The sequence below is a fragment of the Cibotium barometz genome, chromosome 54 (genome assembly GCF_041138505.1).
Source record: "Cibotium barometz isolate CiBa-2024 chromosome 54, ASM4113850v1, whole genome shotgun sequence".
NCBI lineage: Eukaryota > Viridiplantae > Streptophyta > Polypodiopsida > Cyatheales > Cibotiaceae > Cibotium > Cibotium barometz.
In genome coordinates this window covers 16,748,280-16,820,368 of record NC_141099.1, presented here as the reverse complement: position 1 = coordinate 16,820,368, position 72,089 = coordinate 16,748,280, and the positions used below count along the sequence as shown (strand labels likewise).

Sequence of the window (72,089 nt, the reverse complement as noted above, 5' to 3'; positions counted from 1 at the left end):
AGGCTTCTGTTTAACGAAACTTTTGAGTTTACTTTTTGGTGGGATGGCCATAACTTGAGCATATGACTTGAGCATATGAAGTCCAAATTTGAGCAAGTTATGGGATGGCCATAACTTGAGCATATGAAGTCCAAATTTGTCGAAGGTCAGTGCGTTAGAATCCTCTCATTGAGATCTTTCCAATGATAGGTTACATGATATAGTTTTGAGGTATGAAGAGTAGAGTTATCCATAAGCTCCTTTTTTTCAATAGAATGATGACTTGGAACTTCTTAGAGGGCCCAAAAATGAGTCCAAATTTCTCCTAATGTCCTCATCGAGTTGGGGGCTATCATTCCTACCAAGACAACCTCAATCCATGATCCTATCAATACAAAAATTCTTGTTAAGTCCTTTTATTTACAATTCAAATCCTATCAATACAAAAATTCTTGTTAAGTCCTTTTATTTACAATTCAAATCTGACTTTAGATCTAACTGATTCTGGGGTTCTTTAGATTGGTCAGCTCTCCACAGAATCATGGGATAAAGATCCCTTATATAGAACTCATTATCAGATATAACAATTCATGCAGAATATATAATTCATATTCTTAACACAATAATGGTCCATCAGACCAAAAATTACATCTGAACATTCCTTCATGGAAGTTTCAGTTATGCAGGTTTTTAATTTGTCATCCCTTAACTGGATCCACTAGGTCAAGTATTAACAGTAGCAATCTGTCACCACAATCCACTAATCTCGTAGTGATTTGCTGAAGTCATTATCATCATTCCGGTTACGAACATCATCACAGGGACTCATCCCATTCATCCTCATTGTGGCTTTGTTCAACTGATCGCTTTTCAACCAAAATTCAAGAATCATCTTTCTCAATCACAATCCAAATCAACTCATCAATTCTCAACCAGAATTTTAAAATCATATCAACCACATTCGAATTCATAATCTGGATAGCATTTTTACTTATAATTTCAAGGTCTTAGATTTACTCATATATACTGCCAGTAAAGAGCTGTAGTTATACCCTCGGTATATATAGGTAGTCACGGTCCTTAGAATTATAAGGTAAATACCATCATGACTAGGCCTAAAGCAAGTCAGGGATTTTCACTTTAGTCAATTCGCTCTAATACCAATAGAAAGATCCCTGCCTCCTCCGTCGCCGCCGGATTCGGGGGTGCTAGCAGAGTGGAAGTAGCACTTCTTGCATGGGGGCAGGGCCGCTCACTCGAGGCCTCGTCCACGAATATCCGGACAAGAGACTAATCCCTCGGTTCTTCCAAAACTGAACACGGAAAAACTTCCCTCGCTAAGAAAGCACGAGATATTTGTACTCTAACGTAGTCAGGGTCATTTACTCACCAAACTGATCCGACCGAACCTGTGAGTCACTTGGTCAGATCAAGGAAGAAACTTGCACTTGGATCATAGAAACCAACAACTTTTTTCCCATCAAGAGGCATAGCCGTTGATTCTTTTTCCATATATCAATTACTATCCGGGATTTACTTCATCTATCGTACTATAAAAGAATTGAGTCTCATTTTACGGATCCATCAGTCCAGCAGCCTAACCCCATCCATTCCCATGGGTTAGCCAACCGCCTTGTAAGATTCCTCCCCCAGCCTCTCAAGATGTCTAGCATCTTCAAATCCCTCTTCAGAAATATAAAAGATCTTGTTTCTAACTGTTTTGGCCTAGAGAGAGAAAATGTTCTAGAGAGAGATTATTTAGATTTTGAATATTTTTAGACAAAAAAATATCTCTTCTTATTAAAATAAGTTCCCCCAAAACAGAAGTTCAAAAAGATTTTCAGAAGGTGCATTAGAAATCAAGTATAATCTGTTCAAAAGGCCTTACCCTAGAGGTCCAGATTTTTGAAAAATTTTAAATTAAGGTTTTGAGGGGTCAATCAGATTCATCCAAATGTATGGAGAAGATAAATAGAAGAAATAAAGAAAATCCCCCCAAAAATGAGTATATACTCACATAAGATGAAGAGTGGACTAAGGACCAGAGGAATTCTAAAAAAATGAATTTTTGACACCTCACAATAGGGATTCCCCCCCTCATCAATGAGGCGCCTACTTCACACATGTGGCGGAGTTTTAAATCATCAAAAATTAAGATATTTCATCTCTCCTCTCTCCTAATTCAATTCTAGTTCCAAAAAGTAAGCTAAACTGACCTAAAAATGGTCAAAAATTGACCAAACTGTACTGGAAAATTCTAGAATCAGTTTGCTTGGTTAGGAGCTCACTTTTTCCTACAAATAGAAGCCTCCTCCTTTGTTGAAGCTTAATAGTGTTTTATGCACTGTTACTCTACTCCTCCCAAGAGCCAAGAACTGTGAATATCTTAATAATTCACTAGTTTTTGACCATTCCCTCTTCTAAAGAATTGGTGGCCACTCTTGTTGCAAACAAGAGTAGAACCCTCAAACCATCAAGCCAAAGGAACGCTCCCAGAATTCATGTAAGTTAGAAATCTTATATCTTTCTTTATTCTTTTAATAGTTTTCTAAATTGTTTGTTATCTTAAAATGATAAACAGATGCTATGCCTTCTTGGAAAGGCTTTCCCCCTCTCTCATTCTTAAAATCAGCCCTTCTTTATCCTAGTTAAGTGATCTACTTGTTGAAATTTATCTTTTCATATTGTTTCTCTCTTAAAAATAAAAATTGATTAATTTAGAATGATTTAAACCAATTGGGGATAATTCCTAAGTAGATTAAGGTTAGAAAAATCGAAAAATAGTCAGCCATACAAAGGAGGTTATGAAAAAAATTTCTAAAAAATTTGTGAAATAAAATTCATCTTTTTATTAATCAAAAAGAGTAATCCCCATCGTTATTGTATTTTAAAAGTGTCATTTTCATTTATGCATAGAAAGATGCATATTGATTATTATTTTTTTATATAAAAGAGTGATTTTTAATAGAATTGAACCTATGTATAGAAAGATGCATATTGATTATTTATTTATTATAAAAGAGTGATTTTTAATAGAATTGAATTCTATGCATGGAAAGATGCATATTGATTATTTTCTTTATTATAAAAGAATAATTTTTTTTATTATAAAAGTGTTACTTTCATCATTATTGATTTTTATGCATAAAAGAAAATTTTTAATTATAAAAGTGTTACTTTCATCAAAATGGATTTTTATGCATAAATAGATGCATAAAAGAATAATGTTTTTATTATAAAAGTGTTACTTTCATCATTATTGATTTTTATGCATAAAAGGATGTATAAAAGAATTTTTTAAATTATAAAAGTGTTACTTTCATCAAAATAGATTTTTATGCATAAATAGATCCATAAAAGAATAGATTTTTTATTATAAAAGTGTTACTTTCATCATTATTGATTTTTATGCATAAAAGGATGCATAAAAGAAATTCTTTATTTATAAAAGTGTTACTTTCATCAAAATGGATTTTTATGCATAAATAGATGCATAAAAGAATAATTTTTTTATTATAAAAGTGTTACTTTCATCATTATTGATTTTTATGCATAAAAGGATGCATAAAAGTTTTTTTTTATTATAAAAGTGTTACTTTCATCAAAATGGATTTTTATACATAAAAGGGTGCATAAAAGAATTTTTTTTATTATAAAAGTGTTACTTTCATCATTATTGATTTTTATGTATAAAAGGATGCATAAAAGAATTTTTTTTAATTATAAAAGTGTTACTTTCATCATTATGGATTTTTATGCATAAATAGTTGCATAAAAGAATATTTTTTTATTATAAAAGTGTTACTTTCATCATCATGAATTTTTATGCATAAATAGTTGCATAAAAGAATATTTTTTTAATTACAAAAGTGTTGCTTTCACCAATATTGATTTTTATGCATTAAAGGATGCATAAAAGAAAATTTTTATCAAAATAAGAGTTCACTTTAATCCTATGTTTAAATCCCATGAATATTGGAAAAATGAATAAGTAAATACTCAGTGACGAAAAATTATACCGTTTTATATTCTCTAGGATGGTAATGAGAAAATTCAGAAAAAACTATCGAAGTCGGAATTTAGATAAATGACTAATTTATTCCTCATAGGAATTCGTGTTTAGTTTTGAATTCAGTAAAGTAGTAATTGAAATATTACCTTCGAGAAAGATAGTTCAGGGAGAATCTTTCCTGACTCAAACCCCTGAATCAGATTATGACCAAGATGTAACTCCGTCAGTTTCAAGAAATGACGATGTGACGAGTTCAATAATCTACACTCAAATCACCCACCGAATCTAAAACTAAGTTGAGACCTTTGATTTTGATCTAAGGATCAAGAATTCAGAATTCGAGGAATTTTGCTTTGAAATCCAGACCTGTAATCTAGAAGTCTTGGGATACGGAATTAAGATATACTCATTATATTCAAAAGAAAATCAAAACTGAAAACTTGCATAAAAACCCTGTTTTCTTAAAGGACTGTCTTACGCCGCCAGAATGCTGGAGGGAGCATTTGGTATATGTGTGTTCTAAGGGAAGTTCGGTTGCAACAGTTGGCGGGGAGTGTTCAAAGGATGGCTCACGCAGCAAAGCCTACCCAAGTCTTGACCAGCCTCGGTATGGTTTAAATGGTGCGCTTCCGGTACGATGGACGAGGGCCGACGAAGCGGTCCCTGAGTGAAGTGTCAGGACACCTAAGGAGGATCCTGGAGGGTTCTAACCAGGCGATGCATAGGCTCGCGGTGCTGAGGGAGGACACCCATGCGTATGTCGTGGAAGATATATATGTATGATGACGAGAAACTTATTGTAATCTGTTACTGGATCTCGTTGTTGACTTGCTGGTCTCAATGGAGAGTATAGAGTGATACTGTTTTGTGAGAAACAAGGATTGAATGGAAATTTTGAGTTGTGACATCCGTACCCAGTAATTGTTTGTCAATGGATTGTTTTATAAATTAAAGTTTAAAGAGGAGTGTGTGAGTATCTATTTTCTAAAGCATAAGTTAAGAAAGGCTTTCAATTATGGGTGGGTGAGTACTTGTCTGGTTCTACTATTCCAATGGTTTTGGGTGGTGGCTAACCCATGGGCCGGATGGGGTTAGGCTGGAATCAGTAGAGTTTCAATAATAAAATTGATTAATAGGATTATGCTTAGAACTCGAGTAGTTAATTAAAAGCCTGAAGACTTCTCAAATGAATAGATCAACGGTTGTGCCTAATTCAATTAGGAAAAAAGCATTGATTCCTTCAAGTTAAGTCTGTTATAGTTTCCCTTCTATTATCTGGTTTATTCAAATGAAGGTTAGATCAATCTTGACTTCGTTACTAAAAAAAATTCGTTAAGAAATTCAAAATGGTGGAATCGTCTCCGCTTTTCGGGCATGGGAAATTTTTCGGGTTCGGTTTTCGGAATGACCACTAGCTTAGTCTCCAACCCGGACATTCAAGGGCGAGGCCCCGAGTGGGAAACCCTGCCCCGCGCGCAGAGGGAGCTAGCTGCTGCTGCCAGCAATTCGGGAATCCGATGTGCAGAGGGGGCAGAGGGATCCCACAGTTGGTATCAGAGCGCTGTTGTAAGTTTACGTAATAGCAGCAAAAATTGCTTAAAAATTTTAAAGTAAATCTGGGAAATAATGTTTTCACTTGTTAATATTATGTTGAAGGAACTTCAAAAATTGAAAACTCATAAATTAATTTGGAAATTTATAGATGGATACCCCGAATCTATCTGGCATTCCTGAACTCTCCCAGAGTCAGGATATGATAGCCTTTGCATTCCACCACCTCATCAAGTTTGCGACCCGAGTAAGCAGAGTGAGACTCGCACGTCATTTTTAGAGTATTTACTTTCTTGATCCTCTTGAGCGACGTCGGTATATGTGGTTCTGTGGGATGATGATGTATTAATGTCAGTAAAACAGTCAGCGTCAGAGGCTCAGGTAAAATATTTCCTTGGCCATGATTCTGAAAAGGCTAGGGCTTAAGGCTAGGGCTTATTGTTCAGCATGTTCAACTCTTTGATCATTCACCCAGGAACTTCAGAACTTCATGCCAATTTTGTAGGCTTCTTAGCCGCTTTATCCCTAGAGATAGAATTACAGCACCTCTTTGTGTAATGAATCGTGTGTACCATGGCATGTCTCCTTCGTAGTTTTGCTTCTTTATGCGAATACGATTAAGGCCGTGATTTTTGGGAGCCTTGATGCTCTATGTATATATCGAAAACTTTTGATAATAAATGATGTTTTGCAAAAAACTTCCAAATTGTTTTCATGATTGTGAATATGGTTAATCTTGTTTCATGAAGTATGATGAAATAATTATCTGTTTAAAGAATAAATCATAAAAATTAAATAATCATAAATCTGTTGTCAAAGTTAAGTTGACGAAAATCTCGTTTTGTCAGAATCATGAGGCGCACGGCCCGTTGTTGCAAGGCAACCGAATCCTCTAACTGATGACGAAGAGTTAGATCCGGATGTTCGAAAAGCCTTGTACACATCCCAACCTGGTCCCTTCAAGGGTGAAGGGGAACAGTTGAGTGAAGTAGTGGAACAGTTGAGTGAAGTAGTGGAAAAGTGGATTGAAGCAATGGAGAAATACTTTGATGTAACTGGCTACAATGAGAGAAGCAAGATGGCTCTCGCCAGGTTAAAGATTGTGGAAATGGACAGGGTCACTTGGAGGAATCACTACGAGACTAACTGTCTCGACCGTAATACCCAGACCTGGACCGATCTTAAAGCTTACCTCAGAAAGAGGTTTTGTCCTTCAGCTTCCTTGAAACTAAGATGAATGAGTTTTTGGAACTAAAGTAGGATAGCCGGACAATTGAAGAGTACCATCAAGCTTTTGCCCTTCTCCTCAAATATTCCCCTCAGTTGGATGAAGAGCAGTTGATGGCCAGGTTCATTCGAGGAATGAACGAGCCATTGGACACCTTAGTGAAGAATGCCAAACCTGTCTCAATGGCCGAAGCAGTAAGAATGGCAAAGGACTTTGCTAAAGCCTTTGTTGTTAAGGTCCCGCGCCAAAGCCTTCACCCTCAAATTTTAAAAGATTCCAAACCCCGGGAAGTACTTCAAACTTTCCTCCCCTAAAGAGGCAACAAGCAATTCAGAATCAGGATGCGGGAAGATTCAAAAGTGAAGGAAGACCCTTTTCCCAGAACACTTTCTCAAGAGCCCCACCTATTTCAAGGATTCAGAGGGATGAGCTCAGAAGTGAGAATCGGTGTTTTGGATGCCAGGGTTTTGGTCACCAGCTAAAAGACTGCCCGACTCCTACCATGTCAAGGGGACAGGGAAGCCAAGGACCGAGAGTGCAAAGACCAACCCCTTCCTATCAGCAGTCATCTCGCCCAAATCAGGAAAATCCTAGAAGAACTCCGGCTCAGCTGTCTGCCTCTATCCAGAGTAGCCTCAGAACTCCTTCCCAGAAATTGGGCAACCAAAGAGAAAGAGTTCAGCCTCAGACTGCAGTAGCCAGAGCAGTCACAATTGCAGAAGTAGTGGAAGAGGAAAGAGGACAGATTTTTGCTGCAATTGAAAACCAAGGGCCAAACCGTCAATTCTGTCATTCATACTCTAGCTGAGTATCAGGGTAAGCCTTTTAAGCTTTTGATTGATTCAGGCAGTACTCATTCTTTAATTTCCCCTGGATGCTTGCGTAAGCTAGTCTTAGATCAAAAATTAGGGAAGCCTATGCAAGTTGAATTGGCAACTGGGAAGATTCTTTTCACTCACCTTGAGACAAATCGTATTCAGTTCAATCTAGATGGTCAGTTTAATCTAGATGGGAATTTAACTGACTATCAGTTTAGAGTTATACCTTTGGGAATTTTTGACGGGATCCTTGGAATGGATTGGCTCCACAAAAATCAAGCAGACATTCACTGTCACAATGGAACCATTTCCTTCCGTGACCTTCAAGGAAACAAAGTTCAAGGAACCGAAACTTCAGGATCCCCAAGTTTTCAGTTAGTAAAGGCTTCTAAGTTACTAAAAGGACTTAGAAAGAAGCAGCGCATTTATCTTGTCAAAATGAATCCGGTAGACTCAAAGTTAAAAGCTAAAGAACCTGAATGGTTAAGTGAATATGATGATTTATTCCCAGAGAATTAACAGAGATGCCCCCAATTCGAGAAGTAGATCATGTCATAGAATTGACCCCCGAAGCTCAGCCAGTAGCCTTGCGCATGTACAAAGGGGTGACCCACATTTCTATAGTGTCTAAAGCAGTTTTGTTGTAGCTATTGAGCCACTTGGGCATATCCTCCATCATCTATGTGCAAGAGACTTCATCTATTCTACAACAATCACCCATTTCCATGCATCTCAGCAGCTTCCCTACCCCTCTCATTTTCACTTTGCCTACCCCTTTCCCTTCCACTTTTCCTATGCCATGTGCTATGGCTTCTACAACAGCATGGCCTAGTTCTATCCCCTCCACACAATAGACCCCACTCACAATTGACCTCGCTCACATTCATGGTGCCATCTCCCTAGCCTCATACACTATAACAAAAAGAGGGGGTAGCAGCATTTATAGCGTGGCTTTTATAAAGGGATCTGGAACCGTGTTGGGATATAAGTGTCATTGTAAGTACCACTATAAGCGATGTTATTTTTTTAATGCTATAAGTATCGGTATAATTGATGCCATAAGCACTTGTATAAATGATGCTATATTAATTGCCGCTCTCAGTGGCACTAAGAACAATTTTTTTAAAGAAATATTAGGGTATTATCCCCAATATGCCCCATTTTAATTCAATATGGTGAACAAATGACAGATCCAATTTTTATACACAAACATATGAAAATGCATATAAAAAATAGCTCAAACACATAAGTAATTAAAACAAGTGAAACATACATTTGAAATATATTCATACCAAAAAATTTGTTTGTATTAAATTCAAAATATCATGGAAGGCAAGTTACATCAAGTATGAAATGCAAAATGCCATAGAAGGCAAGTTACATCTTGTATTAAAGCCAAAATTCCATGATAGGTAAGCTACACATGCCGAAGCCCAAGAAATCACCCCGATCCTAGAAGCCTCAAGCCTACCACTCCCATCTTTTTCAGTTCCCCAAGAGCCCACCATCCTCAAAATGCATGAGTTTGTAGGGCCAAGCATGCTTCCCCAAGAGCCCACCATCACAAATGAAGCCCAAAGCTAGCCACCAATCCTCTCTCTACCTCACCACCAGATACCCTTTGTGCCACCCAAGGGAGTCAGCCTGTTTGAGCTAGAAGAGTTCATTACCTACCCATGCCTCCATCGAGCCATCCTCCTCTAAAAATCGTTCTAGTGAACCCGTCCTAGTAAGCTCAAAGGAAGCCATTGACACTGTAGCAAAAATACAAAAGATTGACGCATCTTAAAGCAGTGTGACAAGGATCAATACAAGCCTCTCCTGCATGCAATTGTAGGAGATGGATGCCGTGGCCGAGTGGGTGGTCATGCATGAACTTGGAAAAGGGAATATTGCACTGCCTGAAGCCCAAGTACACCAGCATCAAAGAGTGCCTATAAAGCAAGGGGAATGTGAGGACTACGAAATGAAGTCTTACGTTTCAAACCTCAATATCCTATTCACCCAAATGATGGAGTGCAATTTCCACATGTAGGTCTCGGCAAAATAGACTATTGAAGAAGCATGCTAGCATCACAAAACAAAGTTAAATGTGTGCCTGATGGAGGAGATGGACCAACTGACCAAAGCTACAGAAGAGAAGTAAAGAGGAATCCTTAAGGCTACTTCCACATTGATGCCAACAAGTCCAAGATTTGCTACATCAGTTGGAAATCCAAAGACAGGAGACCAAAGAAGCTGAGGCTTGCACAACGCAACTAGAAATCCAAGTGGAAGCCATGGAGGAGAATTACAGAGATGAAGGCTCTCAAATACAAGCCAATGCACACAATCAAGTGATGGATCTTCAAGCCCAAATTTGTAATTCCCTTCATGATTGCAAGCCTTGGAGCATTGGCTAGAAGAGAAAGAAATGGAATTGCAGGCCACGGAAGCAGGGTTAAAGGCCGACTTAGACATGGTAAAGGGCAGCTAGAGCAAAGCAAGGACATATTTGAGATAAGCTTCAGGAACTATAATAGCCAAGTCAAAGACCTCAAGGCCACGGTGTAGGAGCTAGGATCTATCACCCCATTCTGCAAGCAGCTGCCAACGGTCTCTGTGTGTGTGTGTGTGTTTGTTGCTTGTCTCCCTCGTGTGTCTCTGTACACATATAATCAATCTCTGTCTCTCTCTCTCTGTCCACATATATGCCCTCGTGTTGCATTCTACCGACGTTAATACCCCCCTCTCTCTCTCTTCACATATATGCCCTCGTGTTGCATTCTACCGACGTTAATACCCCCCCTCTCTCTCTCTCCACATATAATCAATAGTTCCTGTCGATCACTCAATGGGCTGCAGCAACGAGCTTGCATTGAATTAATAATCAATTTTAATGCACTCTGCTGTATTAAGGCTATTGGCCTTTGTCTCATTTTGGTCAGCTATTTACGCAGCAAGCTCTGTTAACCCCAGTACCAGCTCAATCTATCACGAGAGGAATCTGAACCTACTGTCGAAGACGTTCCCATTGAGGTAACCTCTCAAAAATTATAGCATATAACGTTAAGGTATTGAAAATATGCTAATTATGCAACGAGAGTCTTGGCATCTTGTTCATCTAGCTTAGCTAGAGGCTCTGTAAAGAAGTGAGACAACTAAATACGTAATAGACACAAATAATTACCATAACATCTTGTAAAGCCATTCCATGTTACAAATCCAAGGTGGTGCTCACTTAACTAGAGCCTTGTTAGTAACAGGAGCACCTAGATACAAATCCAAGGTGGTGCTCACTTAACTAGAGCCTTGTTTAGTAACCACTACTCCTACAGGAGCACCTAGGTGCCTTAAAATCTCCCCTTTATTAATGATTTGACATCCCCATCTAGAGATGGCAAATGAATCCTCTTCAGCCAAACTGATCATTCTTGACTTAAATATATTACATTTTGAGAAACAGGCATCTGCAAAGAGTTGCACACCAAGGAAAGAGCTTTCCTAATGTTATCATTATATTAACATGCAAAAAAAGTAAGGAGTATGACCACTTGTTTTGCATTCAACAAGTTGAATGTAAAGAGTTGCACCAAGGAAAGATCTTTCCTACTGTTATCATTGTCGGCATGTAAAAAAAGTAAGGAGTCATCACCATTTGTTCTGAATTCAACAGGTTGATCCCTTTTATCATACCCTCCCTAGCAGCATCTTCTAGGGCTATATTGATGAGAGGATGAATGGCAGTGGCAAATAGAAGGGGGTGAGATGACCAAAGCTAGTTCTTATGTCATGAATGTAGGTAAGATGACCAAAGAGATCAAAGCAAATTATATGATGAATCAATGTTTTTTGATAGTTTTCAAAACCACATGACCCAGAGAGAGAGAGAGAGAGAGAGAGAGAGAGAGAGAGAGAGAGAGAGAGAGAGCAAATTATAGGACATATCAATGTTTTTTGGCATAAGATAATTGATATATGCAATTTAAACACACTAAGACATCATATTTTGTCATATTTTGAAATAGTATCCTAGCTAGTAAATTCATATATTTTACATTAGATAAGCTGTTTGGGTACTTTGTAGAGAAATAGGACATTTTTAAATTTAAAACAATCTCATATATTTGACATATTGAAAATATATTGATATTTAAATAACAAAGGCTTTTTAATAAGCCTTGTATTTGACATATTGAAAATCTATTGAGATTTAAATAACAATTGAAGCACTTGTATGGTTTACCGTCTCATGAGTAGGAGTTTTAGTATCTAATAATGTATGATTTGTAACTCATATTAGAACCTTTACCCTAGGTTATAACTAGATTAAAAGTAAAGCATTTCATTAAGGATTAGAATATCCACTTCCATAATGACCATAAAAAAGAATAGAGATCAGAATGTCCACCTATAGAAATCAGACCTGGACAAGATTGAAATACTTATGGAGATTAGCATGATTGTTGATGTATTTTTGACAAAATAGATTGATTAGATTTATGACATGGTTTAATATTATTTATCTAGTTAGGATATTCTAACATTATGGTTAATAAACATTTGTGGTATTTGAAATACCTTAATATAGAATGTTAGGCAAACAACATAGAATACATACACTTACAAATCGTAATATCATAACGACGACATGTTACATTCAAATAATATGACCCAATGTCAAAGTATACACTCAAATACAATTAAAACGAGAATATGTGCCAAGCAATAAGACCTAGTGTCAAAGTTAACATGCACATAAAATATGAACAAGAATAACATGTGATAGTCGAGTAACATGACCCAATGTTGAACCCTAACACAATATATATAAACCATGGAGATGACCGAAACAATCAAGCAATATAACTTAGAGTCAAATCCTATATATCACATCCTATGGTGGCTGAAAGACGACACGCTACATCCAAGAAGTAAGATCCAGTGTTAATCTTACTTTGTAAACAGGGAAAAGTGTCTCGTCCTCCATGACAACAATGATAGCCGAGTCATATGACCAATTGTCAAAATGGTGGACATACTTATCTAACAACATATACAACCAATCATTATAAAATAATTCAGAGAGATAAGCACCACACCATGCACAGGGTGGCCCAAACATGACTGTGAATCCTAGCCAATCCTTGACATTACATGCTGAAAATATGACACACCGTCGATTTTTGACTAGGTTTCTAAAAAAACATAAAATGATAAAAAAATTACGTGTAATCTATGATGCAGCACTACACTCTCTCTCTTTGTGTACTCTGTCTCTAGTGCTCTCTCTCTCTCTCTCTCTCTCTCTCTCTCTCTCTCTCTCTCTCTCTCTCTCTCTCTCTCTCTCTCTCTCTCTCTCTCTCTCTCTCTCTCTCTCTCTCTCTCTCTCTCTCTATATATATATATATATATATATATATATATATATATATATATATATATCACAAGGTGAATATGAGCCCGCTGAACCCAAGGGGGGATTTATTTATAGCCCTTTTTGGCCTGTCATTTTTTTGCTATTTCTCGGTGGGCCTGGCGAGAAATAGAAAAAGCTCGATAGGCCTGATGGAAAATATCATCCATGATTGGGCAAGGAACCATGTCTACTTGTAGTTTGATGATTCAATACCTAGAGTGACTAGTCATGTACACCTATGGGTAGTGGTGGACTTTTCATCGACAACAATCAATCGGATAACACCATAAATTCTATTTCATTACAATATTACTTCACATGCAAGAAGGGCGCTGATGCAAACAAAGGACCATCACCATCATCGAAGGTCATAAATGAAGGTGATGACTTAAATTGGATTCAAATGATGGCCACCATTGACACTTACGCAAGGTGAGGATCAACATGGGTAACACTGAATGGCAAGGAAATAGATGTTCACTTCAAGGGAAAGAAGCCAAGTGGGTGCTCACTTCCAGGGAGATGGTGCTTAGATCTAGGAAAGCTTAGGAAAAACTTAATCAAGCTTATGGACCATGATTAATGGCTAATGGAGATGTACTACTCAGGTCTATGAAAGGCACTCTATCTAATGGATTATCACATGAGCTTTTTTGCTAAACCTCTTGCTTGGTCATTATGCTTCATTTTTATCATTTGCATTACCATAAATGTTAATCTCTTTCTTACATCTCTAGCATGTCAAGATGTTGATCCTAATTCATTTCTAAACACCCTAATTCTTTCTAGACATAAATCTCAAGTTGATATATCAGAGCCGCCCATCATCATTTAAGTAGATATGCACCCTAGGATAGTCTAGATTAGCAAAATAATTAGTTTCTCTAATTAGCTAGTAAGCAATTTTCTCCTTCTTTTCCCAAGCTAATCAAGAGATCTTGGTTCATCTACTACAAGAAGGAATCACTTGGAGTTCATACTACAACAACTCAAGGAGATACAAAGCATCAAAGGGGGGCCATCATTTGATCAAATATCAAATGCTCCAAATCAATAGCCTAGTAGGCGGCAATGCAATCTAGTAGTAAAGGGTAAATAATATTCAATTTTCTCATCACTAGTGTAAGCCTTTGACTCATGGGTTCATCATATAAGCTATAGAGGATGCATACATAGTGACCATAAACAGCAAACATTGGACCTTTAATTGTCATCATTCTATGCTGTGTTAGTAGAAAATTACCGCTATTAACAAGGTAATTACCACAAAATATAGTCAATTGTTTGAGCCATTGAGGGATCTAATTTACCATTAGAGTTTTGTTAACAATTATGCATCATAAAAGTCAATTTTTTCCTTGGTTTAGTACTCCAATTTACTTTTTGAAATCATGGTATTTTTGTGTTTACAAATTTTAAAATTGAGAAGTATTAATCATCATATGAAATGCATATATCCAACTTTGTAAGGGACTAGAGACACTAGCATTGTAAGATTCCTCCCTCCGGCTTTTGAGGTGTGCAGGTGTAAGAACCTCCCCTTATGATCTTATAATTATTCCCCTCTCTGAAATAATAAAAGAAAGATCCTGCTTTACGCTGTTTTGGCCTAGAGAGAGAAAATATCTAGAGAGAGGTAATTCAAATTGAGATATTTTTTGATATAAAAATCCTCCTAGTGTCTAAAATGGTTTCCCCTCAAACAGACATTCAAAAAGAAATTTCCAATGTGCAATTGGAATAAATTGAAATCAGGTAAAAAGGACCTTAGGGTCCAGATTTTCTAAAATTTTTGAATTAAGGTTCCTATGGACCAATTAGGTTAATCCAAATGTAGGGAGGAGATAAATTGAAGAATAAAAGGAAATCCCCTCAAAAACGAGTAAATACTCACATAAGATGAAGAGTTAACTAAGGACAAGGTTATTAGTTAAAAAAGAAGAGATATTTAGAAGAAATGATGCATTTTTGATACCTCAGTGTGGGGGAATTCCCCTCATGAAGGAGGCACCTATTTCACATGTGTGATTGAGTTTTAAACTCACAAATAATGAGATATTTTCATCTCTGCTTCAACTAGATCCAAAAAATAAGCTAAACTGACCTAAAAGTGGTCAAAAATTGACCAAACTGATCTGGAAAATTCTAGATTCAGTTTGCTTGGTTAGAGGCTCACTTTTTCCTATAAATGAAGCCTTCCCCTTTATAAATGGTTAATAGTATTTTATGCACTGTTACTCTACTCCTCCCCAGAGCCAAAAACAATGAATTTATGTATGCAATGTTACTCTACACCTCCCCAGAGCCAAAAACAATGAATTTATTGATAATTCATTAGTTTTTGACCATTTCCTCTTCAAAAGAATTGGTGGCCACTCTTGTTGCAAACAAGAGTAGATCTATCAAACCATCAAGCCAAAGGAAAGCTCACAAAAATTCATGTAAGCTAGAGATCCTACTTTTTCTTTATTCCATTGAATGGTTTTCTAATTTTTGTTTTCTTTAAAATGAAAAATGGTGCTATGCCTTGTTGGAAAGGCTTTCCCCCTCTCTTCATTCTTGAATTCAGCCTTTCTTTATCCTAGATGTGTAATCAAATTATTAGAATTAAACTTTTCATATTGTTTCTCTTTAAAAAGTGAAATTTGATTAGTTTAGAATGCTTTAAACCATTTGGGATAATTTCTAAGTAACTTGAGAATGAAAAAAAATTGAAAAATGGTCAGCCATACAAAGGACGTTATGGCAAAATTTTCTTAAATTTTATGAAATAAGTTTTATCTTTTATTATTCAAAAAGAGTAATCCCCACTGCTTGTGTATTCTAAAAGTGTTATTTTTATTCTATGCATAGAAAAAAATGCATATAAGAAATACTTTTATAATAAAAGTATTATTTTCATTAGAATTAATTTCTATGCATAGAAAGATGCATATTGGGAATATTTTGATTATAAAGTGTCACTTTCATTAAAATTGAATTTATGCATAAAAGAAATTTTTTATTATAAAAGCGTTACTTTCATCAAATTTCGATTTTATGCATAGAAAGATGAATAAAGAAATTTATTTTTATTTCAAAAGAGTTATTCTCATCAATTTTGATTTTATGCATAGAAAGATGCATAAAGAAATTTATTTTTATTTCAAAAGAGTTACTCTCATCAATTTTTATTTTTTGCATAGAAAGATGCATAAAGAAATTTATTTTTATTTCAAAAGAGTTACTCTCATCAATTTTTATTTTTTGCATAGAAAGATGCCTAAAGAATTTTATTTTTATTTCAAAAGAGTTACTCTCATCAATTTTGATTTTATGCATAGAAAGATGCATAAAGAAATTTATTTTTATTTCAAAAGAGTTATTCTCATCAATTTTGATTTTTGCATAGAAAGATGCATAAAGATATTTATTTTTATTTCAAAAGAGTTATTCTCATCAATTTTGATTTTATGCATAGAAAGATGCATAAAGAAATTTATTTTTATTTCAAAAGAGTTATTCTCATTAAAATTGAATTTATGCATAGAAAGATGCATAAAAGATTTATTTTTATTTTGAAAGTGTTAGAAACCATTGTATCACTGATCACAATCCTCAAAATCTCCAGTTGAATCCTTATTTCCAATCATTCCTTCATTGGTGTACCTATGGCATCATTGGCAACCAAAACGCTCACCACCTGTCCACTCAAGGGCCTTTTCAATAGTTCCTAGCTCATAGAGTAACCGGCAATATATTCACATATCAAAATGGAATATCCGTTGAAGATTAGCAAGATCAACCAACGGATCCATATAAAAACTCATCTGTTGAGGACCAGCAAGGTCAACCAACCAAATCCATGCCCGAATTCAAAAAATAACTCTTACTCCTTGTTCCAATATCTTCCCCAACATACGTGTGGGTATCTTTGGCGAGACCCAGAGCTCGAGCACCGTATGGTCAGCACCCTCTAGGATCCTTCGTAGGTGACCTAGCGCTTCACTCATAGGCCGCTTCCTTGGTCCCTCATCCACCGTACCGAAAGCTCACCATTTAAATCGAACCGAGGCTAGTTAAGACCTCAGCCGACCTTGCTACGCGAGACGTCCTCCGTTGACTCTCCGTCAGCTGTTGCGACTTTAACAGATAGGTCTCCACAACCTCATTCACAAGATGGTCAAAATGCTTCCCAGCATTCTTGACATAAAACAGTCATTTAAAAAACAGATTTCACATACAAATACAGTTTCAACAATATTTCCATCTTTTCTCATCACTCCACATCCTTTCACATTAGTCCCCATCTTTTCTCATCTTCCCATAATTTTTTTCCCTTCATCGATCCCTATCACATCACATCATTCCCACATCAAATCACATCCAATCGCATCATCCACACATCACCCCACATCATCTATACATCGATCCACATCATCCATACATCCATCCACATCCATCCACATTATCCACACATCCATCCACATCTTCCATACATCCATCCACATCAATCCACATGTCAATCCACATCATCCATACATCCATCCACATTATCCACACATCAATCCACATCATCCATACATCCATTCACGTCAATCCACATTATCCACACATCAACCCACATCATCCATACATCCATTCACGTCAACCCACATTATCCACACATCAACCCATATCATCCATACATCCATTCACGTCAATCCACATTACCCACACATCATTCCACATTATCCATACATCCATCCACATCAATCCACATCAATCCACATTATCCACACATCCATCCACATCATCCATGCATCCATCCACATCATCCACATCAATCCACATTTTCCACTCATCCATCCACTTCAATCCACATTATCCACTCATCCATCCACTTCAATCCACATTATCCACTCATCCATCCACATCAATCCACATTATCCACACATCAATCCACATCATCCATACATCCATTCACGTCAATCCTCATTACCCACACATTAATCCACATCATCCATACATCCATCCACATCATCCACATCAATCCACATTATCTACTCATCCATCCACATCAATCCACATCATCAATCCACATTCATTTCATAAGTATTCCCATTCTCATCTAATCACATCTTTTTCTATCTCATCACTTATTTCCTCATTTATCCTCATTAGATCACATCTACTTGCACCTACCCATACATCTCATCACTTCACATACATTAACATCTATCTAGATTACATCGCATCTTATCACATCCATTTCACATCACATCTCATTCATTCACATCCCGATTCACATGCTAACACATTCATTCACATCCCTTATCGTTCACTCACGTCCCGATTCACATGTTATCACATTCATTCACATCCTATATCATTCATTTTCATCCTGATTCACATGACATGACATCTCATCTATTCATTCATATTTATCTGATTCGCATTACATATCATCACATCTATTTACGTTTCATTCTCATCACATATCATCACATCTATTTACCTTTCATTCTCATCACAGCTATTTACCTTTCATTCTCATCACATCCATCTATTTATGCATAAGAACAACTTCAGTGGGAAAGAATACTTTTATAAAAATCCGTTTATGCATCTATTTATGCATAAATTCAACCTCGCCCACGGATATCTGAACAAGAGACTAATCCATTGGTTCTTCCAAAACCGATCCCGAAAAAACTTCCCTTGCCCGGAAAGCATAGGCGATTCTCCACGATAACTTTTCTCTAACGTAGTCAAAAGCCTTAACTAACTGAACTGATCTGACCAAACCCGTAAGTCCCAAGTCAGATCAGAGAAAAGATTGCACTTGGATCATAGAGACCAACACTTTTTTCCTCATTGAGAGAGGCACAGCCATTGATTCTTTTCCATAGAACAATTTTTGTCTGGGATTTACTTCATCTATCGTACCATAACATAATTGAGTCTCAATTTAAGGATCTATCAGTCCAGCCTAACCCCATCCAGACCCATGGGTTAGCCAACTGTCCAACCACTGTAGTGATGGGATCCAATTATGATTTTGGTTAGGTTTTGTCCCGGGTACCAGGGAAAAGAGTTCCCAGGCCCCGTAGAGCCGGATATTCATGCAAACTTAAAACTAGTCACACCACTTAGACAGCCACCAATATGAAATTGCCTTTTTCTCAGCATCAGCCCTGAATTCGTTGCACGGTGGGGATAGGGACCTCACAAGCATTGTGGGTAAAGCCATTACAAAGACCTTCCCATCTACTGGCATTGGGAATAACCCTTTATTGGACATCAAAGAGAGTGAGTCACTCCAAGCATATTTAAATAAAATGAAGTGTTATGCAATAACTTTAATATGTTGGGTCTATCAAATGGAAGAGGAGGATGTCATAGTAGCAATCATTCTCAAGAGCATGACCTTGGAAGCATTTAGCCCATTGGTGGCTACCTTGAAGAATCTACCCAACCCAACCTTCACCAGCATTGAAGCATCCTTATCGAAGAAGAAAAAAGACTCAAAGACAAAGCAAGTGGATCTTCATCACACTACAAGGAGAAAGAATTCTTCACTAAAGGGCCAAGAGCTAGAGTGAAGTGTAAATTTTGTGGCAAGGTAGGCCACAAAGAGATATTGTTGGAGTAAGAAGACTAAAACACTCAAACAATACTTAGGTAAACACCATGACCAAAGAAAATCCAAATGAAGGGGATTCCTAAGAAGTAGGCCAATCATGAGAACAACTCTTCTAGTTGATGGAAGAGGGCACCCCTCTCACCTTGTGTTTAAACCCAAGGTGTTTGAACCTACTCATTATATTCCTACCCTTGTGTAAAACTACAAGCTCTAAGACAACATTGTAGCCTATGAGGCACCTGTGATAGGCCACTCTATAAAATGAGGCACCTATGATAGGCCACTCTAAAAATGTATGAGTGTATATCAAGTGTATATGGTGGTAGTAGTTCATCACTTGAGGGGGAATGTTGAAATAGCGAGTGATGTTGGGGTAAATGTTATGATGAACAAGGGGGAGTGATATGTGACTCTCAGACATTTGTATGAGTTTCATAAGTCATAGACTATGATTCAAAGGTTTAAGGAGAAACCAAAGATGAAGGAATATGTGGAATGGCCAGCCCATGTGGAGGCCAAAAGTAGGCACCTTGAAGAAGGTGGAAATAAGCCAAGTGGGTGCTCACTTCAATGGAGATGGTGCTCACTTCAATGGAGATGGTGCTCAAATATAAAAAATATTAGGGAGAACTTAATCAAGCCAAGTGGGTGCTCACTTCAATGGAGATGGTGCTCAAATCTTTGAAAGATTAGGGAAAAATTAGTCAATATTATGGGCTATGATTAATGGCTAGTGGAGATGTACTACTCAAGACTATAAAAATTCACTCTATCTAATGGATTATCACATGAGCTTTTATGCTAAACCTCTCCATTATGCTTCATTTTTGTCATTAGAATTGTCATTAGTGTCAATATCTTTCTTGTGTCTCTAGCATGTTGAGATGTTGATCCTAATTCATTTTTACACACCCTAATTCTTTCTAGACATTAATCTCAAGTCTCCCCCCCTCTTTGAGTACACCTCGAACTCCCCCTTCCTTAATCTCTCGTGATTGGAGATCAACCACATCATCCATCTAGATATGACTAGGCTTCATACAAACAGGACATGGATATCTCTAAACAACTTTTTCGTAATGATTTTGTCCTATAGAGAGCACACATTTATCCTAACTTCTTTACCCAAGACTTACTTTAATAGTATATAGTGCCCCAAATTTGAGACTTACTTCAATAGTATATAGTGCCCCAAATTCTCGGACGTGCCAATGAGTACCGGCTAAAGATATTTTACCCTCAAGCACCATGGCTAGCAGACCCCCAAGACAAGCATGGAGGATCTGCTGGGGGGGGAAAGATGTGACATGAAAAATTGATATCTTTCATTTTCAATTTTGTACATATTTTGATGGTTTCTCAATGGTAATAAGATGGAAGCTTGTCCAAGAAGATTGCGGCACCCACAATGGAATAACAACGTGGTGATGCGGCGGCTTGGCAGCTACCCTGATAATAGCATTCTATCTTCAAATATAATGGTTTTACTTGATTTAGGGTGCACACATTGTAAATGCCACAAGTATTCTTGATAAATACTTTGGTATGGTAGATAGGCTAGTGATGTGGAAAATAAAAGTGGGCCTTCATGCTCACAGGGATTTTAATTGTATTATTAATATAGTATTCACCATAAGGCTACAAGTTGGGGAGTGTGGAAGGCATGTGGAGGAGTGTGTGTAGGTGCATAATTGGGAAAGATGCCTACATGTAAGAGGAGAATTCCACCATGTGTAAGTGGGATCTCCATCTACATGCCACTTAGACTTGGCTATTATCTAATCATACTTTCAAAGTCAAAAAGCCTTCAATTTAATAATCAATAGAAGCTTCGCCTAAGAGGACAATTGATGGTGACATCTACCCTTATGTCACTGAAGGGTTGAAGATTTTTATGTTGTAATTTGTAGCAATGGAAGAGAGGGTGATTCTCCACCTATAAAAGGAGCCCTCCTCTCCCTTTCAAATGAATGAATGAAGCCTCCTCAATTGAGCATTTTGTGTCATTACCATTCTCTTATCTTCAAACCCTTATTCAAACACTCTCTTTACATGTGAATGTCTCATTTAGCATTATCTCCTCATGCTTAACCCAATTTTGGACCTCTTTGATGATTCATGATAAGTGGGATAAGGAGTTATTATCTTGGTGGGCCTGTGACTTCTCAAGGTAGCCCTTGCCTTATTGTCGCCCTTCTTTGGAGGTACCAATGGTTTTAGCGATAATGAGCATGTGGAAAGACATGGGGAAAGACGTGGGGACCATAGGTAAATCTTTACGATTGTCCGCTGAGCAATGTTAACCCTTACCCTCTAGCTTGAATCATGAAGAAGATGAAAGGCAAGAGGCTATGTGAAAATTGAGGTTTCATGCGAAGAGAGGGAAGTGCAGTTTTTGTGGTCTAATACCCAAATTTCAACCGCATCACTCGGGTATTGGTTTCTAAAATTGATCATATGGCTAGGAAGCTCTTTATATGCTCTTTCCACTCATGTAACTAATTTCTTAATCCCTTACTTCATTGATGATCATAATTTCTCCCAAAGTTGCTAACTTTTAGGCGAGTTTTGGCAGTTTTATAGTCTTGTAGTAAAATGCTCATAACTTTTTGCTCGGTTGCCCGTCTTTGAAAGTTTTTATATAGGCATGAAGCTCTCTTCAAGCTCTACATAGCTGTATAATCCTCTTTTATATAGTCTATATGGATTTAAAATTGCAATTCTCTGTATATCTCTGTTTTTATAGACTTTTGGCCATTATTTCTTCTTAATAATGATTAATTCCTCTTAATCTCTCATCAAAAAGCAAATACCATGTATCTTATCCTCTTGTAAGTGATTGCTATATTCTTTTACTTTAAGATGTTCCGTCCAAATCTCCCACTTCGAACAAATGAACCTTACCAACATTCCCCGTATGTGGTTCATGTAATCGTGAGTCGGAAGATTTTCTTCCAACAAAGAATTGCCCTCTTGTTTTGAGCTGCAAGACTGGCAAAAATTCTTGCTTCTCCTGAGCCTTTCATCTTTCCTTCCATGAATTATAATCTCACCTTTGATGTGTTTATCTTTATCTTCACCTAGGGAGAGAAAGGGAGGTGAGGAGGCTGTAAGGTTTCATACAAGTGTGTTTTGATTCTAAGAAGTGACCGAAGTTAAAACCCCAACTTTGTGTCACAATACCTATGGTGGAAACTTGAAGAACTTCATATGTACAACCTACCTTGCAATCCATACTAGTGCAGTGGGGAGAAAAATCTTGGATTTATTTAGTAAACTCCATGTCCATCCTTCTTTGGCACATGTTTACTTGAAACGAAAGGGTATATGTGCACTATGTTCAGTATTCAGAGGGATCATATTTTCTTGCATCATTTAGCCCACCTCCTTGATTAGGGACATTCATGTCCCTAATCCTTGATTCTTTTTTTCTAACCTCACAACTTCCACCTAGATCAAAAATGATAATTCACCCTCTACTCCATCCGATTGCCCTCCTATAGGCTCCATCAAAATACATAGTATATGTATTTGGAAAATCAAACATGAACCTCTCCTATTTTACTTCAAATTCTCTCCTTTTTAGTTCTTTATGATACCTTTATGTTAGAATGTCAACAAGGCTGGCTCTTGTGCTGTCGTCCACCATGAAAGTATAATGTAATTCATGAAGGTCTATGATCCATTTAGCTACTTTAGATGAAGTGTTCGTATGTTGTGCCACATACTTGGAAATATAGATTCATATGTGATGACCACAAACTCTCTATGTTGGCAAAAAGCCAACATACACAATTAAGACATCACATCTCATTCATTCACATCCCGATTCACATCACATCACATCACGTCCATCACATTCATTTACATCCATCACATCACATTCATTCATATCCACCACATTCATTCTCATAACCATCCCATCACATACATTATATCCACATTATATCACATCACTTCTATCCACATCATATCTCATTCATACACATCTCATCTCATTCATCCACATCCATCCAATCGTTCACATGTACGACTACTGACATCTATCCATACATTCATATCTATCACTTCACATCCACATATATTCATGTCACATCACATCACATTCTTTCACATACACATCCACATCCATTCTTTCACATCCACATCCATTCTATCACATACACATCCGCATCCATTCTTTCACATACACATCCGCATCCATTCTTTCACATACATCCACATCCATTCTTTCACATACTCATCCACATCCATTCTTCACATACACATCCACATCCATTCTTCACATACACATTCACATCCATTCTTCACATACACGTTCACATCCATTCTTCACATACACGTTACATCTCATCCATTCATTCACATCTATCTGATTCACATCGCATCTCATTTCTATGCAAGTTTTCAGTTTGATTTTCTTTTGAATACAAGGAGTATCTCTTGAATCAGTATCCCCAAAACTTCTTGATCGGGATTCTGAATTTCATACCAGAATTCCTTGAATTGTAAAACCTTGATCCATAGATCAATTTAAAGGGTCTCAAACTTAGTTTTAGATTTGGCGGGAGTTTTGAGTATATTTTTCTAAACTGATCACACCTTCTTTCCTCGAAACTGACGAAAGAGTTTGGTCTTGGTCATAGTCTGATTCAAGGTTGGAGTCGGATAAAATTTTTCCTGAACTATCTTTCTCGAAAAGGTTTGATAATTTAGTTACTATTTTACTGAATTTCTTTCTTTGAATATTCACTTAACTGATTTCTAAATTAGTTACAAATTCCAATGAGGAATAGATTAATCATTTATCTGAATATTTTGATGTCGATAGATTTTTTGAATTCTCTTTTTACAATCCGTGTGAATATAAAATGATAGAAATTTCTCTCTTAGAGTATTTAATTATTCATTTATCAAATACTCATAGAACTTAAAAATAGAATTTAAGAGAATTCTAATTTTGATATGAAAATTCTTTATGCATCTATTTATGCATAAAAATCAACTTCAATGAGGAATACCACTTTTATAATTAAAAAAATTTCCTTTATGCATCTTTCTATGCATAGAATCAATTTAATAAGAATAACACTTTTATAATAAAAAAATTCCTTTATGCATCTTTCTATGCATAAAAATCAAATTTAATAAGAATAACACTTTTGTAATAAAAAAAATTCCTTTATGCATCTTTCTATGCATAAAATCAAATTTAATAAGAATAACACTTCTGTAATAAAAAGATTCCTTTATGCATCTTTCTATGCATAAAAATCAAATTTAATAAGAATAACACTTTTGTAATAGAAAGAAAATTCCTTTATGCATCTTTCTATGCATAAAAATCAAATTTAATAAGAATAACACTTTTGCAATAAAAAAAATTCCTTTATGCATCTTTCTATGCATAGAAATCAAATTTAATAAGAATATTAGTGATATCCATGCATATTCATAGGTGAATATGTACATGGAGTAATTAGAATATTTCTTTTAGATGCAAAAATGATGGGGATTACTCTTTTGGAATAACATAAAAACAAACTTTCTTTTCCACAAAATTCTAGAAAATTTTGCCATAACCTCCTTTGTATGGCTGACCATTTCTCATTTTTATCATTCTTTATTTAACTTAAATTCACCCAAATTAGATTTATAGAACTCTAATCTACAGAATTTTCTAAATTCAAGAGAATAAACAATAAGAAGAGTTTAATTAATCTCTTAGTTAATCTTTCTAGGATTGAGAAGGGTTGGAATGTAAAGAGGAGAAGGGGGTTGCCTTTTTATCAAAGGCATAGCATTTGAATTTAATTCAAGTTTTGCAAAACATAAAAATTAAGAATACCATAGATTTTTCATTAAAACAAGTAAAAAAATTAGCTTACATGGAGTTTGTAAGCTCTCCTTTGGCTTGAGGGATTGAGGGTTCTACTCTTGTTTGAAGCAAGAGTGGCCACCAATTCACTTTGGAGAGGATTAGGCAAAAAACAATTGAATTATTAAAAAAATCAATGTAGATGGCTCAGGACAAGAGAGCAAAGTAATAGTGCATAAACTCCATTAAGCTTTTACAAAGGAGGAGGCTTCTATTTATAGGAAAAAGTGAGGCTCTAACCAAGCAAACTGATTCTAGAATTTTCCAAATTAGTTTGGCCAAATTTTAACCATTTTTGGGTCAGATCAGCTTACTTTTTGGATCTAGTTTTGAAATAGGAGCGAGGAGAGATAAAAATATCTCATTTTATTGATTAAAAATTGGGAGTAATGATGACAAAAGGTGCCTACTTCATGAGGGGAGATCCCCACACTGAGGTGTCAAAATTCAGTTTTTTTCTTGGATGTACATACCCCTCTGGCTGTGCCATGTACACTTCCTCTTGTAGATCTCCATTCAGAAATGCATTTTTGACATCCATCTGATGCATTTCCCAGCCATTAGCTGCAGCCATAGCAATGACTGCTCTCACTGTGCCCATCTTAGCCACTGGACTAAAGGTTTCATCATAGTCCAAACCTTGGGTCTGTGCATAACCCTCTGCTTCCAATCTTGCTTTATGTCTCTCAATAGAACCATCAGATTTGCACTTCACTTTGTAAACCCATTTACATCCAATAACATTCTTGTCCTTTGGTAATGCAACCAAATCCCATGTATCATTATGGACCAATGCGTCCATCTCAACATCCAGTGCTTTCTCCCATACATGCTCTCCAATAGCCTCTGTATGTAGGTTCCACATGCTTCACCATAGATGTCATATATGCATAGTGCATAGCAAAATCTCGATATATCAATCTGTCAACTGGATATCTGACTCTCTGGGATCTCCGCAATGCATGCGGGTCACTCTGTACACCTGTAACTCTAGCATGTGGTGGCACATATCTATCCTGCCTAGCACCAGGGTGTTCGTAAAACAGGTATGCCAAGCTCCTCATCCAAACTCTCTGAACTAGATGACTCATAACCTGTGATTCCAATTCCTTCAACCTTCTTCTTTCCTTTATCTATAGCACTACTCCCAGTGCTCACACTATTATGCCTCAAACGTCCTGACCATGGACGTACAGTACTACTCTCATCTTCTGCTCTGCTGCTGCTAGCCCAGACATAGAAGTAGAACTAGAACTTGCTTGTGGTGGCAAGTTCACATGCACATCAGCCTCAAGTGACTCAATGACACCCTCATCTTTTGCTTTGTACCAACTAGCAAGCTCATCAAACACCACATCTCGTGAGATGACCACTTGTCTAGTTTGTGGATTATAACATTTGTATGCCTTTCGATCCTATGCATATCCAACAAATACACATTTCTCTACCTTAGGATCCAACTTCCTTCTTCTTTCATCAGGCACATGTACATAAGCTATGCATCCAAAAACTTTGAGTTGTCCAATGTCTGGCCTATAACCTGTAAGCCGCATCTCTGGCGTGCTTCCATGAATGGCTGCTGTAGGTGTTTTGTTCAGTATATACACTGCAGTAGCACATGCTTCTGCCCAATAGTAATCTGGCATGCTCTTTTCATTGAGCATCGCCCTAGCCACTTCACATATGACTCTATTCTTTCTCTCAGCCACACCATTCTGCTGAGGTGTATACCTGCAAGTCAATTGTCTTCTTATTCCATGCTTCCTCAAGAAATGCTCAAAAGCTTTTGAGGTGTATTCACCACCTCCATCTATCCTCAAATATTTAATCCAACAGCCATATTGCTTTTCTGCAAAAGCTTTGAAATCCATGAACTTTTCCAACACTTCACTCTTCTCTTTGAGAAAGTATATCCATGTCATCCTGCTGAAATCATCAATGAATGTAACATAGTATAAACTGCCTTTGATAGATGGGTTTTGTGCAGGACCCCATACATCACTATGTACGATCTCAAGTGGTCTGCTACTCATATTTCCTTCTCTAGGAAACCTCAACCTTGCCTGCTTCCCAAACTGACAGGCTTCACAAACATGCATATGTCCATCATATTTGAACCTAGGCAATCCACTGACAATGCCTCTTGTTTGCATGTTCTTTAATCTCTGTATATTGACATGTCCAATTTTCTTATGCCACATATCAATGTCCTGTACCACATTCTTGCTTTTAGAGAACGTGGTTGATTTTAGCTCAGGAATTCCAGCATCCAGCTTAAACAATCTTCCTTCTTTCTTGCCTTTAGCAATCACTCTACATCCATGTTTGAAATCTTCAACGAAGCATCCATGCTCATTGAAACAAACCTGTAATCCCTGTTCCACCATTTGACCCCCCAACTGAGGCCAAGCTCTTTGTGATAGAAGGCACATACAATACATCTGACATAGACTTTATCTGACCATTGTGCATAATCAATGGTACACTTCCAACATGTGTAATGACATGCAGGGTATCATCACCTGTCTCCACATAGCCTTTTACATCCATAGGCTTCATATGCTCAAACCATTCACCATGACATGTCATATGGTTTGATGCTCCTGAGTCCATATACCATGTGTCATCATTCTCAGCATTTGTCGTCATAGAACCCACATCATGCTTCATGGCAAACAAATGATTTGCAGTGCCATCATTACTGCTTGATGCATAGTTTCCACCATGTTGTGCATAATTTCCACCATAATGACCACCACGTTGTGCTCTACCCCCTCTCAAATCATTCTGTTTGCGGAAACAATCTCTCGCCATATATCCAAATTTGCCACAGTAATGGCATTCCACATCTTGCATAGAATTTTGTTGGCCTTGCCTATGTCCTCTACCACGGGGGTTACCTTTGCCTCTCTGAGGTGCATATCCACGACCACCTCGAGCACCATATAAAGGCTGAAAATTCTGCTGTGGTGACCTGTCCTGCCATCCACGACCATTACCACCACGTCCACGTGATGCGAATCTCCCCCTACCTCTAAAACCTCTCTGCGAGTAAAAAGCCTGATTTCTGCCATGGCTAGTATATGCATACAAAAATGAATCACTGAGTTTGATTTCCTCAACCAACAAGAGTGAAACCAACTCATCAAAGTCGGGTAGACCTATACTTCGAACTGAGATAGATGTATCAAAAGATTTGTATTCCTTGCCAAGACCATGCAAGGTAATATCCACCAAATCATCATCAGGCATGGGGGCATTTATTGTGGCCAATGCATCTGCAAACTTCTTGATTTGTTGCACATAATCATGTATGCTCCTTTTATTCCTTTTCACATTATGTATCTGCTGTCGCAACTGAGACTTGCGAGCACTCGTATCTGTATCAAACATCTTGACCAAAGTATCCCATGCATCTTTGGAATTCTCAGCATCATGTATGTGTATGAGCATAGCATCAAAAATACATATAGACAGATAATGCAGCACTTTGAATTCTCTCTCTGACCATTGCTTATGAGCAATAAGCTGCTATTGTGTAGGTTGTCGAGGTAGCTCAGGCTTTGGCTCAGCACCTGTAATGAGATTCCAAAATCCTTTTCCTTCCTGGAAGTTCTTCCTATCCAGCTTTTCACCAACAATTTGTACTGGATTATCCGACATGTTGCTCAATGCATACACCTTCCGCACACTTCAAATCTGTAAATGAGCCTTCCTCAGCTCAACCACACTCCAATGAGTGTTCCAGATACTCCAAAGTAGCCAACAAACTCCAAACTGATGGAAAAAATCAACCTGCATGCATCCAAGATGAACTGTCTCCTCACGCAGTCCGAGATACCCTGTTTTGATGCGCTTTCCACAGCTCCAAATCACAATGTAGTGGTGCAATCAAGTCTGGGCAACTTGCATTGACACCTAAACAACCTCAATGTAGAGTATCAACACCATCTGACATGTGTACATATCAATTTTTGAAAACCCCTTTCTCTGTTTTGGGAAAAACCAGAATAACCAGTAGCAAATTTGCTCTAATTTCTTCAATATTTGTCCAAATTGAGCAACCAGGCATTCATTAGCTTAGCAACAGTGTCCATCAACTTCATGCAAGAGGAATTTGTCCAATTGTATAAGACCAAAGATTAATTGCTCAATTAAAATTGCTCTGTTTCTCTGCAAACAACCAGTGGATAGCCTGTTTAATCAGCTCATTCCCAGCTCAATTAGGCATAATTCATCAATCCAATCACATAGCCCTCTTCTCCAAAGTGTATAGCAACCAATTGCTAAAGCAATTGTGAAAGGAACCAAGCAACCAATGAGTAATTGATCTCCTTGCTTCAAAATTGTCAAAACTCTGCCCTGTTTCTCTGTTCTAGCTGCACCGCCTACTGTAGGAGGGTTTGGGAGTGATTATAAGGTTAATTGATGATAGATACAAGTCCTCAACACACCTACGTATGTGTGCAATCCATCAATGCTTGGATTTTTACCAAAAATATGCTCCAAATTCATTAAATCTTCACCTCCTTTTCTGAGAGCTCAAAAAACCAGAATTTTCACTCATTCAAATACATGTAAATTGCTCCAAAATCACAGTAGGGCTTGCATAGGAGTTGCCATTACATCCCTCATTGTCAGATACATGTTTGCTTTGCTAGATTTACATGTATTTCCACCATACAGCAATGCTTTCAAGCTTTAATGGAAAGCTTTCAAAAACCAGAATTTTTCTTTGCTTTGATTTGCTCTAACTTGCTTTGTTTTTGCCTGAATCACCTGCAATCTGCTCAAGGATGTTTAGAAAACCTTACCCAGTAGGCCAAGCTCTCAAATCTAATAGTAGTCGGTGTGCTCCAAGCTTTACAGCTCCAATGGCTAGCTTCACAGCTTCTCTTCACAGCTTTTTCTCCCTCTTCACTCACTCACTCATAAACCCTAATAAATAGCACAAGGCTCTGATACCATGTTGAAAGAACGATAGAGGGGGAGGAGACACACACACAGGAGCAAACCCTAATGGATATTGCAAACCCTAACCATAGAGGGAAGCCATCTCCACTCTCACACAAAGCATAATGCCATAATCCATAATACACACAACACACTATGAGTTGTGTCCACACATATCTAACCCTAGCTAATGTCCACACACTATGACCAGCTGAGACACACGGTCATTTATGTCTCACACATGTTCCTACCTAATCTGCCAGCACATAGCATAGCTGGCTCACACTGACATCGAGCTTGAATCTCAACAATGGGTAGGATACTTCTCTTCATGGCTCCTAAGTTTCCTTGACTCATATTCTACTACTACTCGTCCCCACATCACACTAATTTGTGCTCCACTAGCATCGCAAGTTACTACAAAAGGTTTTCCTATTTTTGGTATTTTCAAAATATAATTCTCAACAACCTTAGCTTTTAAAGTGTCAAAAGCTTCTTGACACTTTTCATCCCACCTAAACTTTTTTTCTTGTTTGTTGAGATCGGTCAATGGAGAAGCTATCTTAGAAAAGTCTCTAATGTGTTTTCTCTCGAATTGTGCCAATCCTATGAAGCTCCTCACATCTATCACACACCTGGGTCTAGGTCATTCCATAATCACTTTAATCTTCTCAGGATCTATGTGGATACCCTCCTTAGAAATGACACAGACTAAATACACAATCTTGTCCTTAGCAAAGAAACACTTACTCATCTTTTCATACAACTTGTGATCTCGCAACTTTTGAAGTGTTTTCCTAAGATAAATCTCATGATCTTTTCCATTCTTTGAATACGCAAAAATATCATCTAGGAATACAAGAATCAAATCATCCAAGTATTCATGAAACACGTTATTCATCAAGCACATGAAAGTATCAGATGCATTCGTCAATCCGAAAGGAAGAGCAGTGAACTCGTAATGCCCATATCGAGTCCTAAATGCAATCTTAGAAATGCCCGCTTCTAATGCAAATTTGATGGTATCCAGTCAATCTTGGTGAAGACAAAGGACCCACTCAATTGACTCAACAACTCATCTATGTGAGGTAAAGGGTACTTATTCTTAATTATCTACCTATTCAACCCTCTATAGTCAATGCAAAGTCTATAAGTCCCATCCCTTTTCCTTTGAAATAAAACTAGACTACCCCAAGGAGAAACACTAGGTCTAATGAAACCCTTTTGCGTCAAGTCATCCAACTGAAACTTCAGCTCTCTCAACTCCACATTAAACCTATAGGGCGCCCTAGAGGAAGGTTGGGTTCCTGGTTCTACCTCTATGGCGGCATGATCTAAGTCTCTAGGAGGAGACATCCCAGGTAGGTCATCCGGAAAAACATCACGATATTCATCGGGAGTTTCTTCACATACTCGGGATGGTCTTCCTTCATGTCTCTTCCTTAAGCTCATCAGCAAAGATTAAGAATGTCTCACACCCTTGCCTAATCCCTCTCAAAAGTTTCGAGGTCAAAATTAGAAAGGCCTCACTATTCCTCTCTTCCCCTTGAATAACTTGGGTTTCTCCCACCTCACTAGCAAAACTCACAATCCTATCCACATAGTTAATGAGGGCTTTGTTGGAGACTAACCAATCCATCCCAATTATTGCATCACACTTACCCATCTCGATGGCATAGAAAGATAAGTTTTCCAAGAACCCTTGGGTGTAGTGAGTTTTCCCATTGGCAAGTTGGACGGGCCTCTTTACTTAATTTCCTAATCTTAAGTGTTTTGATTCCACAAGTTTTGGAGAAATAAAGCATTGAGTGCTACTACTACCTGAGTCAACTAAAAATTGAACATCTCGATATTCTAATCTTTCTTTTTATTCTTATCATCACTGAAGCATGTGCATGAGATGTATAAGAAACCATACATCTCATTATAGGTTTAGGCAACTCACCTTGTTCCCCCACTTCCTCGATTGTCGGATCCATCGCAGTCAACTTCGCTAGCGTCTTCGGTCTAGTCCCAAAATTGAATTTAGCTTTGCTCGGGCACTCAAATGTGCGATGTCCCTGCTCCCCACATCTAAAGCACAACCCAAGCCTCTTTGCTCACTCAGTGAACTGGGGATCATTCTGTCATGTTACTGGTTTCTAGTTCTTTTGATTCCCAGCGTTCTAGTTATTGGACTGATTTTGATTTCCAAAATTTTGAAAATTTGGATTCTGCCTACCCCCCGTGTTGATTATAGGGCCCAGATCCTTGTTTTTTCCCACTATCATAATTTCCATCTTTTTGGTGCATATTATGCCCTCCTTAAAACTTGGAATCATTAGAAAATTCATATCTACATGGAATGCCTGAGTTTTGAAAACCTTGAGGATGATGGCCCATTGGAATTAACCTTGATTTTGTAGTCTTTCTTTGATTGTATGCTTCCATCCTTTGAAAATTCTCGGCTTTGGATACAGCATCTAAGAAATACCGCGATCTTGTTCCCTTCATCATGTAGAGGAGGTCCTCCTCAAGCCCTCTACAAATTTATGAGTAAGAGCCTCACCCGAGACTTCAGGTGCATACTTGTGCAAATGAAGGAACTTCTCCTTATACTCATCAACGTAAAGATCGTGTTTTCTCTCTTGGACCTGCTTGATATTGTAAAATTCCATCTTCTTTTCCATATAGTAAATGAGGAGAACAATACCTCTTTTCTGTAGTAGCAGCTCAAAATTCAGCCCAAGTAATTGGTTCATTTGGTTTCTCTCGAATCTATACATGGGACTTCCACCATAATTTTGTGACACCGCACAATTGCAGCAAGGCAATTTTAGCCTTTCCCTTCTCATCGAATTCTCGAAGGGAAAAGAAATCCTCCAATTCTTCAAGCCAAGCCTCAAGATCTTCTCCTGTCTTCTTTTCAGATCAAATTTCGAGAGTTTTGCTTTCTTGAAAACCTACTTTAGGGCAGATTTGGCCACATCTTCATGTGCTTTAACTCTTTTTCAATTTTCTGGTTCACAATTAACATCAGGAGGAATCTCTACATAAATCCCTACAGCACCTGAATCGTTCTTGTTCTGTTTTGAAGGGGCGGCTACTATTTTTCCTTTAGCTTTTTTTAATTCTGTGGTCAATCATTCAATAAGCTGAGCCTACTTGGCCAACCTTTGCTGAATTGCGTTATCAGCCATCTTTCAAGCACGATCAAGGATGCGACCGCTCTAATACCACTTGTGAGGTTTTGGCTGAGTAATCACAATACAATTCAAGAAATTAAAATTTGCACAAAGTTTGAGGCAGAAAGAGAACAATTTTGTATATAATCAAGAAATCTTACAACAATCTGATATGAAGAACTCTTGGAGAAAAGAGTTCAAACCACCCAACCACCCCTGAGCTATCTCACTCGCACTCTCACTCTCATGAAAATCTCGCACTCACTCGCACACGCACTCTCACTCACACTCTCAATCTCTTCTTCAATTTTCTACCTCTTCTTCACATCGAAAGCCAAAAGTAGCCCTTCCTAGAGCTTTCTCGATCCGCATGTCATATTTTTAGTGATGTTGCTCTTTATGGAAAAAAACGTGTTCAGGAAGCTTTCTTTATACGCAGTCATCATTCCCATGAGATTACGCTTTTTTTTAACACTGGGAAAACATCCCTTTTCTAGGGTGCGCCATTCGTGCCTCGGTAATCCGAAGAGGATTCTCAATAGCTTATCTCAAACATTCCATCCTCCTCTTCAACTTTGTATCTCTTCGTCCAAGGCTAAATCTTATTCTTGACCTCATCTTTATCCTTGACTTCCGTTTAGGACCTGCAATGTCTCGACACGAAAATCTAGGCACATTTGTAGCACAAAAGCACTCAAAACCCACTTTGGAGTCACCAAACGGATGTAAAATAATGTGAATCACAAAGATTTCACTTGAGCAAAGATGTTCTATGTACAAAATGGAAAAACTCTCTCATACAAAACTTCTCCTAATTCCACCTCTAACCTAATCAAAACTCACCCACAAAAATGGCAACTACTTGAAAATGATCAAAACCAAAAATTTCCAACGCAAAACTTTGTCAAAACATGTTAGATGTCCTAACAAAAAATTCTACACACTTTCTACAATAAGAATTTATGAAAAATATTTATACGAAATTATAAAGCGTCATCTTACAAACCAAAATCTTTTTTCTTTCCCTTCTAATCGTGGACATTTCTCCCTTCCACTTACTATCGCTTAAAGCCCATCTTTTATGAGAGTAAACTTAAGTTTTACGTTCCATGTATGGTTTCCATGTATGGAAACCAAAATCTTTTTTCTTTCCCTTCTAATCTTGGACATTTCTCCCTTCCACTTACTCACTTAAAGCCCATCTTTTATGAGAGTAAACTTAAGTTTTACGTTCCATTGTATGGAAACCATCACCATTAAATTTATCAACTATGAGTGTATTTGCCATGGTTTTAGTATGGGGATGGAGATTACGCAATGCCAGTGTTTAGTCCTTATTACAAACGTGGAGATATTCTTTTCATATGATACTTCACAACTTTCTAAAATATAAACCAAAAATTTCCATGATTTGTGAGAGTAATTTAGAGTAATATATCAAGAGTCAATTTGATTTTGACACACATCAACATTACTAGAAATTGGAATATCTGTAAGATCTAGATCACGATTCGTATTAACAACACAAATCATGGGAATAATAATGCACAAGAGTTTAGTTAGCAATACACCAGTAAAGTATAACCTTCAATGTCTTAGAAACTTGACTCTAATTATTATTGATAATTATCGTTTTAATAGAGGTAATTTTTTGCTAGAGTAGAGAATGATTTGACAAATAAAGTTCCAATATTTTTTGTTCTTGCTCAACAAATCAATGTATACATCCTCTACAATATATATGATGAAACCATGAACTAAATGCTTGCAATGATGATGAGATATCTAATATTTCTAGCCTCTTGTTAGATTTTCACCATTAATTGTTGGACTATTTTGAAGCCTGTGATTTGGTCAAGACTCTTTTCCTCAAATGCTTAGAGCTAGTGAATGTGATGTAGCTGACCAGTGAAGATCCTTTGTGGTAGATGTCCCCAATCACCTTGCTTATGGATGATTTTGAGGCTTGAGAAAGAGGGAAAAATAGCTTAAAGGCTAAATTATTAAGATTTTGCTAATCTAGGTTATTGTAGGGTGCATAGCTACTTAAGGGGGTGGCTCTAATATCAACTTGAGATTTATGTCTACAAAGGATTAGAGTGTGTATAAATGGATTAGAATCAACATCTTAGCAAGAAATAGATTAACCCTAAGGGGACAATGCTAATGACAAAAATGAATCTTAATGACAAGGCAAGATTTTTAGCATAATATCTCATGTGATAATCCATTAAGTAGAGTGCCTTTTTATCGTCTTGAGTTAATCTCCATGAAACATTAATCAAATACCATAAAATTAATTAATTTCTCCTTAAAAGACCATATTAGGGAGTTTGAATCTTAATGACAAGGCAAGAGTTTTAGCATAATATCTCATGTGATAATCCATTAAGTAGAGTCTTGAGTTAATCTCCATGAAACATTAATCAAATACCATAAAATTAATTAATTTCTCCTTAAAAGACCGTATTAGGGAGTTTGAAAAAATCCCAATTCCATTTTGTGAGATTAAAAAATGGGGGGCATGATGAACCCTTTTCAAAACCCCCTCATATAACATATAGTTGGAAAGCTCTTAAAGAGTTTGTTCTAAATCCACATTCTCTGGTAATTTTGGAATTGGTATACTCAAGATACATCAAAAAGTAGATTGAAAAGCAAATTCCCAAAGTAATGGGATTTTCCCAAATTCCCTAACACGGTCTTCTAATCTTTCCTATATTTTAGCACCATCTCCCTTGAGCATCCACTTGGCATCTTTCCACTTCCTCTAGGTGCCTATTTATGGCCTTTGCATGGGTTGGCTTTTCCACATATTCTTGTATCTTTGGAATCCCTTTGAACCTTTAAACCATAATCTATGACTTATGGAACTCATACAAATGTTTGATGAGGGTCAAATACTACTCCCCCTTGCTCCTAACATTTACCCAACATCACTTGCTAATTCAACAATTGTAGACCACTTTTTAGAGGTGGTGTTGGAAAAGTGTTATTAATGAAAGGGAGCATAGATTATGGTTTGCTAAGTGGGTACTTGTCTAAAGATTATATCATGCTTTCCCCCCCCCTTTTTCACATCATTGTTAATTGGATCATCTAACAAGCATGCTATTAAATACTCATTCAATTTGGTATTTTCATGTCAATTACTAGGGTCTATTTTCATGTCAATTACTAGGGTCTATTGCTTATGTCAAAGGTCTAGTTTTTTGAGAAAAATGAAACTGTGGCAAAATTGGCACAATTTCATATTCCCTCTCCAAGTTATGTTGCCACCATTATTCCCGAGGCTTAACTAGAGGGTGGGAAAACAACTTAAAAGAGTGTCAAAGTTAAGACGTAGAATGTTAGTTTGCAAGGGAATCCAGGTAGAGCAAATCAAGTAGAGGTGGAGAGATTAACAGGAGAGATTTATAGGGACATGAGAGGAGCTAATCGTGTAATTCCCTGAGAGATTAACAGGAGAGATTTATAGGGACATGAGAGGAGCTAATCGTGTAATTCCCTGAGAGAATTATGGAGACATGAAAGGAGCTAATCATGTAATTTAATAGGAGAATTATGGAGACATCAAAGGAGTTAATCATATAATTTTACATGTTTGAGTCGTGTGGTGTTGATTAGCAATACACAACCTAAGTGAACTCCTTTTGTTATCTTAATCATCACCTGTAACATTTGGTCATCTCTATAATTTTACATGTTTGAGTCGTGTGGTGTTGATTAGCAATACACAACCTAAGTGAGCTCCTTTTGTTATCTTAATCGTCACCTGTAACATTTGGTCATCTCTATAATTATTATACTCATTCCCCCATGATTACTTGTGTTCTCATTTTATAATTTGGTACTAGGGCCTTGCTTTTGTTCTCCATTGATCTTCTTGCCTCTCCTTGACAAGTGTTAAATTTTCTTCTAAATGTATCCAAACATCCTTGCCATTTTTCAAGATGCATCTTTCCTACTGCAACAATGGTTCCTTGCAATGGTGGTTATAATTTAGAGCAATAGTGGTGCTCATCAAAGCCTAATTGAGTTGAGAAACTTTGACCAACTCCAATAAACAACAAGAAGCCATCAACAACATTTGTTGCAACCTGGTAAGAGCTTTGTGCTCACCTATGCTAATTAAACTAAAGTGAAAATCTCATTTACTCAAGTGCTGCAATAGTAACAACACCATCATGCATGGAGGCATGAAGGAGAAGCTAGATACTTCTATTAAATGACATCAACCACATGAACGTCTCCTTCAATCCTTTTTTTAGGCATATTACAAATTGTAGATCAATGCTTGCCATTAGGTGCTTTATTCAAAGGTGAGTAGGTTCCACCCTTTTTAAAGGTGAGTAGGTTCCACCCTTATTTTCATTTCTTTTTAAAGGTGGATTGCATGCACAAAGATCCATACACTTGGGGCCCTATAATCTCTTTGGTTCTTTTTTTATCAGTGGGTGCTCGCCTCAACTCATAACCTCCATTTTTCATTATCAGTCTCTCATTTCTCCTTCCTTTTCTTATTATGAATGAGCATGTCCTAGGTGAAGGTCCATAGTAGCATTTCAGCTTGCTGCCATCTCTGCACCATCTAGGATCTCTATCTTTATTTTACCTTGAGTAATTTTAGTGGCTCAATAGGGACCTTGTCCTTGGTACATGAGTTTTCGATTGGTGCTCTTACATAAGTGTACATATGTACCATGTCTCCTACCTTAATGAATTTATCCTTGAGTTGGTCATCAAAATTGTACCATAGTTTTTCAACCATCAATCCATATAAAAATACCAATCTTTGCTCGCTTAGTTACTCTAAGGAAAGATAGCTTCTATGTAAGAGGGTTTTCCTTTAGATTTTTCCTTGTTACAATTCACAAGCTTGGAACCAAGTGTTCCATTTAGCATGATTGCATCAATCCCAAATCCAAGGTGAAAAGGTGAAGCCACCTTGTAGGCAGTTCAATAGGCCCACAAAGCTGTAGGAGAAATGGGGTAGAGACAAAGCTGAAACTGAAACTGAAATGAAAGCAAGACTAAAAAGGAAACACAAAGCTTAGACATACCTTGAGATGAGTGTAGACAAGACACAAGATTGATACTTTCATTGATGTGACACCCACAATATATAGGTGAGAAGTACAAGATTGAGTAGACTCACTTATGGGATAAATGTAGAGGTGCCACATGGCACTAGACTCAAGACACAAAGACTCAACTGAAAACTAGACTAGAGAAATAGTACACCTTGTGTGCACTTATTTCCAACACCCTCCTTAAGTGGACACTAGGAGGAAGACAAAAAGACAAGACTATGACATGACAAAAGATAAAACCAAGACAGAGAGACTAGACAAGGATTGAGAGACAAGCTAGAAGACAAGATGGACAAGACTAGAAGACAGACATAAAGACTGATAGACTGAGAGACAAGACTTGAGAGACAAAAGATCCTGAGACAACCCTCCTCAAGTGATATCCTCATATGGGTCCACAAGGGTAGGGACAAGAGTGGATCATAGACAGACAGAGAGAGAGACAATCAGCCAATAGAGTGGTCCCACAGAGAGAGAGACTTTCAGATAGACATGAGAGAGACTGACAAATAGAAGATAAATGGGGACATAGACAAAATGCCAAAAGAATGTGGGTAGCTAATCCACAAAAGAGAGGCATATAGACTGATAGATAGAGTGTCAAAGACATGTGACAGGATAGACACACAGGATAGACACATAAATAGAGAGACTGACTGATTGTAGATAGATAGAGAGATGGACCTAGATAGATAATCCCTCCTCAAGGTCAATCCTCCTGCTAGAGTGGGTAATGCAGGGGTGCCTCTTGGATAGGGACAAAGATAAGTCCATGTAGACAAATAGACATGATATTACCCCATGATCTACATCATTGGTGATCAATGGTGGTAGATAGCATGAAAACATAGACAATTATGAGAGAGATGGGAAGGTCTTACCAGATTTGGCAGTGTCTAATCCCGTACAAGATAGAGAAGTAAATGAAATTCAGAACCCTTTTTTTTTTTTAAGAAATAGAGAGTAGACTGAAAATACTTCTTAGATGGAGAGCGCGAGCTGCTGCTGTAGAGGTTGCTGGAGTAGAAGATGGAGACATGGAAGTTGGAGTGGAGGCCGGAGGAGAAGATGATGAGGCACAAACTGACTGAACAGCAGCACCCGGCCTGGTATAGACAGCAGCTCCACGAACACACACGAACGAGAGAATGACGTGGCAGATAGGAGCGGCCAGAGGCTGAGGAGACAAGCGGGCAGTTCCAGCAGATGCAGATGTCAGAGCAGATGCAGCGCAGGCCTTGCTGGAGATGAAGAGGCAGAGGCGTAGAAGAGGGCGCAGTCCAGGGGAAGATGGCGCAGATTTGCAGCAGACTAGAGCTGAGTCGTGGCGACAGAGATATGGCGGGGAAGCTCAAGTAGAGAGACGGCAGTTGTTGGCACAGATCTTGAGTTGCAAGCTGGAGCAGAATCAACAGGCGGAGCAGAGGCAAACAGGGCAGCGATGAGGGTAGGGGCAGCACGGGCTGCACCTAGAGAGATGCCATCGAGAGAGAGAGTCGCCCAGCTGAAGGAAAAGATTCGCACCATAATGAAGAGCCTTATACTGATGGAGTAGATGAAGAACATCGTCAGGAAGAAACAGGAACCCTTCAGCTGGAGTATGGCGAGGCAGAACTTGATGAAAACAGGGGCGGTCATAATTCTGTGGTGGCGGGCAGAAAAAAAAACGCAGCTATGGCTGCAGCAGACTGAGGCAAGGATGAGGGGAGCCAGGATAAACCTGCTCTGATACCATGTAGGAGAAATGGGGTAGAGACAAAGCTGAAACTGAAACTGAAATGAAAGCAAGACTAAAAAGGAAACACAAAGCTTAGACATACCTTGAGATGAGTGTAGACAAGACACAAGATTGATACTTTCATTGATGTGACACCCACAATATATAGGTGAGAAGTACAAGATTGAGTAGACTCACTTATGGGATAAATGTAGAGGTGCCACATGGCACTAGACTCAAGACACAAAGACTCAACTGAAAACTAGACTAGAGAAATAGTACACCTAGTGTGCACTTATTTCCAACAGCACCATGCAACTTGTGTTCTTTCTTGACACCTCTACCGCCTTGATGAGAATGGTGCATAAAGTCTTATTTGTGATTTTTGATTAAATGTTCACTTAGGACAGTAAGGTGTTGACTTTTTTGTGTGCCACAAGGAACACTCTTTGAGCAAGAACTCCACTTCAGTCATAAAATGTGTACCATTGATCGCTCACTATTTGTAGTGGCACTCAAAACAAGTAATCACATTTTTATAGAGATTCAAAGACCATATTAGGAACTTTGGGAAAATCCCAATTTCCATTTTGTAAGATTAAAAAAATGAGACACGATGAATCCTTTTAAGTTTTTGTCAAAACCAACTCATCTGACATTTCGTTGAAAGCTCTTGAAGAGTAGTTTCTAAATCCACGTTCTCCAATAACTTTGGATTTGATTATATTGAAAAGAAAATTCCTAAAGTAATGGGATTTTCCCAAACTCCCGAAACAAAAAATCACATTTTTATGGGGAGCTTTCACTCACTATTTTGTTCATAAAAATGTCTATCACAATCACTCACTATTTCTTGTGGGCAACTGAAATGAGTAATCACATTTTCATACTCTCATATCTCCATTTTGCATAGCTTTGTCCTTAGCCCACTTCGTAAAATAATCGATGGTGGTGGTGACTATGATAAAGAGTGCATGGATTCCTTTAGTGAGACATAATCTAAACTCCATTTTTCAAATGTTGTTTCAAATTACAAAGGTTAGGAATATTCAATCCTTTTCTTGGACGATTTTTCAAATGGTTGTTTCAAAATTTTAGGGGTTAGGAACATACAATCCTTTTCTTGGACCATGGTAAATTTTTGGAACTCATTGTAACGTTTGTCAAAATTATTGCATCTTTAAAGTGTGTACTTAGCTAAAAAGGAGATAACGACATAGAAAGCCTAAGAAGTATCTTCTCCCCATGGAGACAAATCTTCATTAGCTTTGCTATATTGAGGTTATATTACATCAAAAACTAACCAAAATAAGATCACCCTGAGTTAGGCTAAAGCTAGTGGCCCAATACAACCCACAAGCTCCAAGGAAACCAAGCTTTGCCGAGTTGCATGACAACACAAGCTCAATAAAGTTAAGGTTGAGAAACATAAGGAAGACAAACTCAAAGAGCTCGCCAAGCCTCAAAAGGAAGATCTAAGGTAAGTGCACGAGTACTTTAAGTCCTACAACATCGATGATAGAGTAGTACGCGATGAGAATTATTAAAGAAGCCTAGGTGGGGAGCCTCATTAATTAGCAAGTGTACCCATCTTGAGATCCCCCATTTAGGATCCAATTTTCCATGTACATATCGATGCTTCAACATTCCCCATTGGATATGTATTAGCGTAGACAGGGGAGCACACAACATGAAATTTTTGTGACCTTTGCTATCCATCAATTATGATGTGAACACAATTACACAACTACTGAGGAAGAGGGATTAGCCATGGTGTATGATGTAAAGAAGTATCGACATTATCTCATGGTGTATGATGTAAAGAAGTATAGATAATATCTCTTGGCTACTACCAAGTTTTTGTATTCTTTATTGACCACCATCAAAAGCAATACCTTATTTGGTGTTGCACCACGTAGAATATCCCTACATGGTTGCTCATTCTTTTAGATTTTTTTTTCACATCACAATATAAAAGGGATTCATGTCAATGTTGGGAAGAAGTGAAAGATGATCTTTTCGATGCTTCACTATTCCACATTGACCATGTACCGAAGTGGAGTGAAGACTTTCACCACTTCTTGGCTAATAGATTCCCAATGGACTGTCCTATCAAGAACAACAGAGCAAGATGCCTCATCAGGAAGGTGCCCCCCTATAAATTGACTACAAGAATTCTTTACAAGAAGGGTCAAGTTGACATCATGAGGAAGTGTGGTCATGAAAATGATTATATCACTATATTCTAGTAAGCCCATTCTCACATAGGTGAAATGACACTTTATCGAGGAAACGACAGCTTGCAAGGTTCTCAAGGCTGGATTGTGGTGGCATGTTAGTGTGGGTAATGCAAAAGTTGCTCCTTCTGTGGAGTAGTCATCCTCGCAAGATGAATCTCTAGCTACTCTTCATTCAAAATCACTTGTTGCTCTTAAAAGGGATGTCGCACTACTAAGCATAAACACGGATGTAATTTTCCATCTTGTCTAGTCATGCAAAACTTATGTGGAAGTATGTTCATGGTTTCCAAGACATGAATGCAATCCTGTAAACCTTGCTCCTAGCGTTTACCCAACATCACTTGCTATTTCAACAATTGTGGATCAAGGGGTGTTAGAAAAGTGGTATTAATAAAGGAGAGCATAGATTATGGTTTACGTGAGTGGGTACTTGTCTAAGCTTATAATATGTCTTTTCCACATCATTGTTATTTAATCATCTAACAAGCAAGCTATTAAATACTCATTCAACTAGGTATTTTCACATCAATTACTAGGGTGTATTGCTTATGTCACGTCTAGTTTTTCGAGGAAAATGAAACTATGAAAAGTTGGCACAATTTCACTTTTTCCTCTCCAAGTAATGTTGCCACCATTAGTCTCAAGGCTTAACTAGAGGGTGGAAAAACAACTTAAGAGTGTCAAAGTTAAGATGTAGAATGTTAGTTGCCAAGGGAATCCAGGTAGAGCAAATCAAGTAGACATGGAGAGATTAATGGAACAAAATTATGGGAACATGAAAGGAGCTAATCGCAATAATTCCACAAGAGAATTATGGAGACATGAAAGGAGCTAATCATGTCATTTCTTGTCAAGAGAACGATGGAGATATGAAAGAAGCTAATCACGTAATTTAATGGGAGAATTATGGAGACATCAAAAGAGTTAATCATATAATTTTACATGTTTGAGTGGCGTGTTGATTAGCAATACACAACCTTAATGACCTCTTTTTGCTATCTCAATCATCGTGCACTGGTAACATTTAGCCATCTCTATAATTATTCTACTCATTTCCCCATGATTACCTATGTTCTTATCTTCTAATTTGGTACTAGGGCCTTGCTTTTGTTCTTGTTCTTCCTCACCTTGACAAGTGTTAAATTTTCTTCTAAATTTATTCCAAAATCCTTGCTATTTCTTCAAGACACATCTTTCCAACAAAGAATTATCTACTGTAATAATTGTTTCTTGCAATGGTGGTTATAATTTTCAACAATAGTGGCAGTCATCAAAGCCTAATTGAGTTGAGCAACTCCAACCAACTCTAATAAACAACAAGAAGCCATCGAGAGCAACATGGTAAGAGCTTTGTGCTCACTTTTGCCAACTAAGCAAAAGTGAAAATCTCATTTACTCAAGTATTGCAATAGTAACAATGCTCACGCATGGAGACACGAAGGAGAAGTTAGATACTTCTATTGAATGACATCAACCACATGATGTGATAAAAACCCATGTCTCCTTTCCTTTTGTAGGCATGTTACAATCAATGCATGCCATTTGATGATTGCTATTTAAATTGGTGAGCAACCAAGAGATGTAACCATTTATATAGTAGTGATGGGTGGACATAAATTAACAATGGCTCAAGGTGCTTTTTCTCTCTTTAGTAGGTTTTTTTTTCCTCGTGCGCATGTATAAACATTATGAGTGTGTAAGTGACCTTATCACTTGTACTCCACACATTCTCATCAATCTACTTTGAGTGTTATGCTTCCATTTCTCTCCTTACTTGTTTTATTTATGTGTGTATTGCTACTTTGACCTCCACTCTAATAATTGGTATGTGAGTAGATTCTCTTAGCTCTCACCCCCTTGTCACCTTCTCCCGAGCTACTCTTTTGATTGCCTTAACAACTCAAGGCCAACCACAACTAATTCCTCAAGCTGAACAACCCCACTGATTTCCATTGAGAGAGATGGTTTGATGTACAAATTACCAATGCGCAACCATAGAAGTACGGCTCAAGATCACGTTGCATGAGTGAGTGATCATTCTTAATTAACAATTTTAGTGCATTTAATGTGGAAAAAAAACCTCAAATTCTTTCTTAAGTACATGCACATTCATGAAGATATTCCACTTGCTTCCATGATTTAGGGACAAATGTCTCGCAAACCTCACAAAAGTGCACACTTCATGCAAAAGGCTGAAAAGGCGACTTTTCTAAAGGCAGTCTCTCAAGGATGTCAACGACCACTTCTCCAAAGTTCATTCCCTCTAAAGTAGGTGCAGATGAAAAAAAAACCAATTGTACCATGCAACATGATAAAAAAAGCAAAATGCAAATACAGAAGATATAAGTCTTAAGTAAGGAACACGGGTCAAGTAGAAAGGAAACAAGAGCAAGAGCAGGGCCAGTCCAGGATCACATCATTCCACGCCTGCCAAGGCAATAGACACTTTCTTAACAGATCTGAACACCGATCCACTTGCAAGCCAATAGGACATACCTATTAAGTTTGTCAGTGGCAGCATACATAGACATACACACATATATATGCAGATAAGCCTACATACAGCACACAAACACACACACACAATAAAAACAAAAAAATAACAGCTTTGACTTGACACATTGTGTGATTAATGTGTGTTCAGTGACTAATGTTTGTTGAACACGAATGTTGCTTTGTAATTCATATAAGCACTGAAATTTCTGTTTTTGACCCCATCCACGGAGCTTGTTACCTTTAAAAGTACATAAATAACATTACTGCCAGAAAAGATGAGTCAAAACAAAACAATGCCTTTGTGCAATCTCCATACCTGGTACTTACAGTAAGATTTTGAAGTGTTGAACCTTATTAAAAGTTAAAAATTTAGCACCTTACTGAAAAACCACCTTTCCTACCTTCTGTTCTCTACACAGTTATCAGAAAGTATTATCAGTCCTGCTGTTTTTGAATTAATATCTAAAACCAATTAAAAGCTGCTCGTGGGTAGGAACTTTAGCTACATTTACAAGAATGCATACTTATCTTTACTTCAGTTTACCCTAGAGATGGACCCTGTTGCATGTGCATCCTGCAGACAGTTGTTTCTGCAACTTCATTGAAAACCTCTTCGACTTATGGCCAACCTCAGACCCCATGACATTTACACAAGTTCACAAAATTTCGGCTAGTGCTGCCTCCAACACTGTTTCAGTTTTTGTTTGGCTTCCCTTATCCATCTGGCATTAGCCCCAAGACTGTTAGCTCTGTGCTATACCTGACTTGAAGCAGGTGGGGGCTTGCAAAGACATTGAAGCTGTACAAATCTGAGAGAGAGAGAGAGGGAGAGAGAGAGAGAGAGAGAGAGAGAGCTTTCTTGCAGACAGATCTACGTTTCAGTTTATCAGAGGCCTTTACTGCTCAAGAAACCTCTCAAAACTTCCAGAAATGGCAGCAAGATACGACATGAGCAACTACACTTGAAGTACAAACTAGCCCTTCCTCAAGCAATCCAACCATAAAAACAGCCCTACACCAACCAAAAAATGTGAGGTGTGCCTGTATATAGGACTTGTCCATCAATCCTCCCAACTATTGGCTCCATCAATCATCCCAACTATTGTCCCAACCATCTTTATTGCCTCTCCTAGCTGCCAAGCCTCTTGAGGACAAGTTTTGACTTAACCGTGATGAGGATTTGGCAGCTTCTGTGTCTTCCCAATCATCATCCCAATTCTCATCCCATGCATCTGTACTTTCCTCTGCCCTTTCTTTTGGTGTACCCAGTCCTGATGCATTCATTTCCAGCTGTTGATACTTCACAGCATCCCCAGACCGTTTTCTCCCACAGCACTTGTAGCAGAAAAAAGCCCCGGCTGATGCCAGGACAAAAACAATGAGGAGCACGTACGCACCCATCATCGGCGTAGCAAATGAAGAGTAAGATGAATGCTGACGGTTTTTCTGTTGCACTGAATTGCGAAGATACTCAATGGGAACTGCTATCTTGCATTCACCATGAACTGTGATAGTCATGTTTTTTACTTTTTCAAAATCCAACGCACTTGTTTCAAACTTTGGATTTATTGTAAACTCAATCTGTAAAAATCAGAACAGATAATTCTTAGATAAAGCATACATTCAACAACTAGAACCCCAAATTTGCTATAAATGAACTAATTCCAAAGCAAAAGGCCAATGTTTAAGAGCTTACTGTTTCATTTCTTCCTTTCATTACCGACACTTCAGGGCGATCAGCTATGAAGAATTCTGGAGCAAGGACATTCACTGTTACTTTCGAGTCCCCTTCGTATGTGATGGACAAAGAGAAGTTGAGAGTTGCTGCACAGCCAGAGCCACAAAAATGTGTGTTTTGCCTTCTTAAATAGATATGGGTTGTCAACTTTTACATGCATGGTTCCTTCAAGTGTCCAAGTAAAGCACCTGACAACTTCCACAAACTTTTTAAAACACAACTATCTTCATTTTACTTTGCTTTGTGCAGGTACTTTTTATGCCACGACCGTGACCAACAGCAGAAGCAGTGTTTACTAATTTCACTACACATTACTTTGACGATAGTGTGCTCACTCCATGATACCCAATGCTATCTATGACCAGAGTCCCCTACCCTCATCCTCGAATTCATAATACATAAAGATTCTAAGTTTAGACTCTAATCCAAGCTTCAGAGTGATTGATCAAATGTGCTTACCATCACCTGGGACGCGTAGGCAGGCACTAACCAACTTGTTGGGATCTTCACAACATTGTATAGCAGGTGAACCATGTTCCTGACCTGAATCCGGGCCACGTTCCTTGTTTTCAGGATCTGGTTTCTTCACATCAGGTGTTATATTGTTGACCTTACCTTCATTTCCTTCTGGAACTGTGTCCTTATTCGGCTTAATTGAAGGATGGGGTGCAGGCATTTCTGTGGACTCTGTCTTCTCGTGTGTTGCTTCTGTTTTGTCGTTAGTTGGAGTATTAGCATGAGTACCTTCAATATTCGGTGGCTTCGTGCCTGATGATCCTTTCTCCTGGTCAACCGCAGCAGAATCGTGATTGTGATCCTTTTCTTCCGGGTTCTTCTTCTTGCCGTCCTGCATGTAATGATTAAAATTGAGCATTTCTAATGGATAAACAAAAGCATAAGACTTTCCATGACAATAACAACAGGCACATACAAAATCCTCACAATTGCGAACGAAAGGCAAAGACAGAATAAGGCAAAACGATGTTTTGACAAACGCCTTACAAAAAAACAGAGAGAAAGAAAGAAGAGGAACAGCAGTACCTGGGCTTTGATTGCAGATATTTTTTTTGCTTCTTGCAGAAACCGTTGTGAAGATGTGGCATCGCCCTCAGGCTCGTCACTGGAGCTTCTGCTGTGGCCATCTTGCATGAGATCCTCTTCTCGTGTGCCTTTCCATTCCAAGTAAGCCCTGATCTGTTCCTCTTCTGCAACGTGGCCAAAGGGGCCTTCCCTGCCAACAGAGTCTGCCAGTGAAACCTCAGACTTAAGAGTTGCACTCCGCAAGGTCGGCGCCGGCGCAGGAAAAGATCGGTCGCAGAGGCAGAGAGAAATAAAGATAACGGACAGCAGCAGGCAACGGATATCCATGGAGGTCGATCGGAAAAGCCGCAGGAAGAGGGAATCGTTTCACAAAACCTGAGACGCACTTGGAAACGCTAGCACGGCCATAGCCACCTTTTATAAGAGCTTGAACGCAAAAGGAAACAGTGGCACTGCAGGTCTGTCATAGGCGGAGAGCCGCCTGCCTCCTTTCTGGAACACCAACAGAAACCCTTGAATCGCCATAGCCATCCTGCCTATTTCCTTGCTGCGCCGGTGCAGCTAAGATACACCTGTGCAGATCATTCTCAACAGGAACCCTCTTATCAGTCAGCAACTTCACAGGAAGGCACCGTACGCCATAGAAAGCACAGAGTTACCTGCCCTTCCAGCACGTTCTTGCCTGTCCGATTATAGAATCAGGCATGCCGCAGCTTCGATTCAAAACAGAGGATTGCTGGCTATGGAGACCTGCAAGATGCTGGGGATGAGACCCCACACACTGCGTATCAACGATCCTTCTTTAATCTTTAAATCTTTCAAAACCTTAGGGTTTGTCAGTGGGCACAGTGAAACATTGGAAAATGCTCAATGATCATGGAGTCGATTTCACATTGCACAACGTTGGAGTACCGTTCCAAGGGGGTCTAACCCACTTAGCCTCTAAACTCTGAATTTGTGTCACATGGTAATTTTGTGTAACTTTTTTTTTGTGACCGATGCTTGGTATGTATATAATTGTGATAGGATGAAGTCGTTGGCAAAGGCTTGGAAGTAGGATTCCTAGCTCCATATTTTTCAAATCCGGAGCCTATTCTCTCTCTCTCTCTCTCTCTCTCTCTCTCTCTCTCACCGTAGCACAAAAAAGCAAAGTATTCGTTCCCTAGCGTACACATGACTGCCCTCTTCTCTTGTCCTGCCATGTGTCCCTGCTCTCCTCGATGATTAAAATAGATAGTACAGAAAAAGATATAAATATAAAAGTCATAAACTAAATGTTCCGATATGTATGTGTTGGTTGTCAGCTAGTGGAACAAATTGACAAAGTGACAGGACAGATATACTTGTTGTTAGTGGAGTGGACGAAGTTGTTGTCAAAGGTTTGAAAGTAGAATTCCCAGCTTGATATTTTTCAAATCCTAGATTAATAGGAGCCTGCCTCTCTCTCTCTCTCTCTCTCTCTCTCTCTCTCTCTCTTACCATAGCACAAAAAAATAAAGCGTTCATTTCCTAGCGTATACATGATTGCACACAATGATCTCTTTCCTTGTCCTACCATGCACGTTGCTATAACACATATATAATGAATGTTCTTACATGTATGTGTGTCTCTCTCTGTATGTTACATACATGTACATACACCTCTCTCTCTCTCTCTCTCTCTCTCTATATATATATATATATATATATATATATATATATATATATATATATGAAATGAGCACAAACATATGCATGAATAAGTAACAATTTTCAACTAAACATGCAAATAAACATCCTCGTTGTATAGCGATGAAAAAGATTTTTATTATCGAATAAGTAACGATTTTCAACTAAATATGCAAATAACATCCTCGCTCTGCGCAGAGCAATGAAAAAGATCAACACAAAAAAATAAAAATAGCAAAAGTAGCGAGTCAATCGATCTACTGATCAATAGAGAAGTAAAGCTTCCGCTTCCTAGAGCCATCAACGACAGGTAATGCATGATGTCGCCGTCCAACATGGTATGCAACTGACGCATCTCCACTACATTGACCATCAAGTGTGGATATCTTCTTTACTCGTGGTCCTACAAAGAAAAGAGAGAATTATTGATAAAACATTAATTAAAAAATTACCATAAATCTATTATAGTTATAGTTAATCTTACCTGACACAAATGAAGATTGAAATAGAGCTTTATCAGGTGCCACAAAATACTCGTATCGAAGGGAGAAACTCCTGTACGTACTGAATAAGGTCCAAGCCTCTGGTATAGAGAATCCCTCAAAAGAGACAACACATCTCTCTGTGTCATAGTCAGTGTCACAAACATACTCTTTTGTAAATAAGTATGCTCCCAACTCCTCATCGAGAACACTAATCCCATATCTCTCAATGCCCTCCTCCACAACTTTGACCATGAAAAAATCCACCACAGGCAAAATCCTAAAACAAAGAAGAAATTAAGAAGTTATATAAAGAAACATGAAAATCTTGAAATAATTTCTTGTAATTTATGCACCCATCCTTGTGGCTGTCTATCATAATCCCAGCAACATGGTGATGAGAAAGGGGTGCACACCAAAGAGGTGGCTCTGTAAATAAAGTAAGTTATATATATCATGCACTAAAAAACCATTAAAAATATGAATAAATATGAAAAAATGGATATAAAGTTGTACACCTTCAACCCTCGACTCCAACATATCCAAAGTGAATAGAATGTCATACATGATTGTCCCTAAAACAAAACAAAACTTTTTAGAATATATACATAAAAGAAAGAACAAAGAGCCATGGAAACTCCTTTTGGCATGCATCCTCCTCTTGTCATACGACAGGGGAAAGGATGTGCTTAATAGGAAAGATACACATGCATACAAAAAGACACATACAGAAAATTAGAACGCATAACTTCAATATGATATCTGAAATTATTACCTATAAGCATCTAAGATCTACTTATAAACAATGTTACTTATTGTAAGCCAAGCAATAAGGTGGATATCCTCCCCCAAGCTAGAGACCATAACTAAAAGGACGTTCTAGTAAAAAAAACTATAGCTATCAAATCAGGTTGATCACATACACACTGTCTCGGAAGTAAAGCATCTAAAACCTCTTACCAGTTTCGATTGCATGCAAAAGTAATAAATAAATCAAGTTTTCCCTTGGAATGGATAACTGCCATTGCATTTGATATATTTTCCAAGTCCACCAATAAAACTCGATGGTAAATGGCAACAATTAGACATGTAACAAATTACTTCTAGGTAGTTCTTATTGCCATATGCAAAACTTCCTTATATACAACATTAGTAGTACAAATCGTCTCTCGACCACTCACATTGGTCTCACAGCAAGTAGTATCTTGAAGAAATGCCTTGACAGCATTTGATGATCACACACCTGAGAAAGCAACATATAACTACTGTCCATGACTAAAGACTAGAGTTGCCAAGTATAATCCTAAAAGAGACATTGTTTGGCCTTGTGATTTATTTATTGTCGTGGCAAATGCGAGTCGAACAGGGAACTGCCTCCACCTCATATCAAATGGAAGTTGCAATGTACTTGGAATGAAAGTTATTCTCGGAATGAAGACCCTATCTCCAATGTTAGTGCCAGTAATAATTTTCGCCTCTAACACCTTTGTGTGAAATTCCTTGCATATTAATTGAGTACCATTGCACAATCCCTCCCGAGGATTTAGATTACGCAATAAAATTATTGGAGCATTTCTTTTTAGAATCAGTCGATGAGGTGGATAACCACCACCAAGATTAAGATTGTTTAGGTACTCTATTGCATATAAAAAAGAACCTTCACACTATTATTAACTGAATCTGCACTCGAGTACTCCTTGCTCTCCCCAGGCATGGCATAGTGCACTGCTATTGATTGCATCAACTTCAAGGTTTCGAGGTGCTAGAATAGCACGCTCTCTAAAATACGATGCATAATCTACAACACTTAGAAGCCCTGTATAGACCCATTTAATCAAGTCCTCCATAGACCCTCTCTCTAAAAGCATTTTTGATGGAATTGACACAATACCTTCTTTTATTCCCTCCCTCTCTGTTCCATTGCCAATGTCTAGAACCCACTGTATGAATTCATGCTCTGTTAAGTTATTACCATTTCGAAGCACCCGCATGTTCTGTGTAAGCTTCAATACTATAGTGTCTCTCCATATTTGTGAGTGACATAATGCGGCATTAACAATGTCCTCTCGTCCTCCCTTTGGAACAACTGGCAAAATCTGCCTAAAACCTCCACCAAACAATATGACCTTTCCACACCAAAAAGTTGATCACTGCCCATGATGTCTCTTAATGTCCTGTCCAAGGCTTCAAAGGCATATCGATGGGTCATGGGTGCCTCATCCCATATTATTAACTTAGCTAGCTTCACAACATCTGCAAGCTGAGTGTTAACCTTTATGTTACAGGTGCTAGCTGCATGTAGGTCCAATGGTATTTTAAACCATGAATGAGCTGTGTGACCATTGCCTAGTAGCAAGGCTGCAATGCCAGAAGATGCACATGCAAAAGCAACATGTCCCTCCCCACTCAACCGAGAAAGAAAACAATTATAGAGAAAGGTCTTGCCGTACCCTCCTGGACCATCGAGAAAAAACACTTCACCAACACTTGCATAGACTGCCTCCAAAATCTGATTAAAGGCCGCCAGTTGACAATCATTTAGAGTTGTTTTCATTCGATCAACAATCTATGCATGCTGCTCAACATTAAATATTCTCTCTTCTTGTAATAATCCATTTGTAACTATGGACACAGTTGATATGTCCACAGGAGGCATTCCCTCAAACTCAACCAACCTTCGGCCATGTTGCTGAAGAATGCGCTGTAAACGCAACAGAACCTCGTTCTTTGCCACTACCTAACGATCATTTAAATTCTCTATAGTCAGTTGTAATGCATGAAAAAAAACATCTGAAAGTTTCGATGAAAATCTTCCCCACAGAAGGTCGGGAGACGCTGGCTCACAAAACACCAAAATTGTGACAAATAGGTGTCTCAATTGCGAACCGGTTTGATGAAACGCGGCCTCTTGCATACATATAAACCAATCTTCATCACTTTCCAGTAAACCTCTAGCTATGCATACTCCCTTGAAAGTAGGATAGACTTGCCCATCAAAAGTGCGCAAGTCATCAAAAGACTTACAACCTTTGCAAACAGTAAGCAACATACGCAAGAAATATTGCTCACCAGCAGGCAGCAGATGGAGAAACGTTGTACATGCGACCGATGCTATTGCCTAACTTTCTTCTAGTCCACTTCTTAAGACTCGTGTTCCAAACCCATCGACTGGGAAAGTCACTATAAAGCAAATCTTTTGCATCATCGTGCAACTCATTACATGCAAACCACTTTGTAAGGGTAGTTTTTTTGTTTCTTTCTCTATCTATTATACTCTGCACATCATCATCATCTCAAAACATGACATTATTTTGTAGGGGAAGATGAACTTGTAATCTTTGGACATCGGGCTTTTCTTCATGCATATCATATTCATAAATTCGCCAGCATGCTTTTGATGCTGACACATAATGTGCATCCAAGTACCTACTAACCTCATCCACCACACCATCAGTTGAATGTTCTAGTTCTCCTTGCCTTTCTACAAGATTTACAATTTGCATTCTGATTGTTGCTCTGTCATGACCCTTGTACACATATTTATACAAATATTTAACTGTTGTGATTGTGGAGCATACTTCAACATTGATGTGTGCCGTTCCTTCTCCACTGGGTTTGCTATAGCAGTCTCTTGCCATGTGTCCTGGCTTTCCACAGTTGTGGCAAGTGAAGGTCCTTCCTCCTACTCTGCCTCTTCCTCGTCCTCGTCCTCGAGAGAATCCTCCTCGGGTGAAGAATGCTTTTTCTTCTCCTGCTATTGAGTCGAGCCATTTCTTCTCTTTGCCTTTTCTCTCTTGCTCTAGTAGAGCTCCTTCTATCTCGTGTAGCTTCAATTCAGGTACATTCTTTAGTGTTGCTACAATATTTTCATATTCACCTTTGTCCACACTCTTCAAAAGCACTGCTAGTGCCTCATCATCTTCTACCTTTTTGCCAATAGCTGCCGGCTGTTGCTTAATGCTTTTATATCTATTCAAGTGTGTGATTAAAGGTTCACTTTCCTTCATATCCAATTTTTAGAATTGCATTAACAGATTTATCTTTGAATTTTTAGCTTGTGTGCCAAATAATTTATTGAGTTCATCCCATGCATCTTTTGCCCATTGTATCCCTGTGATGTGATGAATGATTTCATCATTTAAACTGAGTGCAATAAGTCCCAATGCTTTTTCATTCCTGCTCTTCCACTCATTTTTCCCTCTCACCTCTGGGCATTCATCTCTTCCCTCAACTAGCCCCCACAAATTTTTCCTCATGAGCAGATACATGGTTTTTGTCTGCCATGTGTAAAACTGCTCCCCATTAAATTTGGCTATTTCTTGTGCTGTACTCATGATGATGTGAATGAGGTCTTACCTCTTGATCCAATTTCAAGGGTATTGTCTACCCTTTAACAACTCAATCTGGTGATTAAGAGATGATTACAATAAAATTTATCAGCTTAAAATCACGAGAAATTACATTAAATCAAGGGTAACCAATTTGTACAGAATGGTTGGAGTTTCAAACCAACTCCAAATTGCAATCTGAAGTTATAGGGATCTGTATCAGATACCTAATGGTTAATTTGAACCCTCAATTGTACCAAAATATAGTTATTAGCACTAATTAATCATTGATTAGTAAATTAATCCTCTATTTTGTGTGCAAAAAACAGAGTATGCGGGGAGCCCAGATCTGAGGCCTTAGAGTTCAAATGAGCTCAAATCCTTTCAAGCCCATCAATAGCAATTAGAGTTCAAATGAGCTCAAATCCTTTCAAGCCCATCAATAGCAATTAGTCTAGTAGAGGATTAAGCCAAGAAACACAAGATTTGACCAAACATTGAATGCTTAATGTCTGTTTTACCAAAGACACATGCAGATTTGATGAAGAGCTTGGATCTCACTGTAGACTTGATCAAATCGATTTTTGACTTCACCAACTTGTAGAGCATGCTTGAAAACACCTGGGGCTAAGAGGAATTAGACCCATTTGATTGGATGAAGTGGAGATCTCTGATTTGCTGCAAAAAAACGACGCTTCTTAATCAGCAAAAATCGAGCGCTTCCGTGGGCGATTTGCTACATTGATTCGACTGGCTAGAGCACAAGGGTGTTGGCTATCTATGGCTAGAAGCAATGGAGCTAATGTTGAGTGTGTAAGGAGATAGAGCTCCTCCACTAGCTGGGGGTACAGAGGTTAGTTGAAAAATAACTAAAAATTTGATTGTTTTCTAATTATCTACTAATCCTAATTAACTAGATAATGGGCTCATAAACTTGATGAATTCTAGGCTTGGCTTTGATGCCATGTTAAAATTACAGCAATGTGATGAGCTATGGTAGATCAAATGCTAGAATCAACATCATTAACAAAGTGATTAGATGATAATTAAGACGTGATTAGTGAGTAATTAACAAATAGCTTAATGTAGGCATGGATAATCAAAAACCAGCAAATTCTCATTAGGCCAATGCCTCAATTTATAGAGTTTACATCCAAGCATCTAATCCCACTGATTTCTCCTTGATTCACTCCACCTCTTTTGCTTGATTCTCTCCACCTCTCCCAGAATATCTCCACACTTCCTAAATCTTCTCATGCTACCCTTTATTCTCTCCCAGTAGATTCTTCTCACCTTTTCATAGGTTCTTTCACATTTACAGATTCTCTTTTACAGCCTCTAACCAAGGGCTTGTTCCCGCACACACCCTATTCACTTGTATATTTCAACAAGAAGGATATACAAAACTTTTGTATATCATACTACTTTACGTAATACTGGGCCAAGTGCGAAAAGCCAAAATAGAGAACTCTTTACAGGTGTAAGTCTCATGTTTCCACAATTGAGCATGGCAAAAACTAAAAAAGTGATTAGAAGATTCCCAGAGGGAGTGAAGAGGAGGAGTACAAAACTCTAATGGGCACATAGCTAAGTGTCCCATATCCTCTCTTAATAGAAAATAATGAAGAACAAAGAGGTAAAAAAAGCCAAAATAGAGAAGTCTTTATAGCATATCACGTGCCAGGCGTTTCAGGATGATCCAACTTGCGACTCATTTTGATCATAATAGCATTCAACTTGTTTAAACTGACTTTAAGAGTTGACACCTCGGTGTGCAACATGGTAACTTGCTCCTTTAAGGCATTGACTTGTAGCCTACACCCTTTGTTACACACAATTGCGCCTTCATTGCTTCCCCACATAAGATGTTGCATGTACCCATACATGTCCCTTACATGATGTTCTATTTGAGCAATGTTGGCAATGAGAGTTTTGGAGGACATTTCCATGTCCTCTCTCAACTTCCTCGTACCATCCCTTACATCATGTTCTATCTAAGCAGTGCTAGGAATGAGAGTTTCGGAGGACATTTCCATGTTCTCTCTCAATGTCCTTGTACCATCTGAACTCATTCCATGGATCTGGCTGCATAGAGAGTTTAAATATCTTGTGTTTACAGCATGCTTATCTTCAGTCCGCTTGCACATCTCTTGAATTGACCTGAAACACTTTGCAATGTTACCAGCATTTCGTTTGGAACGTAGGAGGCACTTAGGTGGCTGCTTCGTGGCATGCCTTACAACCATCCCCCTTGCAAGCTGTTTAAATGCACAGAAACTACGACGTTCTCGTTGGGATGAGAAAACAATATTAGACAGGATATCTTCCTCATTTGCAATGACTTTGTTGTTATTAGAAGAAGTCATCTCCTTAATTTTGTCACACAAATTTTTTTTAATATGAATCATATCACAATATTAATATGTACTTAATATGTGTATATAAATATATATACCCATATTAAGTACACATGACATTGTCATTAGAAGAAGTCATCTCCTTAACTATGTCACACGAATTTTTTATATATATGAATCATATATATATATATATATATATATATATATATTATATGTATGTACGTATGTATGTATGTACGCATATACACACACACTCTCATATATATACATACATATACATACATACATACATATATATATATATATATATATATATATATATATATACATATACATATATATATATACATATACATATATATATATATATATATACATATATATATATATATATATATATATATATATACATATACATATACATATACATATATATATGTATGTATGTATGTATCTATGTATACATGCATACATACATGTGTGTGTGTGTGTGGAACACACACACACACATATATATATATATATACATACACATATAATACTGGCATTTTTTTCACCAACCTACATATAACAATAGTCAAGTTAGTAAAAACCTTAGAATCTATATTAATCATTCAAATGAAAGCTTGTATAACTAGTTAAAGCAAAAAAAGACATTACCTTCTCATGACTTTGCCTCTCGATAGCCCATCGAACGCCATGAATTTTTAAAACTTCATATTGCCTTGTCAAGAACACATCCATTAGCTTTCTCAACTCTTCTCTTCTCAAACATGAATCCACTAACTATTCACTGACTTTATTGGCAAACTGATCCACACATTTAAATTCGACAAAATGATCACATGTGTCTTTGATTGCAAACTTGTGCTTCCCTATGAGCAACACAATGGACACCAATAAGATGTCCAATCTCCACTCTAAGCTTTGTAACAAGACTTGCATTTACACCGACCATGGCGGATGCACCATCCGAGGCAAACCCCACCATTTTTTGAAGTGGTAGTTGCATTTCACCCCTTTAAATAATGTATCTTCTTTGCCATCTTCCACACCTATGAGTTTCACAAATTTTGTTGCACATCTCCTATCCTAACTCTCATCCAATAAAATTGAGTACACCGGACTTGTATTGATTTCCTCCTTTAATCTCTCCCAATAAAAACAATATGTTGCTTCAAGAAATTGTTTACCAGCTTTAGGATTTATATAAGAAGAGTATTCATTAGTAAGGGGAATATGAGGAGTTTGCATATACATGTGAAATAAGCATTCATCTTCAAAAGCCTCTAGTGACATATCTTTCTTTGCAACATGGTACATAATTTGCATCACACTTATAATTCTATTTTTCTCCCCATCAATCAACAACTCAACAGGTTTCTCAATGACTTTTGATGCATTTGTCAAACACGTTAGCTTTGAAATGGCTTGCTTATGTTCCTCTGATGATTCATGAATTTGTAAAGCTTATTTTTGGATGGTTGAACTACCTTCATGGGCAAAAATTATTTTCATGAATTTGTAAAGCTTGTTTTTGGATGGTTGAACTACCTTCATGGGCAAAAATTATTTTCATTTGACATTCAGTGCAAATTCTACACTTAACTCTTTCTTTCCCATCTTCATCTTTGTTGAAAGAACGGTAGAGGAGGAGGAGACACACACACAGGAGCAAACCCTAATGTATATTGCAAACCCTAACCATAGAGGGAAGCCATGTCCACTCTCACACAAAGCATAATGCACTAATCCATAATCCACACAACACACAATGAGTTGTGTCCACACTCTACTAACCCTAGCTAATGTCCACACACTATGACCAGATGGACACGCGGTCATTTATGTCTCACACATGTTCCTACCTAATCTGCCAGCACATAGCATAGGTGGCTCACACACTGACATATCGAGCTTGAATCTCAACAGCCCCTCTCAAGCTCATGATGTACTGCCGATGAAGATGTAGATGAGCTTGGGATATCAAGACTCTCAACACTCTCCCTCAAGCTCATCCCATGTACTCCCAACATAGTCCGGAAGTACTCAAACTTCTCCTTGCTAAGTGGCTTCGTAAAGATATCAGCCACCTGCTCATCAGTCTTCACATACTGAAGATCAACTGAACCATCCAGCACCTTCTCTCTGACAAAGTGATAATGGACCTCTATGTGTTTGGTCCTCGCATGAAACACTGGATTCTTTGCCAACTGTATACTGCTCATGTTGTCACAATGAATGACAACTTTCCCATCAAGAGGCTCACATAAATCTGCCAAGAGACTCTTTAACCATATAGCCTCACAAGTAGCAATGGCTGCACCCCTGTACTCAGCCTCTGTATTGGATAAAGCAACTGTAGGTTGCTTTTTGCTACTCCAACTCACCACGGCACTTCCAAGTGTAAAAGCATATCCACTAGTAGACCTCCTGTCATATGCGCTACCTGCCCAATCAGCATCTGTGTAGCCATGTATGTCCAAGCTTTTACCACTCTCATAGAATAAACCATAATGTGCTATGGTCTTCACATATCTCATGATGCGTCTCACTGCATCCAAATGTGGTTTCCTGGGGCTCTGCATAAACTGGCTAACTAGCCCCACAGCATAACTCAAATCCGGGCGTGTGATAGTCATGTATATGAGACTACCAACCATCTTCCTGTACATAGAAGGATCATCCAATTCCTCGCCATAATCAGCCCGCAACTTCACATTTTGCTCCAATGGTGTACTCATAGGCTTACACCCTGTCATGCCATACTTTGCCAACATATCCAATGCATATTGGCGCTGTACTAACCAAGTACCTGCATGATCTTTCACCACTTCAATTCCAAGGAAGTATCTCAACTCACCAAGATCTTTCATGTCAAATTGCCCACTCAAAGCTTTCTTGACATGCATCACATCTGCACCATGATCACCTGTGATAATCAAGTCATCCACATAGATGACTAGTAAAACAATCCCATGCTGTGTCTTCTTCACATAGAGTGAAGAATCTGCTGTAGAAATCTGAAAACCAAGTGAGAAATTGATCTCCTCGTAGGTAAAAAATCAGAAAAATGCTCTGTTTCCTCTGTTCTGGCTGCGCCGCCTGCAATTAGGGGATTTGGGAGTTGTTTAAGTGTTAATTGAAGATGGTTATAAGTCCCCAAGACACCTAGGCATGTGTGTGACCCATCAATGCTTTGATTTTTACCAAAAATGTGTTCCAAATGCTTCAATTTTTGACTCCTCTTTCTCTGTTTTGTGTGAGCTCAAAAACCAGAGATTTTCACACATTCAAATGCTTCCAAAATGTTCCAAAATTTGTTCAAGGCTTGCACATGGGTTGCTAATACATCCCTCTTTGTCAAATACATATGTCTTTTGCCAGAATCACACGTATTTCCACCATACATCAATGTTGCCAAGCTTTAATGGAAAGCTTCAAAAAACAGAATTTTGCTTTGCTTTGATTTGCTCTATTTTGCTTTGCTTTTGCCTGTTTCACCTGCAATCCGCTCAAGGATGTTTAGAAGACCTTACTCGGTAGGCCAAGCTCTCAGATCTGATAGTATTTGGTGTGCTCCAAGCTTCACAGCTCCAATGGCCAGCTTCACAGCTTCTTTTCACAGCTTCTTCTCCCTCTTCACTCACTCACTCATAAACCCTAATAAACAGCACAAGGCTCTGATACCATGTTGAAAGAACGGTAGAGGAGGAGGAGACACACACACAGGAGTAAACCCTAATGTATATTGCAAACCCTAACCATAGAGGGAAGCCATGTCCACTCTCACACAAAGCATAATGCACTAATCCATAATCCACACAACACACAATGAGTTGTGTCCACACTCTACTAACCCTAGCTAATGTCCACACACTATGACCAGCTGGACACGCGGTCATTTATGTCTCACACATGTTCCTACCTAATCTGCCAGCACATAGCATAGCTGGCTCACACTGACATATCGAGCTTGAATCTCAACAATCTTTTCGTGGATATGCCCACTTAAATTGTTATTTCCACATGGGTAAAAATGTGCGCTTGTAAGTTTTCTTACCCTCAACTTTGTCATTGTCACCATCATTATTAACATTGTTGCTTGATACACTTGAGTTGCCATGTGATCGTGCATTTTGTTGTCGCATTGACACACCAAGCATCGAATGCAATTTTAATTGCTTTGTATCCTTCTTCGGACGCCCCATTACCTATATAATTTATAAAAATAAAATAAAATTGATTAGTATGTGTGTGTACTGTGTGTGTGAGAGAGAGAGAGAGAGAGTTAAAAGTATATGGTTACTTTATGTAATCAATAAATCATATTACATTTTTTCAAGACCATTACAATTTACGTTGGAGGTTAGATCACCAAAAGGGAATTGAAGCATGGAAAAATAATAATTCAACTAAATAAATTACCAATTTTATAAAAAAATCAAATTTATACTAGTAACTACACTTGTAACTTATGACTCACCACACTGACCAACACTGAAGGTTAGAATCAACCACACTGACCAGGTGATGAACACAGACCACTGGACCAGTAGGCTGGTGTCATGGGCGCCGCGGGTGGCTTTGCCGTAAGCTCAGAGCTGGTCGAGGCAGTCTGGAGAAGGGTCGTGGGCGCCGGGTGGCTTTCCGTAAGCTGGTCGAGGCAGTCTGGACTCTGGAGAAGGGTCGTGGCCGGCGGGTGGCTCGTGGGCGCTAGGTGGCTTTGCCGTAAGCTGAGGCCCGAGGGTGGGGGGGTTTTGTAGTCTAGATTATGGCATATGCAATGATTGATCAATGATACTCGTCGCTCGAGCCAGTCAACACTAAGCAGGCTGCAAGACTCGAGGACTTAGGAGTGCGCTCAGCGCTGAGCAGGCGACAGCAGCTAGCCTTGCAGAGAAAGCATGCAGGCGAGTCGCTCAACTACAAAACATCAACCTTGAGAAAGCATGAGGTGACTCTTAGCTCTGGGCTCACTGGGCTGTGCAGCACTCACTACAGCGCTGAGAGATTGCAACAAGACTCGAGGACTCAGGACTCAGGAGTGCGCTCAGCGCTGAGCAGGTGACAGTGGCCAGCCTTGAGAAAGCATGTAGGCGAGTTGCTCAGCTACAAAACATCAGCCTTGAGAAAGCATGAGGCGACTCTCACCTCTGGGCTCAGTGGGCTGTGCAGCACTACAGCGCTGAGAGATGAGACTACCTAGTACTTAGCGCTGAGCAGTTGGGGGGACCTAGCGCTAAACTAAGCTTTTTATAGGCTGAAAAAAAGGTGCCCCGCAACGCTCAACTTTAGCTCAAGGTCTAATTATTAATACTGCCAGCAGGCTCCAGTCACCTAAATTCTAATCTAAAGGTTCCAGAGTCCAGCTGCCCACAACGCCTAACGGCCACTTGGCACTGGCCAGCCTTCCAAGTAGCCAACTTAAATTCTAAATTTCTAATAACTATTAACCTATTTAGTATTGCAATTTACCTATTTAGTATTACCTAATAACCTTAAGGCTTAAACCTATTAATGTTTAAAACTTCAAAGCTCAAAGTTTGAACTTCAAACTTACGACATACAAAGTTGAAAGTTACATGCAATATGCAATATGTATTATAATAACTTATATATATATATATATATATATATATAATATTAATACTATGATTTTCCATAGAAGGGCAAATTTATGTATTACCCTTCTTTTGATAATTAAAAAAACACCTTGTCCTTCCTTTTTTGAAGGGTATTTTTAGTTTTGATGTTTTATTGGAAGGTCATCTATAGACATCTTATTTGTGGCTTGCCACATGGCAGGCAACAGGGCCTGCCATGTGGCAAGCCACAAATATGTCTCTCTGCAGCCACGTGGCAAGTTAGGAGGTCACCTAGGAGCTAGATTTGGAAGATCACGATCATAAGAGTGACCATATTCCTCCAGACACTTCATCAGGATCCTGCACAAGCTCACCACATAAGAGTGACCATCATATTCCTCCAGACACTTCATCGGAATCCTGCACAAGCTCACCACAGCGAAGGCGAATTATGGATTACAAGAAAAATACGCACACAGCCCAACACTGCTCCTCTCCATCATAATCCAGACACTTCATCACGTCCCCCTTTCGCCTGCACAAGCTCACCATGGCGACTCGGCCCCTGCACAAGCCCACCATGGCCTCGCCCAACACTGCTCCTTTAGTTGGGCGATTGCCATCTTTTCGACATTATTTTCACCTGTCGTCCGCTCGACCAACTCCTATTAGTTCTCCTTCAGTTGGGCGATTGATCACAGAAGACCGATCATTAATGAGGCGAACTATGGATTACAAGAAAAATATGCACACATCCCAACACTGCTTCTCTCCATACGCCTAGCACTTCATCACGTCCCTCTGCGCTTGCACAAGCTCACTACGGCGACTCAGCACCTGCACAAGCCCACCACGGCCTCGCCTAAAACTGCTCCTTCAGTTGGGCGATTGCCATCTTTTCGACGTTATTTTCACCTATTGCCTGCTCGACCAACTCCCAACACTGCTCCTTCAGTTGGGCGATTCCCATCTTTTCGCTATTTTCACCTTTCGCCTACTCTTTAGTTGGTCGATTGCACTTCAACGCCTTTCGCCTTCAAGGTCTTCAACGTCTTTCGCGTTCATCGCACTATTCTCGCCTTCGCCTTCAACGTCGGTCTCGCTCGCTTGCTCGGTTGCCAACGTACTCGCCCACAATCAGCAACAGGTTAGTGTTTTATTTTCACTTCAATTTTTTTTGTCTTAAATGCATTTTTAATGTAATTTTATTTTCACTTTAATTTTTTATCTTAAATGTATTTTGAATCTAATTATTTATTGGATTATACATAGATGCGTGTTTCTTTTGTTTTTCGTCTTAAATGTATTTTTAATGTAATTATTTATTCGGTTACATATATATATATATATATATATATATATATATATCTATATATATAGATGTGTGTATATGTTTTGTTTTTAGTCTTAAATGTATTTTTAATGTAATTATTTATTCAGTTACATATATATATATATATATATATATGCATATACATATATATATATATATATATATATATATATATATACAATTTGTATATATAGATGTGTGTATATCTTTTGTTTTTAGTGTTTTGTTTGCATATGTTCTTTTGTTTTAAATAAATAGAAGAGAGAGAGAGAGAGAGAGAGAGAGAGAGAGAGAGAGGAGCCAATGAGAGAAGAGGTGGAGAAGCATTTTTGTATTTTCATTTTCATTTAAAAGAAATGTTTGTTTCTTTTGAATGAGAAGAGGGAGAAAGAAACGTTGAATTAGGTTGGGAACAAAATAAAAGTTTCCTTTTATTGTAAATATAATTAGGTTTTAAAGAAATAAATGTTTCCTTTTATACTTTAATTTTTTATCTTAAATGTATTTTTAATGTAATTATTTATTGGATTACATATATATATATATATACATATATAACTATTTATATATATGGATATGTGTATATCTTTTGTTTTTCGTCTTAAATGTATTTATAATGTAATTATGTATTCGGTTACATATATTTATATACATAACACTTCATATATATAAATGTGTGTATATCTTTTTTTTAGTCTTAAATGTATTTTTAATGTAATTATTTATTTGATTACATATATATATATATATATATAGACATATATGTATATATATATATATATATATATATGTATATATATATATATATATATATATATATAATAATTTTTATATATAGATGTGTGTATATCTTATATATATATATAGATGTGTGTATATGTTTTGTTTTTTGTCTTAACTGTATTTATAATGTAATTATTTATTCGGTTACATATATTTATATACATAACACTTTATATATATAGATGTGTGTATATCTTTTTTTTAAGTCTTAAATGTATTTTTAATGTAATTATTTATTCGGTTACATATATATATATACATAAACACCATATTGGGGAATATGGGAATTTCCCACAAGTTTGGGACACATGGTCAAAAGTTTGGATTAACCATAACTTGAACACCACTAATCCAAAATGAGCGCTTTATAGCTCTTTAGATTCCATTTTTCAAGCGCTTTCCAATGATAGGTCATATGATAGGGTTTTGAGATACTTATAAACATGTTATCCATGTCCCCTTTTTTAAGTATTCAAAAATGGGAATTGGAAAATTCCCAAATTCACTAATATGGTATTCATACATACATACATACATACATACATACATACATATATATATATATATATATATATATATATATATAACAATTTTTATATATAGATGTGTGTATATCTTTTGTTTTTAGTGTTTTGTTTGCATATGTTCTTTTGTTTTAAATAAATAGAAAATAGATCGATAGATAGATAGAGAGAGAGAGAGAGAGAGAGAGAGAGAGAGAGAGAGAGGGAGGGGGGGAGGGGGGAGCAAATGAGAGAAGAGAGAGAAAATCATTTTTGTATTTTTATTTTCATTTAAAAAAAGAAATGTTTGTTTCTTTTGAATGAGAAGATGGAGAAAGCAAAGTTGAATTAGGGTGGGAACAAAATAAAAGTTTCCTTTTATTGTAAATATAATTAGGTTGTAAAAAAATAAATGTTTCCTTTTACACTTTATTTTTTTATCTGAAATGTATTTTTAATGTAATTATTTATTCAGTTACATATATATATATATATATATATATATATAAAACAATTTATATATATATAGATGTGTGGATATGTTTTGTTTTTAGTCTTAAATGTATAATGTAATTATTTATTCGGTTACATATGTTTATATACATAACACTTTATATATATAGATGTGTGTATATCTTTTTTTTTAGTCTTAAATGTTTTTTAATGTAATTATTTATTTGGTTACATATATATATATAGTATATATATATATATATATATAACAATTTTTATATATAAATATGTGCATATCTTTTATATACATAGATGTGTGTATATGTTTTGTTTTTAGTCTTAAATGTATTTATAATGTAATTATTTATTCGATTACATATATTTATATACATAACACTTTATATATATATATGTGTGTATATCTTTTTTTTAAGTCTTAAAATGTATTTTTAATGTAATTATTTATTCGGTTACATATATATATATATATATATATATAACAATTTTTATATTTAGATGTGTGTATATCTTTTGTTTTTAGTGTTTTGTTTGCATATGTTCTTTTATTTTAAATAAATAGAAAATAGAGAGAGAGAGAGAGAGAGAGAGAGAGAGGGGGGGGGGGAGCAAATGAGAGAAGAGGGAGAGAAGCTTTTTTGTATTTTAATTTAAAAGAAATGTTTGTTTCTTTTGAATGAGAAGAGGGAGAAAGAAAAGTTGAATTAGGTTGGGAATAAAATAAAAGTTTTCTTTTATTGTAGGAAACATGGGACTAGAAAATTAAAGAGAGCAAGAGTATTCATTCGAATGGTTGTTAGCACACTATCTAACACTTGTCACACTCATCATCCAAATAAAAGCAGGATGGTCAATGATGTGCTCATGACATCCTTTCGTAGTTCTTGTCAGCAAGCATTCTTTTATCTATAGCCTCCGCATAGGAGGGTAATACACTACAGTGACACCAAAAGCACACATGTGTCAACAATACAAAGCCTGCATTGAATCCCAAAGGTACTCGGGTATATTTGCTAATTCCAGTTCAATAGAAAAACCAGAAAGAGAGTCATCAAAAAGGACACAATTAATTTCGATAAAAAAACTAGTTAGAGTGTCCAAACTACTATTGCCAAGAAGGACAAGCTAAATACCCAAAATATAGCACAGAAATAGTCAGCCATAGTGACAAAAAGTCAACAGAACACTCCATATTATAATGGCAAGGCAAAGCCAAAGTGGACCAATGGGAATTTTAGTGCAATATAAAAGCTCCATCCCAAATCTAGCAAAAAACCACCAAAAGAAGTCAAAGAGGGACTAGAGAGAGAGAGAGAGAGAGAGGAAATGAGAGAAGAGGGAGAGAACCATTTTTGTATTTTCATTCAAAAGAAATGTTATGTGTGTGTGTGTGTGTATATATATATATATATGTGTGTGTGTGTGTGTGTGTGTGTGTGTATGTATGTACATACATATGTGTGTGTGTACATATGTATGTACATACATATGTATATACATACATGTGTGTGTGTGTGTACATATATATATATATATATATATATATATATATATATATATATATATATGTACACACACACACACACACACACACACACACACATATATATGTATATATATATATATGTATATATGTATACATACATATGTATATATATATACATATGTATAATATATACATACATACATATATATATATATATATTATATACATATATACATATATATACATATGTATGTATATATATATACATATGTATATATACACACACACACACATACATATATATGTGTATACATACATATGTATGTATACAAACACACATGTATGTGTAATATATGTATACATATATATTTATGTACATATACATATATATGTATATATGTGTATGTATATATATATATATGTGTGTGTGTGTGTGCCACACACACACACACACACACATGTATGTATGCATGTATGCATGTATACATACATACATATATATATATATATGTATGTATGTATGTATGTATATATATGTATATGTATGTATATATATGAGTGAGTGTGTGTGTATATGTGTACATACATACATACATATAATATATATATATATATATATATGATTCATATATATATAAAATTCGTGTGAAAATATACATATGTATATATATTACACACACACACATATATATATATACACACACACACACACACACACACATACATATATATGTGTATACATACATATGTATGTATACAAACACACATGTATGTGTAATATATGTATACATATATATTTATGTACATATAAGCTAATATCTTCCAATTGCAATTTGTTATTCACTTATTGGCAGACATCTTAAAAGGGGCGAACTTACTAAGTATGAAATTTCAAGAAGATAATGTGGACATAACAACAATAGGAAGAGATGTATATACACTAACAAGTCTATTGAGAGAGAGATATTGTGATGATAAAAAATTTGGCTCAAACTAAGAGTTTGTAGCGGGATGGCTTGTTCAATATATAACTGAATTTCTCAGTATGTCTAATCCCAATATGCCAAGATTATAGACACAAGAAGAAGATGATCGACTAGTTGGGGAAGAGCCACAAGGGAAAGGCCTTGTGAGAAAAATGGATGTAGCATTGTGTGAGAAGATCAATAAATTTTGCAGCTTAAACTCACATGCTATCGAGAAATGGATCGAGTGAAGAATAAGTAGTGTGGGAGCTGCATTGAGCAGAGTATGGTTTTTTATTAAAATTCCAATCGTTAATGTAAGACTCCAAATTATGGCATGAATTTGTATTTTTATTCAATAAGTTGTCTGCTTTTCAAGCAACATTTTGTCAAAAAATTTCAACTTTTAAGTTTATTTTTCATTTTGTATCATGTCTACATAGTGCCCAAAATTTTGTTGTTTTTTAGACATGCTTTACTCATGTGAGAACAATGTTTTAAAAAAAACCCTTAAAAAAGGTCTTTGAATCTTTGAAAGATACCAAATGTTTATTTTTTGAGAAAATATTACCTATTTTACTCCCAAACGTATTGTGCTACTAATCTACCAATTTCAACAATGCATGAACAAATTATGAAATACATGAACAAAAAATGACAATCCCACTCTAATTCAACTTAATGAATCTCAATGCTCATGTTTTCGAAGTGGATTCTTCTCTTAATCACAATTACTAAACTAATGTTTGGATCAAAGCAATGAAATATAAGCTCATTGGGCTCCAATTTTATTCAAATCACCATAAAACCAAGCTTTTATCCTACTAATACTTGAAAATATAATGCTCATGTTTTCGGAGTGGATTCCACTATTAATAAATATTACTAAACTAATCCTTACAACAAAGCAATGCGATCTAAGCCTCTTGGGCTCTAATTTTATGTAACTCACCAAAGAACCAAGGTTTTGCCGCCCTACTAATACTTGAAAATAGAATGCCCTAATGCAAAACAACTTCAAATCAAAATAAAAAACAACAAACAAACACATCCAAGGATCTAAAACTGTATTCTTTTTTAGAGTGTGACCTTGTCACATCAACATCGAGCAATATCCGGGATGATCCCATTAGCTTGTAATGGATGGAAAAATGGACCTAAGACCTAGGCTAGGAATGCCAAATATGTTCAAGTCAAGAGCTTATCTTAGCCTTGCTGAAGCATATGTCATTAGGTCTTGCCTTCAAGTTGCAAATGCAACTTCCCATTGTGGGTGAACTAGCTCATCTCGTCGCATCCTCATTTGGATGTCACACCGTAATTCTCCTTTCCCAAAGGGGTGAAGGGATAGCTCTCAATGCTAGATGGAGGTAAGAAGAGGTGGTCCTTCACAATTGTTCTCGCTCAACAGGTGTCAAAAGAAGAAGCTAATGGAAGAGGGAAACCTACAATGACACCTACTCAAACAAAAAGCATCCATCAAGCAAGTAAGCATACAATAGCATGCAAGGAATAAGAAGAGGGAAGAGAGAGAACTCACAAGAAAACTATTGCAAGGGAATGATTGTGTCTAGCTTATTGTCAAAAATGGCTTATATACAATGGCCAACTTAAAAATGGTCTAGCCTCTTTTACTAGTCATCAGCAACTATGTACATTAAGTCTATAGACTTTCCCTGACGTGAGTGTAGACTAAGGCCACTTTTATATGTTCCAACACCGTCTTACAAAAGTTAAGTGACCATTTAAATGGGTAAGATGGAAAACCGCCTTAAGGCCTTATGGTAGGTTAGGCGACCAAACCGTGTTGACCAACGGAGTAGTTAAAACATGTTTCCTTGAAAAGAAACCTTTTCCAAGGGAATGGAAACTAAAATGTTATAAATTCTATCTCACCATTTATTAGGACAAAGTACAAAGTACAAAGTCCAAAGTTTGACATTTTTTTGTAGTTTTTGGATAATTTTATTCCTCACTTCGTACAATTTCTTTTAAGATTGATGTTTAAAAATTACTAAAATCTAAGCAATTCAAAACCAATTTAAAACTATGGATACTCATCAATAAAGGCTTACCAATAAATTATAATTGTAGAAAACACATGAAGCAAACAAAGATGGATTATAATTACATTGCCTGTAGCACCACAAAGATGGATTATAATTACATTGCCTGTAGCACCACAAAAATGAACTACCTTGTAAGAAATGAGAAAAAATCATCTAGGAATCAAAATTTGGCAATATGATTAAGTCAAGTTAGAAGGTGATTATTATAAAGTAATAACCAATAATATTCACTTTTATTAATTCTTGCTATTACTAATAGTAGAGAACACTCCTTGCCTTGAATCTAAAACTTCATTTCTTCTTCCATCAACATGAAATTGAACTCCTTACGTATAAGGATTTGGCCAAGAACTAATTGTAAGAGAAGTATTAAAAGCATGAAGCTCTAGAGCAAGTGATCTCATTCACTTAGTTGCTAGAATCCCCATCACTCCCAATTTATTAAGAGAGCAAAAACTATCCACTCTTTCTGCCTCATTTATTTTCTCACTTTGTAAAGAATTTGTATATTTTTTCCCTTGATCACATTGCTAATATCATATCGAGTTTCCAAAATATACCATAATTCTACAACATTTAGCACAATGTCATTCCTCATGTGTTGAATCAATGTTAAGATAATGTCATTGAGTTGGAACTATGATGATATATAGAGTATTAATATTTTGAATTCTTTCACAAAACCATTGCAGTATGGTTTAGTGGGACATCGTGTCTCTTGGAGTGTTTGTATGTTTTTACTTAAGGTCAATGTGTCATTGGGTCTTGCTTTCAAGAGCCAAAAATGTGGGTGTGCTAGCTCATCCATTGCATCCTCATCACTATATTGTCACACAGGAATGCTCCTTGCAAAAGGGGTGAAGGAGCTCTCAATGCCTAGATGGAGGAAAGAAGAAGTGGTCCTTTGCCTAGATGGAACTATGATGATATACAAACACAACAACACAAAGCAACTATAGACGTGCTTGATAGATGTGCAAAATAGCGGGCGCATCTATAGGCGTTGCTTGAATAGAGAAATTACGGGCGCATCTAACAGCGCGTCTAATAGCACGTGTATTTGCGCGTGTATTGATGCGTCTATTAGGGTGTCTACACTGAGAATCTAACACTGCGTCTAACAGCGCGTCTATTTACACGTGTATTAGCGCATCTATTTACGCGTGTATTTGGGCATCTATTAGTGCGTCTACACTGAGAATTAGATGCGTATTTAGACGCAAAACAGAGAGTACAAAAAGTGAGATTTTGGTGTAGGCTGGTAAATGTACATCACTGCTTTCCAAAAATTGCCCATGATTACCAAAGCACATAATTTTAACAAAAACATCAATGCTTTTTTGCAAACCCACATATACAAAAAATAAGTGAGGTGAGGAGAATGAGACAATATGAAAAATAGTTTAGCCAATATCAATGATGGGCCACGGTTCAATCTCATCCTCAATGAGATCAACCCTTGCCAAACTATCTACTTCAAAATCCAAACAAGTGTTTAGATCTACAAATACATTCAACCCACTACTACTTGTGCTACTCATGTGCTCATTGAAATCAGCATCACCAATGGTAGGCTCGTCCTCACGGGTAATGGCCTCAATATCTGTATCTCCTATCTCATGATCATCCTCCTCTCTCATATCACGGTCATCATCACCTCCATGGCCATGATCATAATCCATACGCTCCATATTCGTAAATGTACTATACATCACTTTGGAACGTGGCATAATAGGTATGACATGCCACCATCTATTATTATCCACCATTAGTTGATAGACAACCTAATTCAAACACAAATACAATCATGTTATTTTCCTTGCACATCGAAGGTATCAAATATTTAAAAGTGAGTACTTTTATATGTGTGTACAGTACCTGTTCACATTGTTGCGGTAGTACTAGTGTCTCCTTCTTACTTTGCCAAAACTTTGTGGAGTCAATAGTTACAAAGCCACTTGCATGGCGTTTGATTGTTGCATTAGGGCCTCTTTCTACCACGTCCTTAAACCACTTTACATCCAAAACATACACAAAGAAGCGTCGAAAGTCAAGCTTAATAATATCTTGGATTATGCCACAATAATCATCCATGGCTCCATTGGCTCCCTCAAAGCTAGCAATGATGCCGCAATCTTGTGTG

At 37.3% G+C, this 72,089-nt stretch overlaps 1 protein-coding gene across 1 annotated transcript; it reads right to left on the bottom strand.

The window, feature by feature from the left end:
• Positions 1-45,463: 45,463 nt before the first annotated feature.
• On the bottom strand, positions 45,464-48,896 carry LOC147607898 (uncharacterized). The gene is made up of 4 exons (XM_086790064.1): positions 47,911-48,896; positions 47,329-47,716; positions 46,828-46,955; positions 45,464-46,712 (listed from the first exon to the last, which is right to left on the bottom strand). The coding sequence occupies exons 1-4, from the start codon at positions 48,235-48,237 to the stop codon at positions 46,218-46,220; spliced, it is 1,338 nt and encodes a 445-aa protein (XP_086646190.1). The 5' UTR covers positions 48,238-48,896; the 3' UTR covers positions 45,464-46,217.
• Between the last annotated feature and the right edge of the window lie 23,193 nt (positions 48,897-72,089).

What these genes read in the sequence shown, in the direction of transcription:
- LOC147607898 (XM_086790064.1), bottom strand. Translation starts at nt 48,237, where the DNA reads ATGGATATCCGTTGCCTGCTGCTGTCCGTTATCTTTATTTCTCTCTGC. An exon ending in CCTACGCGTCCCAGGTGATG is followed by an intron (nt 46,956 to 47,328) that starts GTAAGCACATTT and finishes CTGGCTGTGCAG; the next exon opens with CAACTCTCAACTTCTCTTTG. An exon ending in TGAAAGGAAGAAATGAAACA is followed by an intron (nt 46,713 to 46,827) that starts GTAAGCTCTTAA and finishes TGATTTTTACAG; the next exon opens with ATTGAGTTTACAATAAATCC.